This window comes from Garra rufa, unplaced genomic scaffold, assembly GCF_049309525.1.
Source record: "Garra rufa unplaced genomic scaffold, GarRuf1.0 hap1_unplaced_092, whole genome shotgun sequence".
In the NCBI taxonomy this organism is placed as follows: Eukaryota; Metazoa; Chordata; class Actinopteri; order Cypriniformes; family Cyprinidae; genus Garra; species Garra rufa.
Window position 1 is genome coordinate 1 of NW_027394367.1, and position 53,647 is coordinate 53,647.

Genomic DNA, 53,647 nt, shown 5'->3' on the forward strand with positions numbered 1-53,647 from the left:
AAGTAAGTCTGCACCCCTGAGGACCGTAACAGGGTGAGTAGAGCAGGGCAGAAACAAGTTTCTCCGAAATCGAGGTGCTTTTTGCCACAAGCGCAGACTTCCGGATGCTCCCTGCATTCAAAGCCACGTGAAGAGCGACGCTCGAGGGCAGGTGGCGGTGCTCGTTGGTCTAGGGGTATGATTCTCGCTTTGGGTGCGAGAGGTCCCGGGTTCTAATCCCGGACGAGCCCGTGATCAGGCTTGGTCCTGAAGCTTTTCTGCCTGCTAAGGGGCCCACGAGCAGTCAGCAAATTTTGGGGAAATTGGGCAGACATCTGGCCGGAGCCGGGCAGACATCTGGCCGGAGCCAGGCCGGTTAGCTCAGTTGGTTAGAGCGTGGTGCTAATAACGCCAAGGTCGCGGGTTCGATCCCCGTACGGGCCAGCGTCTTTTGTTCTCTGTTAGCTCGTCTCTGCTCTTCTCTCAAAGCGACGGGTGGTGTCACGTAAACCCCTGCAGACCAAACCTTAGGGGTATGTGGCCAAAATAGCTCAGTTGGGAGAGCGTTAGACTGAAGATCTAAAGGTCCCTGGTTCAATCCCGGGTTTCGGCAGATGCAGCTTTCTTTTGTCTTTTGTCGAGGGTGGCCAGTGACCAAAACTCACTGGGATACAACCCCTCGCTCTGACTGGTTCCCCCTAGCCGCAACACTATCTACCTCCAGGTCAGCTGTCAAAGAGGCGCTCGTGGTTCCATGGTGTAACGGTTAGCACTCTGGACTTTGAATCCAGCGATCCGAGTTCAAATCTCGGTGGAACCTGCGTGCCTTCTCGCGGCAGATAAAAACAAAAAAGGCTCAACTTTGTTTTTGTTGCCGGTGAGCCGTAAGCGACTTCTTCTTTGCTTTCCTCTGAGCAGCGACCTTTCTCGTCAAGGTTCCATGGTGTAATGGTTAGCACTCTGGACTCTGAATGGAGCGATCCGAGTTCAAATCTCGGTGGGACCTGCTTTTGCCACGAAGGTGCGCAGGGCCCGTTCTGAGAAATCCTTTTGACAGCAGTGGGCCCCAAAGGCTCACGCAACTGCGAGGGTACGTTTCGCACCGCAAAAAGCGCAGTCTGTCTCCTTGGGGACGTGCGCGTAAAAGGCCAGGGGCCTCATGTACAAAGACTTGCGTTGAATTCATACTAAAACATAGCGTACGTACAAAGCTGTAAATGTGCGTACGCAGTAAAAAAATCTGATGTATGAAACACTGCGTACGCGGAATTCCACGCATATCTCTTTGTACATCTGAATTAACGTGAAATTGAGCGCACATGCACGAGCGCAAAACCCCTCCCTGCCTCCTCCCCCGTATTAATATGGTAATGACTCCACTTTGGCAAAACCAAACGAAAAAGCAAGCAAGAGAAACTTAACAGAATGTGATTTGAAAGGTGCTCCTCACCGGTAGACTGGAGAAAAACTGTTATTTGCAAGTTTGTAAAAAAAAAAAAAAAAATAGAGTGGGAGAGTTTAGCTGACGCGGTTAACGCAGTGGGGTTTGAACATCGCACTGTGAACGAATTAAAAAAGAAATGGTCCGATGTAAAGGTGCAGGTGGAGAACAGCGGCGACTTAGCCTACGTTTCAGCGCATCAGTCAGAGTCATAGAGCGCAAGCAGATGAACATCGTTGTCTTGTAACGGTAAAATATCTTGTTTGAATAAGTGCAACGTTGTCTTTATGGAATAAACAATAGTAGGCCTATGTCTATAAAGGTTCATATAATGCCTCACCACACGGTGTGATGTTGACATAATGTGATTTAGTTTGACACAAAGCAACCGAGTGATCCTTGTCAGCTAGGTAAAATATTTTATAAGAAATTTCTATTTTGATTTTATGGTTATCTGCTGAATTTGCTGATGCTTGTAAATTACATGATGTAATTTATTAACATTTCATCATATTATATAGCCTATATAGCCATTGCGAGGGACATCCCAGTGGATCGCAGTGTTGTTTGAATTAGTTTACATAAGATATATATATATATATATATATATATATATATATATATATATATATATATATATATACATAAGATATTTACATACCCTCTATATGTATATTATCTGTATAAAAGTTATTAATACTAATTAAATATAAAATAAGAATATTATTGTGTGTTTTTTTTTTGGTGGTGGAGGTGTTCGGGGGGGGGGGGGGGCTTTTTTCAGTTTCAGCACATGCCCCTCAAAAGGTCTGTGCACGGCTCTGGTGCCACCGGCATTTCAGCTGCCCAATCGCCCGCTCTACAAGTGCGAGAATGGGCATCATTGTATCTGCGCTCTTGGTCAGTTTGTGGGTTGTTGAGGGGGGTTAACAGCCACGTCTTTAATGGATAACCGCGGTCTCCTGATAGGCAGTTAAATAATTACGCTCAATAAAATAAAATAAAGTAAAAACTTAGCTGTCTCCGATTCACGTATCCAAATTGTTCTTCAGATGGCGCCTTTATAGCAATGTCCGTGCAGTCGATCGCTTGCGCTTACATTAGGATAACCGGTGATCGCTGCAAATTGCGCTTTGTTTGGCTGGTCAACTGCATGGTATGGAAATCTTATATACCTGAGACATGCGGATGATCCCGTCCCATACAGCTGGCATTGCACGGCTCAAAGACGACTGGCTTAACCCCGATTGATCTGCCAGTTCCCTTTGGAAAGAACAATTTGCCAGGAAACCAAGCGTTATCAGCACCTGTAAGGGAACGGGTAATGCGTGGCTCCTCGCTGTCTCCAAATTTTGTGCGTACGCAGTGTTGATACATGAGGCCCCAGGAGGCCCTTGGAGAATGCGGGCATCGATCCCGCTACCTCTCGCTTGCGCCTACTGCATCCCACCGATTGAGCCAAAGTAAGCCCAAAGTAAGCCCACATGAGCCAATCGCGTTTCTCTCCTGGGCTTACTTTTGACCAATCACGTTTCTCTCCTGGGCTTACTTTTGACCAATCGCGTTTCTCTCTGGGGCTTACTTTTGATCAATCGGGTTTCTCTCTGGGGCTTACTTTTGACATCGCGTTTCTCTCCCGTGCCTCACTTTTGACCAATCGCTGCGACCGTTTATTATTGTCATCGATCTTTGCAATAGGTAAGGCTAAGGTGTACTTCATTTTTAAATATAATTTAATATCGTTATTTGTTCATAAATAGTGTGTATTTTTGGAAAATAGAACGTGCCAATGTATACGTTAGCATGTATAGCACACGTTTTCTGAAGTATTTGCGAACCTGTAACTTTTTAAATGATAAATACAGAACAAAACATGTCGCTACTGATCAGATAGGTTACAATCATCGACAGTCCTAATTAGCCTACATTACTATGTGTGTATTGTGTGCGAAGAAAAGAATATTAATATTAAAATATTTATTTACTTATATATGTAGAGAGACAGAGAGCTGGGTAACTTACTTACTGTAACTGTAATGACTGTAAGTTAATTCGTTACTAATTCCAAGTTACAAGACAAATTGTAGTTAGTTACTTAACCCATTAACAGTTACATTACACATTTTAGGTAATATAAGTTAGTCAGACTACTTTTACGTTACTTTAGATTACTTTTGACCTAACTTGTTTATCACATTGATTTAAACAGGGTAATCTTGAAAAAAAAGAATAAGAAAATAGATTGTATTTGTTGTTATTAACAACACTAAGTGCATTTAACACATGTTTGTGAAATAACTGCAGGGAGTTAAATAAAAAACTACTAATTAATTAAACCATAAAAATAATAAATTAAAGTAAATCATTTTAAAATCAATTAAAAATGCACAAAAATGAAATATATTCTTTTTGTTTACCTGCATGTCTTGTGACCATAACCTCATCAGAGGACCAATGAACATGAAAATGTGATAATTATTAAAATATTCAATTTAAGTATGTTAATTAAATATATTAGTTAAAATGTGTGCATGATAATGTGTTTGAAAGACAAAAGCCTTTGTTAAAGGTGGTTAAAAATATCTACAGTGTGATCTTTCAAATAAAAATGAATGTGTTTATCAGTAGTTGATGCAATGTTGAAACACTTTATGCAAACCTGAAATGATTTTTGTAAATCAGTGGTCAAATGCTGTATCTCCACCTGACTAGTGACTGGTCTTTGTGTGAGTGTCCACAAAACTGGAAGACTTTTTTATGAATATAAGCAGTAGGCTGTTTTAGAAAAGAAATTTAAAAGATCAAAAAGAGGAATTAGGAAGTATATATCAGTTAGGAATAATTTAATGTCATTGTGTAAATAAAATAAAATAAAATCATATAATGCATAAAAAAAAGGAACTTTAGTCTGATTCGGAATATTTTCAAATATATATATTTTTTAATCTAAATACAGGTACTTAATTTTTGGATTCTGATTATGTAATTCAGATGAAATAACATGTAATCAGTTACTACCCAGCTCTGCTTATATATATTACTTATATTTGGTAATAATACTAGTGACCTCCTCCGAGCCTAGAATTATTACTAGAAGGAAATTTCAGACTTCATATTTGACTTTACATATATTTGTACATATATCAGATTCCTGTCCATGTTTATTACCACAGTAATATGGTTTACATGTAGCTTGTTAAATTATCATTACACACTTAACATACAGGTATCTTTCCGTTTGCTAGAGGTAATAGTCTCTTTCTGATCTTCATTACAGAAAATGTACGCTTACCCCTTTTTTCGCCGCCAATCGGCAACATTGTGCCGGCTCCTCATGGCGCCATCGGAGGAGGCGAAGCGCCTTGAAAATATGGAGTCGGGAAGGGCCAAACCCAAGGAGCAGGTGCTGGCAGAGTCCCGTTCTTTTGTCAGCACAAACGGTGGAGACCCCAGTGACCAGTTTTTAGTACTGGCTCACTGCAAACTTCAGTTTGGGAAGTACCAGGGCCAGAGATTTAGATGGCTCCTGGAAAACTCTCTGGGGTACGCAGTGTATTTGGTGCTCAGCATTTCCAAGGAGACAGCGCAGACAACCCCCCTGTCCGAAAATAAACAGCTCTTCCTACAGTACACTTCTCATATCAGAGAGATGGCTGAAGAAGTGGAGAAGTATGAGAGGAAGCAGGAAATGCAAGCAGAAGCCCGAGCATCTGGAGACCAGGGCTGCTTGATGGTGGAGTTTGGTGACTTCCAGGGCCGGTCCATGAAGGAAGTTTATGAGGACCAAAGCAAGGAGGCCCAAGCCCTCATCAGGTACCTGGTTAAGGCCGATGCCAGGCCAAACACCAACATGGCCATTTTCAAGACATATGTCCTGAAAAGGCAGGCTTCTGCTGTGGGCACCAGTGTACGTCCTGCACGTCCACCTGCAACCTCCAGTGCCTCTGTACCTCCAGCCGCAGCCTCCAGTACCTCTGCACCTCCACCTGCAGCCATCCGAACTGGTGTACAGCGGACCGCCACTGTGAAAGCGCTGTTGGCGCATGGCAAACATTTGTCTCCTTCACAGCTGGCGAAAAAACTCGTGTCACCAGTTAAACACTGTGAGTAGGAGTGTGAATATTACATTTTCCCTACAGAAATTGTACACATATTCATTTATTGTTATGGCAAACCTGTCCACTTGCTGTTTCCAGATCCATTAGTGCAGTCTACTTTACCTTCTCCAGCAGCAGAAACTTTGGCCCGAAGACAGCTTTTCGCTACAGGTAAGTAAGCACCACCTTACATACACTTGTCTCTGTGTATTGGTCACAGTAATAGTTGTAACATTTGTGCTCCAGGCACTTCCGTTTCCACTGCTGAAGATGATGATGAGGAGCTGGTATTTGCTGCATCACAATGTGAAGCACAGCTGAATACAGGTGTGGCATATGACACCAATACAAATGTTATAAGAATGTTTTGTGAAAACACAATGGGAAGCATTAAAAATAAAAATCAATTTTTTTTAATATTTTTGTTTACAATACAGAATTATGTCACATCATGCCTCAAGTGGAATTTCTTCAAAAGGTTAAGGATGTCCAAAGATGTCAGTGTATTTATTTGCGTTTCTAAACTTACCCGTTGTTAAACAATCACTAGATAACTTTCTCACACTGCTTGCTATTCTCACTCACTCACTCACTCACTCTTTAGCTCCCCCTGAGCAGACAGGATGGTGGAGAGTCATTGTTCTTATGATGAGAAGAACAGTTTTTCCTTATTGTATATGTGTGCATGCTTCATGTCTGTGCGCATCATTACTGAATTCATCACACCTCATTTTCCTTACTTAATCACAACAGATTCTCATTCTCAAAGAACTGTACTAATTCCATTTTTCTTACATCAATAAAGTGTACGCTGTGTTCTTTGCTTCTTAACACTAGTACCATTTTCTTCACTGTTATGCCTTAATATATTCAAAACGATTAACACTCCTCCAAAATTACTGCTTCGCAGGCTGTTTGTGGGCTGCATTTATGGCGTAGTTCTATCAAATCCAACCTTATACCATCCTTATTTTGTTTTTGTTACTGTTTACTCAGAGGCCTGTGCCGGTCCGTCTCCATTGGCGGAAACAGCAAAAACACCAGATCCTCCACATCATCAGCCACCAGCTGAGCTCCCAGGCCACTGGAAAGATCATCTTCCACCTTTCCAGCATGAGTGGATCCGGAACACACTATTTAAGGCCAACCCACGAACCGGCAAGCCAGAACTAGTGTCCCAGCTGAAGCTTTGGTGGTATCCTCCTCAGCCCCCTTTAATTAACAGTCAGCCACCCGCCTCACCAGACCTCTTCTTCTGTCGGCCCCTTTTCTTGTGGATGCCGCTGAAGATGTGGTTATTTCCTCTTGTCTGTGTTCGCCCAGACTGTGGTAGGCACAGGCTAACAGCAGCAGGACTTTACCGCACCGTGCGCAAGGTTTTGGACATCGACGGGTGGTATGACCTTGCCACTGAGTATCTGGAGTGCAAAGGCTGCAAAAAGAATTATCCTGCCTGGTCCGAGGACATCTTAGGGCAGCTGGATATGGGCCACCGCAGTCAGTTTCCAGCTTTGCTGACATACAGGTAATTCATAATGACAATCATTCATTATTAGGCACTTTTATCTTGTGTGTTTTTTTCTACAACCAAAGCATTTGCATGATTATATTGTTGTTTCCTTAGATACTCATGTGACAACCGGGTGCTGAGGATGATGAGGGAGAGGACACTGGGCAACAGTGTGACTCAGCTGTACAAGAAGCTGACGGAACAGCACAGTGAGGCATGGACACAGCGTGTTCTGCAGTACCTGACTGCCTGCGAACCGTTCACAAGGTCCTCCCTTGTGCAGCCTCCTGTATTTGCTGAGCCTCCCCTTTTACCTGCCCTACCTAAGCCTAAGTGGCTCTTAGCCGTGTACGCCAGAGATGTTCTTTGGCGACTGCATGAGGTCAAAGCCAAAATAACATCCGTCTTTGGCTCTGTTCTCAAGATGGACTCCACTAAAAAGGTATCACAGTCCTGTTTATATCCAGAAATTTGCCAGATATGGATATGTGTGCATTCACAATGAATACAGTTTTGTCACCCTTTTATTTTTCCCAATAGGTCACAAAGAAACTCGCAGGTGCTGCTTCAGGTACAGCTGCCTGGTGCACAAATGTGGGGAATGAACACGGCCAAGTCCTCGTCTCTGTGCTTACAGCCGCCGAGGGACATGGACTGGACCACATGGCAGCTGGCCTGATGAAGCGCTACCGGGACGCAGGAGAGGCAGCCCCAAAAGTGATGTACGTGGACAGAGATTGCTGCAGTCAGCATGGCCAGTGTCAGGTGAAGATGATGTTCTCGGAGTGGGTCGAGCTTGAAGTGCGCCTCGACATCTGGCATTTCATGCGGCGATTTGCTGCAGGTGTCACGACAGAGGCTCATCCACTCTACGGGATCTTCATGGCCCGTCTGTCCACGTGCATCTTTCAGTGGGATCCAGAGGATGTGGCTGCACTTCGCAGTGCAAAGGAGGGTGAGCTGGTGGCAAAGAGGACTGGCCACATCTCAGAAAGGGCGGTCAGTGCTCGCATTACCCGGAGAGAGTTGGCACTGCACTGCACTGCCGGAGGAGGACCAGGGGGGTGGAGGAGACCACCAGATTGATCGGGTCACTGATTGATCTGTTCGACAGTGCGGACGGGAAGGACACTCTGGGAGTTCCTCTGCTGAATCACGAACGGATCCAGCAGATATGGAAGGAACAGCGGAAGCACGTTCCGTGTATCCAAGACCCAGAGAACTTTCCGCTGTACATGAAGAAGGGGACACTGAAGAAGGGCGGTGTGGAGCTGTGCTGCTACAGGTGTGCCCGTGGCTCTACCTCCTTGGAGTCTTTCCACCTCCACCTAAACCGTTTTATTCCAGGTATTACATACATACGGATTACAAATTTTTTTTTGTCAAAAATATAAGCACTATAACTGCTTCCATTACTTTAAAGTAATGTCACATGAATAAATGTCACACTCTACAGTAATACTACAGTTCTTTTCTGATGTCATAAGCATTAACAAAGCTTTATTGCCTGACAAGTCACTAGTAACTATATTTTTAATGTAATTTAAATTGTGATTACTCACATTCAAAAGTTGTTTATATAATATATGTGTAATATATGTATTTATTATGTATAAATAAAAACACACACATACAGTATATATTTTGAAAATAATTACATGTATATATTTATTATTCATATAATTTATATTATATATAAATATATTTAATATATATACATATATTTTTCTTAAATATATACATGCATGTGTTGTGTAATTGTATTGTAATTATGTAACTCTATTACATGTAACCAGTTACCTCATAGCACCTCATGTGAAGTACAAAACTTTTTTGTTTATTTAATTTTTAGGAACCAGTGCCAGTGATGCGCATTTTCAAGCGTATCTCCTTGAGGGCTTGATGCGTTGGAATGATGACCGGATGGAAGACGCCATAAAAGGAGCATCCTCCATCCGGACATATGGCTGTGCCATGAGGGAGGCTGTGGACCGGCTTAGCCAAGCTGTCTTCGGGAAGCCCTGGGATGAGCGCTATCGCCCTCCTGGAGCATATACAGGCAAGAATTCATTAATTCATGTTTTTTTTTTTATAGATCATTTGAATTATTTTTGCAAAACATAAAAATTCATGGATGAACAGGGAGATCACATTTATATATTGTACTATTTTATCTATTTAGCCTTTAATGTATTAGACAAAATGTTAAGAACACTTTCTTTTTTCCCATTTTATTCTTGTAGGTGAATTGCTGGGAATGGAGTACCTTTACAGCCAGACTGGCAAAACACTGACTCCAGTGCTCCAGAACCCAGAGGAGGAAGACAGGCTGGTGGAGGCAGTTGATGACCAGGACCTGCAAGATGAGGGGTTTGACGAAGAGATCACGGAGGACATCACAGTTCCAGTGCTGTATGAGGATGACCCCTGCCGTGATCTTAAAAACAGCCCCTCATCTTTGCCTCTGCCTCAGTCCCCGGCATCACCGGCTGAGCCGTCCACATCATCTGGCAGAGAAGGACAGCATCTTGCCCCTGCCCCTTCAGTGCTGTCACAGCCATCCGACACTGGAAGTAGTCTCTCCAACGAGGCTCAGGTAAAACACTTTATTTCAGGTAAAAAAGGGCTTTATTTAATTTCAATACCATTTTATTCCACTTATATTAATATTAATCTGCATTTACTAGGGAGCAGTCATTGGACCCGATGGCATCGCTGGGTGGGACAAGGTCCAGGAACTGGCTGGTTACCTGGTGGGATTTCGTGAGGCTCCTTACCTCACTGACCTGCAGGTGACAGAGGTCATCCAGCTGTGGACAGCTCTCCCTGACTCTGACAAACAGCGGGTCAACTATCAGCCTCGACATCAGCCTCAGCTGACACATGGGCGCTTTAAAGCACCGAAGCGGACCGGAGTCACACCGGGTGTGGAGAGTGTTAAACGGTGTCTGATTGGACATCCTGGGGGTCCAGCACAGTGGCCCAACACCAGTCGCTTGGTTGAGGCAATTTGTATCAAGCTGTGTGCTTTACACAAGTCGCCGACCAAGAAGGCTGGAGTTTGCACCCCCAGGTGGTCTAAAATCCTCACCGATTACCACCACATCCGAGAGCTGGTGCTTAACTGTCGAAGGCTGATGGATGAAACAATGATCCAGCTGTTTGAGCTAAACCAGAAGACACTCATTCAGTGGTAAGCAAGGCACATTATTTGCTTCAAATTAAATGAATACTTCTTAAAACATATTTATAATACAAGTAATTTATTGTCAGGTTTCAGCGGCGGCAGAAGAATCAGGAAATGAGTGTCCTCGCTCAGGGACTGACTTCACCTGACCCAATTGCTGTGGCCGATACGCAGCTTCCTCTGCCGAGGGAAAAATTGGATGAAGCACCATCGACATCAGGGCCAAAACATCCATTTATCCTTCCGCCAAATCGGGAAGGACAGGCTCCGATCCTGCGACCAGGTCGACGGCCCGCTGCTACCACCACCACACAGTGCCCCATTGCACCTGCCCCCACAGCATCAGGAGTTGTGCAGCCCATTTCAGCACCTGGGTCATTGTTAGGCACACTAGTCCTTAACCCGGACATGACTGTGTCAGTGGTGATCCCCTCTTCTGGTGCTTCAACATCGAGTGCAGGCCCAGCTCCACCTGCTCCTGCGTCTGATGCTCCTGTGTCCCGTTACACCCAGAGGAACAGGCGCCGACGGGCCCTGGAGGAGGAAAGCGGCGTCCACAAGAGAAAGTATGTGCGAGGGGTTACTTTTAACAGATGCAGCAAATGTGGGCAGCCCAAAACTAAAGAGTTCGGCCATAGTCGATATGGCAATGCCACATTTTGCCCAAGTGCCTCAAATGGAAAATCTTTCGATGACTGGTTGGCAGAACAGCGCCAGCTACATAAACCTCCTCAATAAAGACAATCTTTTCTGAATATATTTTGTTTACATGTGCCCACTCTTTCATACTGTTCGGTATCCTCCTCAATAAATAATTTATTTTCTGTATATATTTTGTATTTTACACGGGCCCACTCTTTCACATTTTCCGGTATCTTCCTTAATAAATATCTTTTACTGTATATATTTTGTTTATATTACATGGGCCCATTCTTTCATATTTTCTGGTATGTTCCTCAATAAATAATATCGTTCCTGTATATATTTTGTTTTTATTACATGGGCCCACTCCTTCATATTGTCCTGTATACCCCTCAATAAATATAATAAATGTCTTTTTTTTGTATATATTTATATATATTACATGGGCCCACTTTTTCATATTGTCCTGTATACCCCTCAATACTGTATCCTCCTCAATAAATTATATCTTTTCTGTATACATTATGTGTATGTATATTATGTTCATTTAAATTAAATATTTTACATTTGAACATTTAAAGTGTCTTTTGATCAGATAAATTAAATCTGATAAATGATATCCATCAAATCATGTCCCACATATACAAAAAAATAATAATAATAATCTTTGAGAAAACATTTTATTCATTAATTTAAACATAAACATGTAATATGCCTTTTAAAAATATTATAAACATGATTAACATAAAACATAAAATCAACTACTGAAACATTTTAATTCGTTTTATTTAACCATAAACATATATCATATACATATATGTTTATACATATTTACCAAACAATTATTTTCACAAAATAATAAATATCAGTCAACATATTGATATGTCTAGGGACCGATTTGTGGAAAAAGCAGGTGAGGATGGGGGCGTGTTTTAAGACGACGGAAACTGTCAACGTGACGATTCGCTCCAATCGGATCGCGTATTTAACCATAAACATAAACATGTAATATGCCTTTTAAAAATAACATACACAAATTAATAAATATCAATCAATATAATGTTATGTCTAGGGCGAGATTTGTAAAAAATAAAATAAAAATAAAAACAAGGTGGGATGGGGCGTGTTTTTAATACGACGTAAAGTGTCAACGTGATGATTCACTGTTTGGAATCAGTCCAACCGGATCAAGTTTCGCGATTCGTGAATCATTTGATTCAGAACGGGGCTTCGACTCAGTCGCGCAGACCGCGGGTTCGGCGGTGCGCCAGCTGCGTGAGCGTGGCTCGTTGGTCTAGGGGTATGATTCTTGCTTTGGGTGCGAGAGGTCCCGGGTTCAAATCCCGGACGAGCCCGTGGTCAGGCTTGGTCCTGAAGCTTTTCTGCCTGCTAAGGGGCCCACGAGCAGTCAGCAAATTTTGGGGAAATTGGGCAGACGCCAGGCCGGTTAGCTCAGTTGGTTAGAGCGTGGTGCTAATAACGCCAAGGTCGCGGGTTCGATCCCCGTACGGGCCAGCGTCTTTTGTTCTCTGTTAGCTCGTCTCTGCTCTTCTCTCAAAGCGACGGGTGGTGTCACGTAAACACCTGCAGACCAAACCGTTGGGTGGTATGTGGCCGAAATAGCTCAGTTGGGAGAGCGTTAGACTGAAGATCTAAAGGTCCCTGGTTCAATCCCGGGTTTTGGCAGATTCAGCTTTCTTTTGTCTTTTGGTCGAGGGTGGCCAGTGACCAAAACTCACTGGGATACAACCCCTCGCTCTGACTGGTTCCCCCTAGCCGCAACACTATCTACCTCCAGGTCAGCTGTCAAAGAGGTGCTCGTGGTTCCATGGTGTAACGGTTAGCACTCTGGACTTTGAATCCAGCGATCCGAGTTCAAATCTCGGTGGAACCTGCGTGCCTTCTTGCGGCAGATAAAAACAAAAAAGGCTCAACTTTGTTTTTGTTGCTGGTGAGCCGTAAGCGACTTCTTCTTTGCTTTCCTCTGAGCAGCGGTCTCTCTCGTCAAGGTTCCATGGTGTAATGGTTAGCACTCTGGACTCTGAATCCAGCGATCCGAATTCAAATCTCGGTGGGACCTGCTTTTGCCACGAATGTGCGCAGGGCCCGTTCTGAGAAATCCTTTTGACAGCAGTGGGCCCCAAAGGCTCACGCAACTGCGAGGGTACGTTTCGCACCGCAAAAAGCGCAGTCTGTCTCCTTGGGGACGTGCGCGTAAAAGGGCAGGAGCCCCTTGGAGAATGCGGGCATCGATCCCGCTACCTCTCGCTTGCGCCTACTGCATCCCACCGATTGAGCCAAAGTAAGCCCAAAGTAAGCCCACATGAGCCAATCGCGTTTCTTTCCTGGGCTTACTTTTGACCAATCACGTTTCTCTCCTGGGCTTACTTTTGACCAATCGCGTTTCTCTCTGGGGCTTACTTTTGATCAATCGGGTTTCTCTCTGGGGCTTACTTTTGACCAATCGCGTTTCTCTCCCGTGGCTCACTTTTGACCAATCGCGTTACTCTCCCGTGGCTCACTTTTGACCAATCGCTGCGACCGTTTATTATTGTCATCGATCTTTGCAATAGGTAAGGCTAAGGTGTACTTCATTTTTAAATATAATTTAATATCGTTATTTGTTCATAAATAGTGTGTATTTTTGGAAAATAGAACGTGCCAATGTATACGTTAGCATGTATAGCACACATTTTCTGAAGTATTTGCGAACCTGTAACTTTTTAAATGATAAATACAGAACAAAACATGTCGCTACTGATCAGATAGGTTACAATCATCGACAGTCCTAATTAGCCTACATTACTATGTGTGTATTGTGTGCGAAGAAAAGAATACTAATATTAAAATATTTATTTACTTATATATGTAGAGAGACAGAGAGCTGGGTAACTTACTTACTGTAACTGTAATGACTGTAAGTTAATTCGTTACTAATTCCAAGTTACAAGACAAATTGTAGTTAGTTACTTAACCCATTAACAGTTACATTACACATTTTAGGTAATATAAGTTAGTCAGACTACTTTTACGTTACTTTTAGATTACTTTTGACCTAACTTGTTTATCACATTGATTTAAACAGGGTAATCTTGAAAAAAAGAATAAGAAAATAGATTGTATTTGTTGTTATTAACAACACTAAGTGCATTTAACACATGTTTGTGAAATAACTGCAGGGAGTTAAATAAAAAACTACTAATTAATTAAACCATAAAAATAATAAATTAAAGTAAATCATTTTAAAATCAATTAAAAATGCACAAAAATGAAATATATTCTTTTTGTTTACCTGCATGTCTTGTGACCATAACCTCATCAGAGGACCAATGAACATGAAAATGTGAAAATTATTAAAATATTCAATTTAAGTATGTTAATTAAATATATTAGTTAAAATGTGTGCATGATAATGTGTTTGAAAGACAAAAGCCTTTGTTAAAGGTGGTTAAAAATATCTACAGTGTGATCTTTCAAATAAAAATGAATGTGTTTATCAGTAGTTGATGCAATGTTGAAACACTTTATGCAAACCTGAAATTATTTTTGTAAATCAGTGGTCAAATGCTGTATCTCCACCTGACTAGTGACTGGTCTTTGTGTGAGTGTCCACAAAACTGGAAGACTTTTTTTATGAATATAAGCAGTAGGCTGTTTTAGAAAAGAAATTTAAAAGATCAAAAAGAGGAATTAGGAAGTATATATCAGTTAGGAATAATTTAATGTCATTGTGTAAATAAAATAAAATAAAATCATATAATGCATAAAAAAAGTAACTTTAGTCTGATTCGGAATATTTTAAAATATATATATTTTTTAATCTAAATACAGGTACTTAATTTTTGGATTCTGATTATGTAATTCAGATGAAATAACATGTAATCAGTTACTACCCAGCTCTGCTTATATATATTACTTATATTTGGTAATAATACTAGTGACCTCCTCCGAGCCTAGAATTATTACTAGAAGGAAATTTCAGACTTCATATTTGACTTTACATATGTTTGTACATATATCAGATTCCTGTCCATGTTTATTACCACAGTAATATGGTTTACATGTAGCTTGTTAAATTATCATTACACACTTAACATACAGGTATCTTTCAGTTTGCTAGAGGTAATAGTCTCTTTCTGATCTTCATTACAGAAAATGTACGCTTACCCCTTTTTTCGCCGCCAATCGGCAACATCGTGCCGGCTCCTCATGGCGCCATCGGAGGAGGCGAAGCGCCTTGAAAATATGGAGTCGGGAAGGGCCAAACCCAAGGAGCAGGTGCTGGCAGAGGCCCGTTCTTTTGTCAGCACAAACGGTGGAGACCCCAGTGACCAGTTTTTAGTACTGGCTCACTGCAAACTTCAGTTTGGGAAGTACCAGGGCCAGAGATTTAGATGGCTCCTGGAAAACTCTCTGGGGTACGCAGTGTATTTGGTGCTCAGCATTTCCAAGGAGACAGCGCAGACAACCCCCCTGTCCGAAAATAAACAGCTCTTCCTACAGTACACTTCTCATATCAGAGAGATGGCTGAAGAAGTGGAGAAGTATGAGAGGAAGCAGGAAATGCAAGCAGAAGCCCGAGCATCTGGAGACCAGGGCTGCTTGATGGTGGAGTTTGGTGACTTCCAGGGCCGGTCCATGAAGGAAGTTTATGAGGACCAAAGCAAGGAGGCCCAAGCCCTCATCAGGTACCTGGTTAAGGCAGATGCCAGGCCAAACACCAACATGGCCATTTTCAAGACATATGTCCTGAAAAGGCAGGCTTCTGCTGTGGGCACCAGTGTACGTCCTGCACGTCCACCTGCAACCTCCAGTGCCTCTGTACCTCCAGCCGCAGCCTCCAGTACCTCTGCACCTCCACCTGCAGCCATCCGAACTGGTGTACAGCGGACCGCCACTGTGAAAGCGCTGTTGGCGCATGGCAAACATTTGTCTCCTTCACAGCTGGCGAAAAAACTCGTGTCACCAGTTAAACACTGTGAGTAGGAGTGTGAATATTACATTTTCCCTACAGAAATTGTACACGTATTCATTTATTGTTATGGCAAACCTGTCCACTTGCTGTTTCCAGATCCATTAGTGCAGTCTACTTTACCTTCTCCAGCAGCAGAAACTTTGGCCCGAAGACAGCTTTTCGCTACAGGTAAGTAAGCACCATCTTACATACACTTGTCTCTGTGTATTGGTCACAGTAATAGTTGTAACATTTGTGCTCCAGGCACTTCCGTTTCCACTGCTGAGGATGATGATGAGGAGCTGGTATTTGCTGCATCACAATGTGAAGCACAGCTGAATACAGGTGTGGCATATGACACCAATACAAATGTTATAAGAATGTTTTGTGAAAACACAATGGGAAGCATTAAAAATAAAAAAAAAATTTTTTTTAATATTTTTGTTTACAATACAGAATTATGTCACATCATGTCTCAAGTGGGATTTCTTCAAAAGGTTAAGGATGTCCAAAGGTGTCAGTGTATTTATTTGCGTTTCTAAACTTATCCGTTGTTAAACAATCACTAGATAACTTTCTCACACTGCTTGCTATTCTCACTCACTCACTCACTCACTCTTTAGCTCCCCCTGAGTAGACAGGATGGTGGAGAGTCATTGTTCTTATGATGAGAAGAACAGTTTTTCCTTATTGTATATGTGTGCATGCTTCATGTCTGTGCGCATCATTACTGAATTCATCACACCTTATTTTCCTTACTCAATCACATCTGATCCTCATTCTCAAAGAACTTTACTAATTCCATTTTTCTTACATCAATAAAGTGTACACTGTGTTCTTTGCTTCTTAACAGTAGAACTATTTTCCTCACTGTTATGCCTAAATATAAGCTTAACGAATATTAACACTCCTCCAAAATTACTGCTTCGCATCCTGCTTGTGGGCTGCTTTTCTAGCGTAGTACTATCAAATCCAACGGTCATACTTATATTGTTTTTGTTACTGTTTACTCAGAGGCCTGTGCCGGTCCGTCTCCATTGGCGGAAACAGCAAAAACACCAGATCCTCCACATCATCAGCCACCAGCTGAGCTCCCAGGCCACTGGAAAGATCATCTTCCACCTTTCCAGCATGAGTGGTTCCGGAACACACTATTTAAGGCCAACCCACGAACCGGCAAGCCAGAACTAGTGTCCCAGCTGAAGCTTTGGTGGTATCCTCCTCAGCCCCCTTTAATTAACAGTCAGCCACCCGCCTCACCAGACCTCTTCTTCTGTCGGCCCCTTTTCTTGTGGATGCCGCTGAAGATGTGGTTATTTCCTCTTGTCTGTGTTCGCCCAGACTGTGGTAAGCACAGGCTAACAGCAGCAGGACTTTACCGCACCGTGCGCAAGGTTTTGGACATCGACGGGTGGTATGACCTTGCCACTGAGTATCTGGAGTGCAAAGGCTGCAAAAAGAAGTATCCTGCCTGGTCCGAGGACATCTTAGGGCAGCTGGATATGGGCCACCGCAGTCAGTTTCCAGCTTTGCTGACATACAGGTAATTCATAATGACAATCATTCATTATTAGGCACTTTTATCTTGTGTGTTTTTTTCTACAACCAAAGCATTTGCATGATTATATTGTTGTTTCCTTAGATACTCATGTGACAACCGGGTGCTGAGGATGATGAGGGAGAGGACACTGGGCAACAGTGTGACTCAGCTGTACAAGAAGCTGACGGAACAGCACAGTGAGGCATGGACACAGCGTGTTCTGCAGTACCTGACTGCCTGCGAACCGTTCACAAGGTCCTCCCTTGTGCAGCCTCCTGTATTTGCTGAGCCTCCCCTTTTACCTGCCCTACCTAAGCCTAAGTGGCTCTTAGCCGTGTACGCCAGAGATGTTCTGTGGCGACTGCATGAGGTCAAAGCCAAAATAACATCCGTCTTTGGCTCTGTTCTCAAGATGGACTCCACTAAAAAGGTATCACAGTCCTGTTTATATCCAGAAATTTGCCAGATATGGATATATGTGCATTCACAATGAATACAGTTTTGTCACCCTTTTATTTTTCCCAATAGGTCACAAAGAAACTCGCAGGTGCTGCTTCAGGTACAGCTGCCTGGTGCACAAATGTGGGGAATGAACACGGCCAAGTCCTCGTCTCTGTGCTTACAGCCGCCGAGGGACATGGACTGGACCACATGGCAGCTGGCCTGATGAAGCGCTACCGGGACGCAGGAGAGGCAGCCCCAAAAGTGATGTACATGGACAGAGATTGCTGCAGTCAGCATGGCCAGTGTCAGGTGAAGATGATGTTCTCGGAGTGGGTCGAGCTTGAAGTGCGCCTCGACATCTGGCATTTCATGCGGCGATTTGCTGCAGGTGTCACGACAGAGGCTCATCCACTCTACGGGATCTTCATGGCCCGTCTGTCCACGTGCATCTTTCAGTGGGATCCAGAGGATGTGGCTGCACTTCGCAGTGCAAAGGAGGGTGAGCTGGTGGCAAAGAGGACTGGCCACATCTCAGAAAGGGCGGTCAGTGCTCGCATTACCCGGAGAGAGTTGGCACTGCACTGCCGGAGGAGGACCAGGGGGGTGGAGGAGACCACCAGATTGATCGGGTCACTGATTGATCTGTTCGACAGTGCGGACGGGAAGGACACTCTGGGAGTTCCTCTGCTGAATCACGAACGGATCCAGCAGATATGGAAGGAACAGCGGAAGCACGTTCCGTGTATCCAAGACCCAGAGGACTTTCCGCTGTACATGAAGAAGGGGACACTGAAGAAGGGCGGTGTGGAGCTGTGCTGCTACAGGTGTGCCCGTGGCTCTACCTCCTTGGAGTCTTTCCACCTCCACCTAAACCGTTTTATTCCAGGTATTACATACATACGGATTACAAATTTTTTTGTCAAAAATATAAGCACTATAACGGCTTCCATTACTTTAAAGTAATGTCACATGAATAAATGTCACACTCTACGGTAATACTACAGTTCTTTTCTGATGTCATAAGCATTAACAAAGCTGTATTGCCTGACAAGTCACTAGTAACTATAATTTTTAATGTAATTTAAATTGCGATTACTCACATTCAAAAGTTGTTTATATAATATATGTGTAATATATGTATTTATTATGTATAAATAAAAACACACACATACAGTATATATTTTGAAAATAATTACATGTATATATTTATTATTCATATAATTTATATTATATATAAATATATTTAATATATATACATATATTTTTCTTAAATATATACATGCATGTGTTGTGTAATTGTATTGTAATTATGTAACTCTATTACATGTAACCAGTTACCTCATAGCACCTCATGTGAAGTACAAAACTTTTTTGTTTATTTAATTTTTAGGAACCAGTGCCAGTGATGCGCATTTTCAAGCGTATCTCCTTGAGGGCTTGATGCGTTGGAATGATGACCGGATGGAAGACGCCATAAAAGGAGCATCCTCCATCCGGACATATGGCTGTGCCATGAGGGAGGCTGTGGACCGGCTTAGCCAAGCTGTCTTCGGGAAGCCCTGGGATGAGCGCTATCGCCCTCCTGGAGCATATACAGGCAAGAAATTCATTAATTCATGTTTTTGTTTTTTTATAGATCATTTGAATTATTTTTGCAAAACAAAAAAATTCATAGATGAACAGGGAGATCACATTCATATTTTGTACTATTTTATCTATTTAGCCTTTAATGTATTAGACAAAATGTTAAGAACACTTTCTTTTTTCCCATTTTATTCTTGTAGGTGAATTGCTGGGAATGGAGTACCTTTACAGCCAGACTGGCAAAACACTGACTCCAGTGCTCCAGAACCCAGAGGAGGAAGACAGGCTGGTGGAGGCAGTTGATGACCAGGACCTGCAAGATGAGGGGTTTGACGAAGAGATCACGGAGGACATCACAGTTCCAGTGCTGTATGAGGATGACCCCTGCCGTGATCTTAAAAACAGCCCCTCATCTTTGCCTCTGCCTCAGTCCCCGGCATCACCGGCTGAGCCGTCCACATCATCTGGCGGAGAAGGACAGCATCTTGCCCCTGCCCCTTCAGTGCTGTCACAGCCGTCCGACACTGAAGGCAGTCTCTCCGACGAGGCTCAGGTAAGACACTTTAAGGGCTTTATTTAATTTCAATATCATTTTATTCCACTTATATTACCATAAATCTGCATTTACTAGGGAGCAGTCATTGGACCCGATGGCATCGCTGGGTGGGACAAGGTCCAGGAACTGGCTGGTTACCTGGTGGGATTTCGTGAGGCTCCTTACCTCACTGACCTGCAGGTGACAGAGGTCATCCAGCTGTGGACAGCTCTCCCTGACTCTGACAAACAGCGGGTCAACTATCAGCCTCGACATCAGCCTCAGCTGACACATGGGCGCTTTAAAGCACCGAAGCGGACCGGAGTCACACCGGGTGTGGAGAGTGTTAAACGGTGTCTGATTGGACATCCTGGGGGTCCAGCACAGTGGCCCAACACCAGTCGGTTGGTTGAGGCAATTTGTATAAAGCTGTGCGCTTTACACAAGTCGCCGACCAAGAAGGCTGGAGTTTGCACCCCCAGGTGGTCTAAAATCCTCACCGATTACCACCACATCCGAGAGCTGGTGCTTAACAGTCCAAGGCTGATGGATGAAACCATGATCCAGCTGTTTGAGCTAAACCAGAAGACACTCATTCAGTGGTAAGCAAGGCACATTATTTGCTTCAAATTAAATGAATACTTCTTAAAACATATTTATAATACAAGTAATTTATTGTCAGGTTTCAGCGTCGGCAGAAGAATCAGGAAATGAGTGTCCTCGCTCAGGGACTGACTTCACCTGACCCAATTGCTGTGGCCGATGCGCAGCTTCCTCTGCCAAGGGAAAAATTGGATGAAGCGCCATCAACATCAGGGCCAAAACATCCATTTATCCTTCCGCCAAATCGGGAAGGACAGGCTCCGATCCTGCGGCCAGGTCGACGGCCCGCTGTTACCACCACCACGCAGTGCCCCATTGCACCTGCCCCCACAGCATCAGGAGTTGTGCAGCCCATTTCAGCACCTGGGTCATTGTTAGGCACACTAGTCCTTAACCCGGACATGACTGTGTCAGTGGTGATCCCCTCTTCTGGTGCTTCAACATTGAGTACAGGCCCAGCTCCACCTGCTCCTGCGTCTGATGCTCCTGTGTCCCGTTACACCCAGAGGAACCGGCGCCGACGGGCCCTGGAGGAGGAAAGCGGCGTCCACAAGAGAAAGTATGTGCGAGGGGTTACTTTTAACAGATGCAGCAAATGTGGGCAGCCCAAAACTAAAGAGTTCGGCCATAGTCGATATGGCAATGCCACATTTTGCCCGAGTGCCTCAAATGGAAAATCTTTCGATGACTGGTTGGCAGAACAGCGCCAGCTACATAAACCTCCTCAATAAAGACAATTTTTTCTGTATATATTTTGTTTACATGTGCCCACTCTTTCATACTGTTCGGTATCCTCCTCAATAAATAATTTATTTTCTGTATATATTTTGTATTTTACACGGGCCCACTCTTTCACATTTTCCGGTATCTTCCTTAATAAATATCTTTTACTGTATATATTTTGTTTATATTACATGGGCCCATTCTTTCATATTTTCTGGTATGTTCCTCAATAAATAATATCGTTCCTGTATATATTTTGTTTTTATTACATGGGCCCACTCCTTCATATTGTCCTGTATACCCCTCAATAAATATAATAAATGTCTTTTTTTTGTATATATTTATATATATTACATGGGCCCACTTTTTCATATTGTCCTGTATACCCCTCAATACTGTATCCTCCTCAATAAATTATATCTTTTCTGTATACATTATGTGTATGTATATTATGTTCATTTAAATTAAATATTTTACATTTGAACATTTAAAGTGTCTTTTGATCAGATAAATTAAATCTGATAAATGATATCCATCAAATCATGTCCCACATATACAAAAAAAAAATAATAATCTTTGAGAAAACATTTTATTCATTAATTTAAACATAAACATGTAATATGCCTTTTAAAAATATTATAAACATGATTAACATAAAACATAAAATCAACTACTGAAACATTTTAATTCGTTTTATTTAACCATAAACATATATCATATACATATATGTTTATACATATTTACCAAACAATTATTTTCACAAAATAATAAATATCAGTCAACATATTGATATGTCTAGGGACCGATTTGTGGAAAAAGCAGGTGAGGATGGGGGCGTGTTTTAAGACGACGGAAACTGTCAACGTGACGATTCGCTCCAATCGGATCGCGTATTTAACCATAAACATAAACATGTAATATGCCTTTTAAAAATAACATACACAAATTAATAAATATCAATCAATATAATGTTATGTCTAGGGCGAGATTTGTAAAAAATAAAATAAAAATAAAAACAAGGTGGGATGGGGCGTGTTTTTAATACGACGTAAAGTGTCAACGTGATGATTCACTGTTTGGAATCAGTCCAACCGGATCAAGTTTCGCGATTCGCGAATCATTTGATTCAGAACGGGACTTCGACTCAGTCGCGCAGACCGCGGGTTCGAATCCAGCCCGCCGAGGGTGACGTGTTTCACATGTAACTAAAACTCATCCATACCGCATAAGAATATAGCCCGAATATTGTTGCAGGGGAAACTTGTCGGCACACTTGCGTTTTCGCGTCTTTTTCGCTTGCGAGGGGGGGCTCAAAGATTGGGCTCCTTCTTATGCTAAGCAAGCGCTCTACCATTTGAGCTAATTCCCCTGGCCGCAGAAGGCAGAATCTTCTCCCTGTTAGGTCCACCACCATTATTGAATCCATTCAAAGGCCCACTTTCATTCCTTTGCCTTTGACCTTGTCTCGAGGTGTGTCATTTCTTCCATTGCAGTTAATTTTTTCTTTCTTTTGTTGTTGCTATTTGTCTTCTTTGCTTTTGGTTATTATGATCGCCGCCAACTTGTTTGTTTTTAGACTCATTTCTTCTAATGCTTGCTTGTTTCATTCAGTGTTTTTAATGTTGTTTTTTGGGCTTTCTTGTTGTTGTTGCTTTATTACAAACGATCCACTTGGCTTTCACAAGATTGTGATCCTGTATCAGAAGTGACTGTTGCGGTCAAGTAAGTCTGCACCCCTGAGGACCGTAACAGGGTGAGTAGAGCAGGGCAGAAACAAGTTTCTCAGAAATCGAGGTGCTTTTTGCCACAAGCGCAGACTTCCGGATGCTCCCTGCATTCGAAGCCACGTGAAGAGCGACGCTCGAGGGCAGGCGGCGGTGCGCCAGCTGCGTGAGCGTGGCTCGTTGGTCTAGGGGTATGATTCTCGCTTTGGGTGCGAGAGGTCCCGGGTTCAAATCCCGGACGAGCCCGTGGTCAGGCTTGGTCCTGAAGCTTTTCTGCCTGCTAAGGGGCCCACGAGCAGTCAGCAAATTTTGGGGAAATTGGGCAGACATCTGGCAGGAGCCAGGCCGGTTAGCTCAGTTGGTTAGAGCGTGGTGCTAATAACGCCAAGGTCACGGGTTCGATCCCCGTACGGGCCAGTGTCTTTTGTTCTCTGTTAGCTCGTCTCTGCTCTTCTCTCAAAGCGACGGGTGGTGTCACGTAAACACCTGCAGACCAAACCGTTGGGGGGTATGTGGCCGAAATAGCTCAGTTGGGAGAGCGTTAGACTGAAGATCTAAAGGTCCCTGGTTCAATCCCGGGTTTCGGCAGATGCAGCTTTCTTTTGTCTTTTGGTCGAGGGTGGCCAGTGACCAAAACTCACTGGGATACAACCCCTCGTTCTGACCGGTTCCCCCTAGCCGCAACACTATCTACCTCCAGGTCAGCTGTCAAAGAGGTGCTCGTGGTTCCATGGTGTAACGGTTAGCACTCTGGACTTTGAATCCAGCGATCCGAGTTCAAATCTCGGTGGAACCTGCGTGCCTTCTTGCGGCAGATAAAAACAAAAAAGGCTCAACTTTTTTTTCGTTGCTGGTGAGCCGTAAGCGACTTCTTCTTTGCTTTCCTCTGAGCAACGGCCTCTCTTGTCAAGGTTCATGGTTAGCACTCTGGACTCTGAATCCAGCGATCCGAGTTCAAATCTCGGTGGGACCTGCTTTTGCCATGAATGTGCGCAGGGCCCGTTCTGAGAAATCCTTTTGACAGCAGTGGGCCCCAAAGGCTCACGCAACTGCGAGGGTACGTTTCGCACCGCAAAAAGCGCAGTCTGTCTCCTTGGGGACTTGCGCGTAAAAGGGCAGGAGCCCCTTGGAGAATGCGGGCATCGATTCCGCTACCTCTCGCATGCTAAGCGAGCGCTCTACCATTTGAGCTAATTCCCCTGGATGCAGAAGGCAGAATCTTCTCCCTGTTAGGTCCACCACCATTATTGAATCCATTCAAAGGCCCACTTTCATTCCTTTGCCTTTGACCTTGTCTCGAGGTGTGACATTTCTTCCATTGCAGTTAATTTTTTCTTTCTTTTGTTGTTGCTATTTGTCTTCTTTGCTTTTGGTTATTATGATCGCCGCCAACTTGTTTGTTTTTAGACTCATTTCTTCTAATGCTTGCTTGTTTCATTCAGTGTTTTTAATGTTGTTTTTTGGGCATTCTTGTTGTTGTTGCTTTATTACAAACGATCCACTTGGCTTTCACAAGATTGTGATCCTGTATCAGAATTGACTGTTGCGGTCAAGTAAGTCTGCACCCCTGAGGACCGTAACAGGGTGAGTAGAGCAGGGCAGAAACAAGTTTCTCAGAAATCGAGGTGCTTTTTGACACAAGCGCAGACTTCCGGATGCTCCCTGCATTCGAAGCCACGTGAAGAGCGACGCTCGAGGGCAGGCGGCGGTGCGCCAGCTGCGTGAGCGTGGCTTGTTGGTCTAGGGGTATGATTCTCGCTTTGGGTGCGAGAGGTCCCGGGTTCAAATCCCGGACGAGCCCGTGGTCAGGCTTGGTCCTGAAGCTTTTCTGCCTGCTAAGGGGCCCACGAGCAGTCAGCAAATTTTGGGGAAATTGGGCAGACATCAGGCCGGAGCCAGGCCGGTTAGCTCAGTTGGTTAGAGCGTGGTGCCAAGGTCGAGGTTTCGATCCCCGTACGGGCCAGCGTCTTTTGTTCTCTGTTAGCTCGTCTCTGCTCTTATCTCAAAGCGACGGGTGGTGTAACGTAAACCCCTGCAGACCAAACCGTTGGGGGGTATGTGGCCGAAATAGCTCAGTTGGGAGAGCGTTAGACTGAAGATCTAAAGGTCCCGTGTTCAATCCCGGGTTTCGGCAGATGCAGCTTTCTTTTGTCTTTTGGTCGAGGGTGGCCAGTGACCAAAACTCACTGGGATACAACCCCTCGCTCTGACTGGTTCCCCCTAGCCGCAACACTATCTACCTCCAGGTCAGCTGTCAAAGAGGCGCTCGTGGTTCCATGGTGTAACGGTTAGCACTCTGGACTTTGAATCCAGCGATCCGAGTTCAAATCTCGGTGGAACCTGCGTGCCTTCTTGCGGCAGATAAAAACAAAAAAGGCTCAACTTTGTTTTTGTTGCTGGTGAGCCGTAAGCGACTTCTTCTTTGCTTTCCTCTGAGCAGCGGTCTCTCTCGTCAAGGTTCCATGGTGTAATGGTTAGCACTCTGGACTCTGAATCCAGCGATCCGAGTTCAAATCTCGGTGGGACCTGCTTTTGCCACGAATGTGCGCAGGGCCCGTTCTGAGAAATCCTTTTGACAGCAGTGGGCCCCAAAGGCTCACGCAGCTGCGAGGGTACGTTTCACACCGCAAAAAGCGCAGTCTGTCTCCTTGGGGACGTGCGCGTAAAAGGGCAGGAGCCCCTTGGAGAATGCGGGCATCGATCCCGCTACCTCTCGCTTGCGCCTACTGCATCCCACCGATTGAGCCAAAGTAAGCCCAAAGTAAGCCCACATGAGCCAATCGCGTTTCTTTCCTGGGCTTACTTTTGACCAATCACGTTTCTCTCCTGGGCTTACTTTTGACCAATCACGTTTCTCTCCTGGGCTTACTTTTGACCAATCACGTTTCTCTCCTGGGCTTACTTTTGATCAATCGGGTTTCTCTCTGGGGCTTACTTTTGACCAATCACGTTTCTCTCCCGTGGCTCACTTTTGACCAATCGCTGCGACCGTTTATTATTGTCATCGATCTTTGCAATAGGTAAGGCTAAGGTGTACTTCATTTTTAAATATAATTTAATATCGTTATTTGTTCATAAATAGTGTGTATTTTTGGAAAATAGAACGTGCCAATGCATGTATAGCACACGTTTTCTGAAGTATTTGCGAACCTGTAACTTTTTAAATGATAAATACAGAACAAAACATGTCGCTACTGATCAGATAGGTTAAAATCATCGACAGTCCTAATTAGCCTACATTACTATGTGTGTATTGTGTGCGAAGAAAAGAATACTAATATTAAAATATTTATTTACTTATATATGTAGAGAGACAGAGAGCTGGGTAACTTACTTACTGTAACTGTAATGACAGTAAGTTAATTCGTTACTAATTCCAAGTTACAAGACAAATTGTAGTTAGTTATTTAAACCATTAACAGTTACATTACACATTTTAGGTAATATAAGTTAGTCAGACTACTTTTACGTTACTTTTAGATTACTTTTGACCTAACTTGTTTATCACATTGATTTAAACAGGGTAATCTTGAAAAAAAGAATAAGAAAATAGATTGTATTTGTTGTTATTAACAACACTAAGTGCATTTAACACATGTTTGTGAAATAACTGCAGGGAGTTAAATAAAAAACTACTAATTAATTAAACCATAAAAATAATAAATTAAAGTAAATCATTTTAAAATCAATTAAAAATGCACAAAAATGATATATATTCTTTTTGTTTACCTGCATGTCTTGTGACCATAACCTCATCAGAGGACCAATGAACATGAAAATGTGATAATTATTAAAATATTCAATTTAAGTATGTTAATTAAATATATTAGTTAAAATGTGTGCATGATAATGTGTTTGAAAGACAAAAGCCTTTGTTGAAGGTGGTTAAAAATATCTACAGTGTGATCTTTCAAATAAAAATGAATGTGTTTATCAGTAGTTGATGCAATGTTGAAACACTTTATGCAAACCTGAAATGATTTTTGTAAATCAGTGGTCAAATGCTGTATCTCCACCTGACTAGTGACTGGTCTTTGTGTGAGTGTCCACAAAACTGGAAGACTTTTTTTATGAATATAAGCAGTAGGCTGTTTTAGAAAAGAAATTTAAAAGATCAAAAAGAGGAATAAGGAAGTATATATCAGTTAGGAATAATTTAATGTCATTGTGTAAATAAAATAAAATAAAATCATATAATGCATAAAAAAAGGAACTTTAGTCTGATTCGGAATATTTTAAAATATATATATTTTTTAATCTAAATACAGGTACTTAATTTTTGGATTCTGATTATGTAATTCAGATGAAATAACATGTAATCAGTTACTACCCAGCTCTGCTTATATATATTACTTATATTTGGTAATAATACTAGTGACCTCCTCCGAGCCTAGAATTATTACTAGAAGGAAATTTCAGACTTCATATTTGACTTTACATATGTTTGTACATATATCAGATTCCTGTCCATGTTTATTACCACAGTAATATGGTTTACATGTAGCTTGTTAAATTATCATTACACACTTAACATACAGGTATCTTTCAGTTTGCTAGAGGTAATAGTCTCTTTCTGATCTTCATTACAGAAAATGTACGCTTACCCCTTTTTTCGCCGCCAATCGGCAACATCGTGCCGGCTCCTCATGGCGCCATCGGAGGAGGCGAAGCGCCTTGAAAATATGGAGTCGGGAAGGGCCAAACCCAAGGAGCAGGTGCTGGCAGAGTCCCGTTCTTTTGTCAGCACAAACGGTGGAGACCCCAGTGACCAGTTTTTAGTACTGGCTCACTGCAAACTTCAGTTTGGGAAGTACCAGGGCCAGAGATTTAGATGGCTCCTGGAAAACTCTCTGGGGTACGCAGTGTATTTGGTGCTCAGCATTTCCAAGGAGACAGCGCAGACAACCCCCCTGTCCGAAAATAAACAGCTCTTCCTACAGTACACTTCTCATATCAGAGAGATGGCTGAAGAAGTGGAGAGGTATGAGAGGAAGCAGGAAATGCAAGCAGAAGCCCGAGCATCTGGAGACCAGGGCTGCTTGATGGTGGAGTTTGGTGACTTCCAGGGCCGGTCCATGAAGGAAGTTTATGAGGACCAAAGCAAGGAGGCCCAAGCCCTCATCAGGTACCTGGTTAAGGCCGATGCTAGGCCAAACACCAACATGGCCATTTTCAAGACATATGTCCTGAAAAGGCAGGCTTCTGCTGTGGGCACCAGTGTACGTCCTGCACGTCCACCTGCAACCTCCAGTGCCTCTGTACCTCCAGCCGCAGCCTCCAGTACCTCTGCACCTCCACCTGCAGCCATCCGAACTGGTGTACAGCGGACCGCCACTGTGAAAGCGCTGTTGGCGCATGGCAAACATTTGTCTCCTTCACAGCTGGCGAAAAAACTCGTGTCACCAGTTAAACACTGTGAGTAGGAGTGTGAATATTACGTTTTCCCTACAGAAATTGTACACGTATTCATTTATTGTTATGGCAAACCTGTCCACTTGCTGTTTCCAGATCCATTAGTGCAGTCTACTTTACCTTCTCCAGCAGCAGAAACTTTGGCCCGAAGACAGCTTTTCGCTACAGGTAAGTAAGCACCACCTTACATACACTTGTCTCTGTGTATTGGTCACAGTAATAGTTGTAACATTTGTGCTCCAGGCACTTCCGTTTCCTCTGCTGAAGATGATGATGAGGAGCTGGTATTTGCTGCATCACAATGTGAAGCACAGCTGAATACAGGTGTGGCATATGACACAAATACAAATGTTATAAGAATGTTTTGTGAAAACACAATGGGAAGCATTAAAAATAAAAATCAAATTTTTTTAATATTTTTGTTTACAATACAGAATTATGTCACATCATGCCTCAAGTGGGATTTCTTCAAAAGGTTAAGGATGTCCAAAGGTGTCAGTGTATTTATTTGCGTTTCTAAACTTATCCGTTGTTAAACAATCACTAGATAACTTTCTCACACTGCTTGCTATTCTCACTCACTCACTCACTCTTTAGCTCCCCCTGAGCAGACAGGATGGTGGAGAGTCATTGTTCTTATGATGAGAAGAACAGTTTTTCCTTATTGTATATGTGTGCATGCTTCATGTCTGTGGGCATCATTACTGAATTCATCACACCTCATTTTCCTTACTTAATCACAACAGATTCTCATTCTCAAAGAACTGTACTAATTCCATTTTTCTTACATCAATAAAGTGTACGCTGTGTTCTTTGCTTCTTAACACTAGTACCATTTTCTTCACTGTTATGCCTTAATATATTCAAAACGATTATTAACACTCCTCCAAAATTACTGCTTCGCAGGCTGTTTGTGGGCTGCATTTATGGCGTAGTTCTATCAAATCCAACCTTATACCATCCTTATATTGTTTTTGTTACTGTTTACTCAGAGGCCTGTGCCGGTCCGTCTCCATTGGCGGAAACAGCAAAAACACCAGATCCTCCACATCATCAGCCACCAGCTGAGCTCCCAGGCCACTGGAAAGATCATCTTCCACCTTTCCAGCATGAGTGGATCCGGAACACACTATTTAAGGCCAACCCACGAACCGGCAAGCCAGAACTAGTGTCCCAGCTGAAGCTTTGGTGGTATCCTCCTCAGCCCCCTTTAATTAACAGTCAGCCACCCGCCTCACCAGACCTCTTCTTCTGTCGGCCCCTTTTCTTGTGGATGCCGCTGAAGATGTGGTTATTTCCTCTTGTCTGTGTTCGCCCAGACTGTGGTAGGCACAGGCTAACAGCAGCAGGACTTTACCGCACCGTGCGCAAGGTTTTGGACATCGACGGGTGGTATGACCTTGCCACTGAGTATCTGGAGTGCAAAGGCTGCAAAAAGAAGTATCCTGCCTGGTCCGAGGACATCTTAGGGCAGCTGGATATGGGCCACCGCAGTCAGTTTCCAGCTTTGCTGACATACAGGTAATTCGTGACAATCATTCATTATTAGGCACTTTTATCTGTGTTTTTTTTCTACAACCAAAGCATTTTCATGATTATATTGTTGTTTCCTTAGATACTCATGTGACAACCGGGTGCTGAGGATGATGAGGGAGAGGACACTGGGCAACAGTGTGACTCAGCTGTACAAGAAGCTGACGGAACAGCACAGTGAGGCATGGACACAGCGTGTTCTGCAGTACCTGACTGCCTGCGAACCATTCACAAGGTCCTCCCTTGTGCAGCCTCCTGTATTTGCTGAGCCTCCCCTTTTACCTGCCCTGCCTAAGCCTAAGTGGCTCTTAGCCGTGTACGCCAGGGATGTTCTGTGGCGACTGCATGAGGTCAAAGCCAAAATAACATCTGTCCGCGGCTCTGTTCTCAAGATGGACTCCACTAAAAAGGTATCACAGTCCTGTTTATATCCAGAAATTTGCCAGATATGGATATATGTGCATACACAATGAATACAGTTTTGTCACCCTTTTATTTTTCCCAATAGGTCACAAAGAAACTTGCAGGTGCTGCTTCAGGTACAGCTGCCTGGTGTACAAATGTGGGGAATGAACACGGCCAAGTCCTCGTATCTGTGCTTACAGCCGCCGAGGGACATGGACTGGACCACATGGCAGCTGGCCTGATGAAGCGCTACCGGGACGCAGGAGAGGCAGCCCCAAAAGTGATGTACGTGGACAGAGATTGCTGCAGTCAGCATGGCCAGTGTCAGGTGAAGATGATGTTCTCGGAGTGGGTCGAGCTTGAAGTGCGCCTCGACATCTGGCATTTCATGCGGCGATTTGCTGCAGGTGTCACGACAGAGGCTCATCCACTCTACGGGATCTTCATGGCCCGTCTGTCCACGTGCATCTTTCAGTGGGATCCAGAGGATGTGGCTGCACTTCGCAGTGCAAAGGAGGGTGAGCTGGCGGCAAAGAGGACTGGCCACATCTCAGAAAGGGCGGTCAGTGCTCGCATTACCCGGAGAGAGTTGGCACTGCACTGCCGGAGGAGGACCAGGGGGGTGGAGGAGACCACCAGATTGATCGGGTCACTGATTGATCTGTTCGACAGTGCGGACGGGAAGGACACTCTGGGAGTTCCTCTGCTGAATCACGAACGGATCCAGCAGATATGGAAGGAACAGCGGAAGCACGTTCCGTGTATCCAAGACCCAGAGAACTTTCCGCTGTACATGAAGAAGGGGACACTGAAGAAGGGCGGTGTGGAGCTGTGCTGCTACAGGTGTGCCCGTGGCTCTACCTCCTTGGAGTCTTTCCACCTCCACCTAAACCGTTTTATTCCAGGTATTACATACATACGGATTACAATTTTTTTTGTCAAAAATATAAGCACTATAACTGCTTCCATTACTTTAAAGTAATGTCACATGAATAAATGTCACACTCTACAGTAATACTACAGTTCTTTTCTGATGTCATAAGCATTAACAAAGCTGTATTGCCTGACAAGTCACTAGTAACTATAATTTTTAATGTAATTTAAATTGCGATTACTCACATTCAAAAGTTGTTTATATAATATATGTGTAATATATGTATTTATTATGTATAAATAAAAACACACACATACAGTATATATTTTGAAAATAATTACATGTATATATTTATTATTCATATAATTTATATTATATATAAATATATTTAATATATATATACATATATTTTTCTTAAATATATACATGCATGTGTTGTGTAATTGTATTGTAATTATGTAACTCTATTACATGTAACCAGTTACCTCATAGCACCTCATGTGAAGTACAAAACTTTTTTGTTTATTTAATTTTTAGGAACCAGTGCCAGTGATGCGCATTTTCAAGCGTATCTCCTTGAGGGCTTGATGCGTTGGAATGATGACCGGATGGAAGACGCCATAAAAGGAGCATCCTCCATCCGGACATATGGCTGTGCCATGAGGGAGGCTGTGGACCGGCTTAGCCAAGCTGTCTTCGGGAAGCCCTGGGATGAGCGCTATCGCCCTCCTGGAGCATATACAGGCAAGAAATTCATTAATTCATGTTTTTGTTTTTTTATAGATCATTTGAATTATTTTTGCAAAACAAAAAAATTCATAGATGAACAGGGAGATCACATTCATATATTGTACTATTTTATCTATTTAGCCTTTAATGTATTAGACAAAATGTTAAGAACACTTTATTTTTTCCCATTTTATTCTTGTAGGTGAATTGCTGGGAATGGAGTACCTTTACAGCCAGACTGGCAAAACACTGACTCCAGTGCTCCAGAACCCAGAGGAGGAAGACAGGCTGGTGGAGGCAGTTGATGACCAGGACCTGCAAGATGAGGGGTTTGACGAAGAGATCACGGAGGACATCACAGTTCCAGTGCTGTATGAGGATGACCCCTGCCGTGATCTTAAAAACAGCCCCTCATCTTTGCCTCTGCCTCAGTCCCCGGCATCACCGGCTGAGCCGTCCACATCATCTGGCGGAGAAGGACAGCATCTTGCCCCTGCCCCTTCAGTGCTGTCACAGCCGTCCGACACTGAAGGCAGTCTCTCCGACGAGGCTCAGGTAAGACACTTTAAGGGCTTTATTTAATTTCAATATCATTTTATTCCACTTATATTACCATAAATCTGCATTTACTAGGGAGCAGTCATTGGACCCGATGGCATCGCTGGGTGGGACAAGGTCCAGGAACTGGCTGGTTACCTGGTGGGATTTCGTGAGGCTCCTTACCTCACTGACCTGCAGGTGACAGAGGTCATCCAGCTGTGGACAGCTCTCCCTGACTCTGACAAACAGCGGGTCAACTATCAGCCTCGACATCAGCCTCAGCTGACACATGGGCGCTTTAAAGTCCAACTTTCAAGTTGAAGATCACTGTGAATGAACGTGTAGATAAATAGTGTAGGAACCAGTTTTTCTTGAAAATATAATTCAAAATACGCTATTTAGGCTTCTGGAGTCGTTTTTGAGAGAGAATTTTACTTCCGCATCTGAACAACTGGCAAAAGCGGCAGTGACGTCACGGCCGGTAGAGCGGTCAATGTAAACCATAGGAAAACAATGGATCGCAATGACTGTTCGGGCGCAGAGAACATTTAAAATGTTCATTTACACTCGTATGACGAACCACAGACACAAATATGAGCCGGTTATGTGGCCAAGAGAGCAGGGACATGCCAGGATTAAACAGAACAGCGGTCAGAGACAAATCAAGTTGTAATGTGAGGAGAACAGGGCAGGTGTCTGAGAGAGATCAGTGTTAGCAGACGATATCTAATCGGGCAAAATTATAGCATTGGTCACCTAGAAGTATTGATTCTACTTACCTGTAAAACAAACGAATAATCATTGATGAAGCGTGTCATACTCGTTAATATCCAACGTTACGTGATATAGCGGGTTCTTATTACCGCGCACGCGAGAGATAAACACCTTTTTGTTTTATTATATGCTTCTATGGGAAATGCCCCCAAACTTGATGTGCTGTCTCTGACTCTGCACTTTGAGGCTTGCTGTCTGAAATCAAAATAGATAGCTTATATGCATTTCAGGCAAAGGCATGAGTAAGTTTATGGTAGAGATAATTTATTACTCTGATCAAAATACTTGTACGTACAAATAAACAGTAAAATGTAATCTCAATTACAGGTTGACTATATTTAGGTCACAAATACCTATAAAGTAAAACTTTTTTAATGCCATTGGTATAAGACAATTAATATTGACAGCATAAGTCAAGTTGTCTGCTGGTATTCATCAGGAAGCCCTTACCTGCATGTGTTGTGTCAGCTATTAAACAGGTTACAGAGGAAGGATTACTTTATAAAGGTTTTGAATGGCCCCATTTTGGTGACAATCAAAAAAAAAATAATCACAATAACAAATTGTCTTAATGTATAAATGTTTTTATGAGGTTAACAACACATATATATCAAGCAGATCTGCATTTATGGCTCATTCAATTCAGTTTAATTTATGCAGCAATAAATCGTAAATATTATTTCATACTAATGTTAATACCCAACTTAAAACACACAACATTGCAACTGTTAATATATATATATGTGTAGATGTGCCAAACATATACAACTGAAAGAAAAATATTTTCAGTGTGGTTATCAGTATCACACTAATGTGTTATTTTAGAGGTGGTTAATAACAGCTGGCCTCCACTGCTTCAGATCTTCACACAGCCTCATGTCTTGCAATGTCTCCCAAAACCCTAAAAACACACATGACAAAAAAAAAAATCACAAATTAGCTGTGCAAACAATGTGACTAAGCTGTAGACTTGATGAATATAATATTAACAAACGGAGGATAACTGACCAGTAATGCCTTCTCATATGGTACCATTTTTACATGGTTCTTAAACTTACATTGCTAATGCCTAACGTTACAAGCTAGCTACAGTGCTTTACCTCGACTTATACACATCTCGTTGTGTCTCATTATTTAAATAAATATATTCACGGATTTGGTCGTTTTGCGAAGTTATGAGAAGAAAAAACAAGACTTACGGTGCACATTTCACGTATTCGTCTGCATCTCTGACGGCTTCGGACGAACCAGGCTGACCGCGGAGCCGATGAAGCCGCTGTGTGCACTGAAGAAACTGCAACAGTTTTGACCCTCACTTGGTTCTTGCTTCGGCATCCCATATTGAACTGTATCATATCGCCGGGATGATAATCCTCCGGTGTAAAGTGAACGCGTTTTTCGAAGCAGATAGCGCCGTTCTTTTTATTGTAAGTAAACCCGTGGACATGATGTCCTGACAGGCTGGAGTTTGCACAGCCTCCATAAATACAATAATTTAGCATGACAATGATCAATTGAAATTAAAAATAACGACTGAAAACACACAAACTCACGACTGCTCCTACTGAATAGCAACAGAGCTAGGCGAACGACTACCTGTCGTGACGTCATATGACGCGGTCTGGAAAAAAAGCTGTTTTTGAGAGCGGTCAAGGAAATCGTCACTTTGTCTTCTAAATTTGTGCCCTTATGTCTTGTAAAATATTTTCAAATCCTGCATTAACGATTTGTATTGTATTTTCATACACGAATATATGTTTATCTCGAAAAAATTTTTAACTTGCAACATGGACTTTAAAGCACCGAAGCGGACCGGAGTCACACCGGGTGTGGAGAGTGTTAAACGGTGTCTGATTGGACATCCTGGGGGTCCAGCACAGTGGCCCAACACCAGTCGGTTGGTTGAGGCAATTTGTATAAAGCTGTGCACTTTACACAAGTCGCCGACCAAGAAGGCTGGAGTTTGCACCCCCAGGTGGTCTAAAATCCTCACCGATTACCACCACATCCGAGAGCTGGTGCTTAACAGTCCAAGGCTGATGGATGAAACCATGATCCAGCTGTTTGAGCTAAACCAGAAGACACTCATTCAGTGGTAAGCAAGGCACATTATATGCTTCAAATTAAATGAATACTTCTTAAAACATATTTATAATACAAGTAATTTATTGTCAGGTTTCAGCGGCGGCAGAAGAATCAGGAAATGAGTGTCCTCGCTCAGGGACTGACTTCACCTGACCCAATTGCTGTGGCCGATACGCAGCTTCCTCTGCCGAGGGAAAAATTGGATGAAGCACCATCGACATCAGGGCCAAAACATCCATTTATCCTTCCGCCAAATCGGGAAGGACAGGCTCCGATCCTGCGACCAGGTCGACGGCCCGCTGCTACCACCACCACACAGTGCCCCATTGCACCTGCCCCCACAGCATCAGGAGTTGTGCAGCCCATTTCAGCACCTGGGTCATTGTTAGGCACACTAGTCCTTAACCCGGACATGACTGTGTCAGTGGTGATCCCCTCTTCTGGTGCTTCAACATCGAGTGCAGGCCCAGCTCCACCTGCTCCTGCGTCTGATGCTCCTGTGTCCCGTTACACCCAGAGGAACAGGCGCCGACGGGCCCTGGAGGAGGAAAGCGGCGTCCACAAGAGAAAGTATGTGTGAGGGGTTACTTTTAACAGATGCAGCAAATGTGGGCAGCCCAAAACTAAAGAGTTCGGCCATAGTCGATATGGCAATGCCACATTTTGCCCGAGTGCCTCAAATGGAAAGTCTTTCGATGACTGGTTGGCAGAACAGCGCCAGCTACATAAACCTCCTCAATAAAGACAATTTTTTCTGTATATATTTTGTTTACATGTGCCCACTCTTTCATACTGTTCGGTATCCTCCTCAATAAATAATTTATTTTCTGTATATATTTTGTATTTTACACGGGCCCACTCTTTCACATTTTCCGGTATCTTTCTTAATAAATATCTTTTACTGTATATATTTTGTTTATATTACATGGGCCCATTCTTTCATATTTTCTGGTATGTTCCTCAATAAATAATATCGTTCCTGTATATATTTTGTTTTTATTACATGGGCCCACTCCTTCATATTGTCCTGTATACCCCTCAATAAATATAATAAATGTCTTTTTTTTGTATTTATATATATTACACGGGCCCACTTTTTCATATTGTCCTGTATACCCCTCAATACTGTATCCTCCTCAATAAATTATATCTTTTCTGTATATATTATGTGTATGTATATTATGTTCATTTAAATTAAACATTTTACATTTGAACATTTAAAGTGTCTTTTGATCAGATAAATTAAATCTGATAAATGATATCCATCAAATCATGTCCCACATATACAAAAAAAAATAATAATCTTTGAGAAAACATTTTATTCATTAATTTAAACATAAACAAGTAATATGCCTTTTAAAAATATTATAAACATAATTAACATAAAACATAAAATCAACTACTTAACATATCAACATTTTAATTCGTTTTATTTAACCATAAACATATATCATATACATTTATGTTTATACATATTTACCAAAAAATTATTTTCACAAAATAATAAATATCAATCAACATATTGATATGTCTAGGGCGCGATTTGTGGAAAAAGCAGGTGAGGATGGGGGCGTGTTTTAATACGACGGAAACTGTCAACGTGACGATTCGCTCCAATCGGATCGCGTATTTAACCATAAACATAAACATGTAATATGCCTTTTAAAAATAACATACACATATTAATAAATATCAATCAATATAATGTTATGTCTAGGGCGAGATTTGTTAAAAATAAAATAAAAATAAAAACAAGGTGGGATGGGGCGTGTTTTTAATACGACGTAAAGTGTCAACGTGATGATTCACTGTTTCGAATCAGTCCAACCGGATCAAGTTTCGCGATTCGCGAATCATTTGATTCAGAATGGGACTTCGACTCAGTCGCGCAGACCGCGGGTTCGAATCCAGCCCGCCGAGGGTGACGTGTTTCACATGTAACTAATACTCCTCCATACCGCACTGGAATATAGCCCGAATATTGTTGCAGGGGAAACTTGTCAGCACATTTGCGTTTTCGCGTCTTTTTCGCTTGCGAGGGGGGGCTCAAAGATTGGGCTCCTTCTTTTGCGCAGCGAGCGCTCTACCATTTGAGCTAATTCCCCTGGCCGCAGAAGGCAGAATCTTCTCCCTGTTAGGTCCACCACCATTATTGAATCCATTCAAAGGCCCACTTTCATTCCTTTGCCTTTGACCTTGTCTCGAGGTGTGTCATTTCTTCCATTGCAGTTAATTTTTTCTTTCTTTTGTTATATATTATATATATTTACTATATATTTATAAATTAATACATAGTAGTAGCATATATATATATATATATATGCTACTACTATGTATTAATTTATAAATATATAGTAGTGAGTTAAAACTACTCTCATGGATATATCATGGATATATATATATTAGTACAATCATATTAAGTTTATTATCAGTTATACAAAGTATAAAAAAGTATAAATAAATAAATGAAATATATCATGTATTGCTCCAACGTTATACCAGCGTAATACTAACAATGTAAGCCTTTTGTTTCTCTCTGTCGAAAATATGTGTCAGCTAGCTCTATTTATTCATTCATTGATTCATTAATTCATTGCTAGCTAGCGAACTAAAGAAAACGACAAAGCCGACTTATTACCTAAAACAATGTAAAAGTTTAATAAAAATGTTAACTCCTATAACGTTAGTGTTTTAGCTAGCTATTTCATTAAATTGAGAAATCTTACCTCGGTGGATTAAATTCCCAATTCGCTAAATTTAAAGACGGACTTAAAGGCAGCTTTTTTCCCAAAATAACTCACAAAAATATTATAAAGTAATTCGCTGTGAGCGATGGGAGGTGGACTTACTGCGCATGCTCCGGCAAAGATTTAACATTTTTGCAAACGGGCCACGGTCATTGGCTGTCATAAAATGGAGAAAATGGAAATGCAGAAATCTGATTGAGCGATCCTAAAATGGAAAGATGGAAATGCAGAAATCTGATTGAGTGATCCTAAAATGGAAAGATGGAAATGCATAAATATGATTGAGCGATCATAAAATGGAAAGATGGAAATGCAGAAATCTGATTGAGCGATCATAAAATGGAAAGATGGAAATGCAGTAACGTGATTTGTTGAAATTAGACAGACTCTCGTTCCTCAGGCACCGCTTTCGAAGGCACGGGGCTGCTGTGTCACAACCTCGGACTATCTGGTTTCTGCAGCTCGACTGCTGGCCAGAAAACGGCTTCCGACGCAGGAAGACGTGCGGCCCATTCGAAGAGGGAAGCAAAGAGGAGGCCACCTTCCCATACCGGGAGTCGAACCCGGGCCGCCTGGGTGAAAACCAGGAATCCTGAACGCTAGACCATATGGGAACTGGTTGGTACAAGCCTTATCAGGGCAAAAAAAAAAAAAGATTCCAAAAATACTCACGCCACGCATTCGATAAAACACACGTGGTCTTGCATTGTAACCATTATCTCAAGGAAAAACAGCCTATCGCCGGTCTGTCAAGGTACAGAAATAAAAAAATCATGAGATTAACAATGAACCTGAGACACGGTTTTAACCGGATAAGTTGCTGATTATTGGCTAGTTCGGATTTCATTTCGTGTCCAACTTTTTCTCAACGCCCGGGTGGCACGTAGGAATAGGGCAACAAATCGGCAAGTCTGTGACATCAAAAACAAACTGCATTACACAAAAAGCACAGAGCGAGCCAGCCAGGAGTCGAACCTAGAATCTTCTGATCCGTAGTCAGACGCATTGTCCATTGCGCCCCTGGCCGGGGTCCCTCGCGCTCGCGCTCGACTTGTTGGTTTTCGACGTGACAGAGGCCTTTATTGCTGTCTGCTTTTTCTCATGCTATTAGCATGCCAGCAGCCAACCAGCCCTTCCCTGGTGGTCTAGTGGTTAGGATTCGGCGCTCTCACCGCCGCGGCCCGTGTTCGATTCCCAGTCAGGAAATGTTCTTTTGCTCCCTGCCCCCCAACGGCGGACTGTGGGCATTCGAACAACGACCTCCTTCGAGCCGGAGTTGAACCAGCAACCTAATGATTGCCAAAGCTCCTCCTACAGTCCTCCGCTCTACCAGCTGAGCTATCGAAGGCGAGGGGCTGCTGTGTCACAACCTCAGACTATCAGGTTTCTGCAGCTCGACTGCAGGCCAAAAAACGACTTCCGACGCAGGAAAACGTGCGGCTCGTTGGAAGAGGGAAGCAAAGAGGAGGCCGCCTTCCCATACCGGGAGTCAAACTTGGGCCGCCTGGGTGAAAACCAGGAATCCTGACCGCTATACCATATGGGAACTGGTCGGTGGAAGCCTTGTCAGGGTAAAAAAAAAAAAAAGATTCCAAAAATACACACGCCACGCATTCGAAAAAACACACGTGGTCTTGCATTGTAACCGTTATCTCAAGGAAAAACAGCCTATCGCCGGTCTGTCAAGGTACAGAAATAAAAAAATCATGAGATTAACAATGAACCTGAGACGCGGTTTTAACCGGATAAGTTGCTGATTATTGGCTAGTTTGGATTTCATTTTGTGTCCAACTTTTTCTCAACGCCCGGGTGGCACGTAGGAATAGGGCAACAAATCGGCAAGCCTGTGACATCAAAACCAAACTGCATTACGCAAAAAGCACAGAGCAAGCGAGCCAGGAGTCGAACCTAGAATCTTCTGATCCGTAGTCAGACGCATTTTCCATTGCGCCACTGGCCCACTGACCGAGATCGCTCGTGCTTGCGCTCGACTTGTTGGTTTTCGACGTGACAGATGCCTTTATTGCTGTCTGCTTTTTCTCATGTTATTAGCATGCCAACAACTGACCTGCCCTTCCCTGGTGGTCTAGTGGTTAGGATTCGGCGCTCTCACCGCCGCGGCCTGGGTTCGATTCCCGGTTAGGGAATGTTCTTTTGCTCCCTGCCCCCCAACGGCGGACTGTGAAATCAAGCTCTGCTGGCCGCTGCCTTCCCACAATTCTGTCTCTGAGCTCTTCAGGCAGTTCCTTTGACCTCATGATTTTCATTTGCTCTGACATGCACTGTGAGCTGTAAGGTCTTATATAGACAGGTGTGTGGCTTTCCTAATCAAGTCCAATCAGTATAATCAAACACAGCTAGACTCAAATGAAGGTGTAGAACCATCTCAAGGATGATCAGAAGAAATGGACAGCATCTGAGTTAAATATATGAGTGTCACAGCAAAGGGTCTGAATACTTAGGACCATGTGATATTTCAGTTTTTCTTTTTTAATAAATCTGCAAAAATGTCAACAACTCTGTGTTTTTCTGTCAATATGGGGTGCTGTGTGTACATTAATGAGGAAAAAATGAACTTAAATGATTTCAGCAAATGGCTGCAATATAACAAAGAGTGAATCATTTAAGGGGGTCTGAATACTTTCCATACACACTGTGTGAGTTATGGTCCCCATGCAACTGATACTCAACTGCCATTGGCTCATCTGTGTTCGAAGGGGCTCAGAGAGTTCATAAACTGTCTTTGTTGCCGTGACAGGGTCAACAAAGAGCTTAGAATGTTCAGAAATGGCCTCTGTGGCCGTGATAGCGAAAGCAGAAATCTTTGAAAAAGCTAAAGCAGATGCCACCATTTTAGGAAGAGCAGTGGCATTGTCGCCTCCACCAAAACAAACAAACAAAGCTAGCTAGCTTCAAATTTTGTAAGAGTTCTGTTGTTTGTTGTTGTTTTTTCTACTTTATAAAAAAACAGACGTTTCTTAATATGTATGTTAAAACAGCTAGCAGTTTTAAAATAATCCTTATTGTGATGATGTCAGACAGTGGATGTAAACTGTCAATCAAATATAGCTAAGGCTTCCCAGGGATTAAAATGATTAAGAACATCACATTTATGTTTGAAGAACTGAATGTAAATTGCTCACAGTGCCATAGCTAACTGATGGCTTAGTCTACACAAGCTACTTAAACACACACTTTACATAAAAAAGCACCCATCTTTCCTAGATAAGAATGCTGTCATCTTCTGGATCCCTTCAATGTTAGTTAATTTTATGTAATTAAAAACAAAACAAGCATTACACATGAATAAAATAACACTAATTACAGAGACACATACTATTTTATGATTTATAGATAACATTAAATAAATGACACTTTAATGAAAACATTTGCAATTGCTTAGTACAATGACACCTTTTACAGAGTTTTCATTGCATTTATACTGTTATGACCAGCAGGTGTCTCCAGTGTGTGGTGTTTCAAGTGCTTCAAAACAGTAGATTATTTCGCAAAACAAGTGGTTCAACTGTTTCAGAGTTTTGAAACGCTCAGTTTCAAATTGGACCTCATTCACTAGACTTTCACAAATATATGAGTAATTTCCATGTAAAACGGACCTTCATAAAAAATATCCTCCAGATTCATAAATGCATCGTAAATTGCATTAATATTTAATATATATGCTATATGTAAGAATTTCACTTCTTTTTTTTTCTTTTTTTGCCCAATGTGTGAACAGCTTGTTACAAAATAATAATAATAATAATAATAATAAAAGATTCCCCAACTTCCTAGGCTGTAGCCTGATTTTTATGTGAAAGTCTTAAACAACTTTACTGGTGAAATCAAAAGGAAATGACTTTTACATGAACTATTCCCTATTTATGCTCCATCTTCAGTTCAGTATTCTGTTCAGTCAGGTAGTGTTGTCACAGCACTGCTAAGTCCCACTTCAGTAAGCTTGTTATACATGGCATTTAAAGCACAAATATGTGGCTGTGCACACAATCGGTGGTGCTGCTAAGCATTGCCTTTAATGCATGACACCTGAGAGCAGGGTTTGACCTAACCGAAAAGTGAGGTAAATGGCTGCTTAGGGACGCAGAGAAACATGGGTTCCCTTCTGATTTGAAACGCTCCGATGTGTATTTGTGTTTGCATATGGAATGTGTCTTGTAAATTTTCTCTTTATAAAGCTTGGAAGAGTCAGGACATTTTTAACAGCACTCTGATTGTATTCATCTGAAAGAAGAAAGTCATCTACACCTAGGATGCTTAAGGGTGAGTAAATCACAGGGTAATTTTTATTTTCTTTAACCTATGCGAAACCAAGGGACAGTATTGATCTGAAATGCTTCATATGCACAGTGGTCATGTGAATGGTTTGCCTGAGCCATGTGCATGTGTAGACTAGTGCAGGTTAATTCTCAAACTTTAATAGCAATTATAGCTCCTAATTGTAACACCCCTTGGACTGTCCTAGTGTCATTAGCTTGTCTTTATAAGTTGGTTTGTGTCCTGTATTCTTGGTCTGATCACAAAGTTATTTTAATGTGTTCACCTGCCTTCTTGTCTGGAATTACCTGTTTGGATTTATTAAAAGACCTCATTCAATGTTGACCTTCATTCAAACACACACCCATGACAGATGATCGGACCCAAAACAGAATCAGTCATCAGCCCTTCCTCCACCATGGCTCCTCACTCAGTCGGCTCCGCCATGGGCTACCATCATGGCTATGGCCTGGGTCTTACCTGGCTTCTTCTGCTCTGGGTTCCTTCTGTCTCCTCCTTGGCTCCTCCCTCCATCTGATCCACCCTGGACCCTTCTGTCGCCGCCATGGCTCCTCCCTCCATCTGAGCCACCCTGGAATCTGCTGATTGTCCTCCTCCCAGGAGTCCGCCCTACACCGAAGCCTCCTCCTTCATTGACTTTCTATTTCCATCCCTTTTCTGCCCCTTTTGTCTGCCTACTAGTCCCCTTCATCCATCCATTCCTTGTCTACAGTGCGGGGTCGCGCCTTCCGGGAGGGAAGAGTAATGTAACACCCCTTGGACTGTCTGTGTTGGTTTTTCCCTCTGTTGCCCATATTTGGTCCTTCATGTTCCATGTCCTCCTCATGTGCACTAATTGCCAATCACCATCACAGTCATCAGTTTTTTTTTATTTATTTTTTTTATGTGTGTTCACCTGCCTTCTTGTCTGGAATTACCTGTTCGGATTTAATAAAAGGCCTGTCATTGCATTCTCGTCTTTGTGCACTTTATTCAAACACACCCGTGACACTGACATGCTGTGTGACTATGAGAAATTATTACCTCAAAATGTATGTGAGTATGCAGTTTTACGGTAAAACTTTACAATATGGGTGCACAAAAATGTATTCGTTTATGCTTAATTAATGCACAGATAATCAGAGTTAATGTATAATTCATGAAGAACTAAACCATTTATTAATGATAACTACATCAGCAACTAATGAACATTCTATATGATTCATAGATTAAGTAAGGAATAATTGACGACGGGCCGTAGAATTCTTAGAAAATAATGCACACCCGAGGTGGTGATGCGGTCACGACGCACCTCGGGTGTGCATTATTTTCGCAGAATTCTACGGCCCGAAGTCAATTATTCCGCTTATACTACAGTTACCACACCTCAAGACATCGATCAAATGATATATTTCAAGACATTCGTCCCGTTTTCATCCTTAAAAGGCTATTGTGAGTAGGATTAATTTCTTACGCAGCTCATTCAACAGCTTCGTTGCTAGTTCCAAAATGTCATTTTAGAACTAGTAACGACGCTTGGGCTGTTAATAGCAAAATAATGCCGTTAATAATGAAGTTTAGACAGACCGAAAGACAAGCAGACAGACGGAAAGAGTGAGGGAGAGAAAAACTAAGTGTATGACTTTACCTCTCTCACGTCTGTGTCTCTCAAGGGTGACTGGCAGCATCGTCTCTACTAACAGTTAAACTTTAAGTTCATTTTCTTCAAGACCACGTCGTTGTTACCTCGCTTGTGAGAGCTGTCATGTCGTTTTTAAGTTGTTAATCGTCAGAGCAGCGCTAACAACATTAGAGCGAATGCTAACGCGAGTGCAAACTGTAACGTTATATGTGTGCGTCTGTGAGGTGAGTGAGAGGGCGAGAGAAATAGTTTGTGCTTTCCGTACATAATAAAACGTAATATATTGTGGAAAAAAAAACATGGAAATAATCTGTCGTTTTTATCCTGATGTTTACTGTATTTATTAGTTTGGCCAGTGTCATTGTGGGTTTTAGTTATTTTGCTGTTTTGGGCTGTAAGGACCTTTGAAATAACTGAAATCGTATGGCGAAGTGATATAGACATGCACTGCGGTCTAAAGCTGCCTGGAACTACGTTCGCCGTGTGTTTCCCTGAATATAATGCACACCTCTAGAACGTTCGTCAGCCAATCAGATTCAAGCATTCAACGGCCCTGTAGTATAAGTAATCAATAAATTGTTGTTACTTAAATGTGTCATAATGTGTTACAGTTTTTCTCCATTGGTTTGGCTCATTTCTTGAAACAGAAATTACATTCTCAAAATGACATGGACAAACCTCGAAACCTCTTGGCAAATGTTCACAACAGAATGGCATTTCTCATTCATTTTATCAAATGGCAAATGCTTCAGTACATGTCTCAATTGTCTCAGTGCATCTTGGCAAATGATTAAGTACAAGTAGCCTACAGTTATACACTTAACCCACATTTAGCACATTTTCCAAATGAATAGATCTTGTAGATCTAAACTGATTAGTTGATTCTCAGTCTTATGATCATTGTCTCCAAAACATGTCAGCATGATTTCATTGTATAAGTACTCGCATGCACAACTGTCTGTTCAATTGTCAAAATTGGTCAAGAACATAATACCATGAATACCATATATGAATTTCTTTGAATATTTGATAAATTGATGACAGTCATTGACAGTCAGGTAAAACTAGACTAACGAAGGGGAGTGTCACACACAGGTGTTTTCCATGATCGTGTGCTGCCAAACACAGATATATAGAGATATATAGAGCTTGACCAGCGCCAGTCCGATCTCTGAACATGGATAGACAAGGCCAAGCAAACGGACAAGGGGAAGTTCTTCCTCAAGGAAGAGGAGGAGGAGGAGGAGGAGGAGGAGGAAGAGGAGGAGGAGGAGGAGGAAGAGGAGGAGGAAGAAGAAGAAGAAGAAGAAGAAGAAGAAGAAGAAGAGGAGGAGGAGGACTGAGAATGCGTGGTGGAGGAATAGGGGGAAGAGGCCGAGGAGCGGGAAGACACTGTGCTGTCCCGAATGAAATTCGGGCCACAATTATAGACCATGTCATAAACCATGGCCTCACAATGGCAGAGGCAGGTCGTCGAGTGCAGCCTAAAGTGCCTCGCTCTACAGTCTTCTCCATCATCCAAACCTTTCGCAGGGAAAACAGGTATGTACTCTATGTAATCTATGATGGAATTATATGTTGTATAGGACAGGGCACTGTGCGTGAGGCCAAAAATGTATAACTTACTGTAGAGATTTTGTGTGCATCTGCCTACAGTAGTAGGTCTATACTAGCAGGTAAAGAGGACTAGTGGAATGTTTTGATACTAAATATGACAAGAAATATATTGAACAAATTACTGTAAACAATGGAATTACATTATTTATACAGTTTAGAGTAGTATTCCAGTCACTGTGCAATGTTGCATTAGGATTGTGGTGAAGTTACTGTGAGTAAACACACTGGTAACTTACTGTATTCTGTTTTTTGTGTAGGCTTGGACGACAACCTCGCGTGGGTGGCAGAGGAAAATTGCTCAATGAACAACAGGAAAGACAGATTTGTAACATGGTGATGGCAAATAATGCCATCACATTGAGACAGATCCGTGATGCCATCCTTCAGGACAATCATATTCCAGAATATAAACACAATAAGCATCTCCACAATAGACCGGGTTTTGAAGAATCATCAGATGACAATGAAACAAATCTACAAGGTACCATTTGAGAGGAACTCTGACAGAGTGAAGGAGCTGCGGTACCAGTATGTAAATGTAAGTCAGTTACTGGTTGTCTCTCATTATAACCTTACCTGTAATCACAGTAAGAAGTAGTTCACTTATTTGGTTTCAATAACTCCTTTACCTGATTTTCAGAATCAGTATTTGCTTCATCTGACTTCAACAATTTCAACAGAAAACTGCAGTTTACTGTATTATACAATTATCATTATAATCCTTATTTTGTTGTCTCCCAATCAAATCTATCTAATACTGTAGGTTGTACTGTAACATCTCAGTAAGTCATCAGTATTTCCCACTCCCCTTTCTATCAAATACCCCTGCAGTACTTCCTCATAGGCCTATCACTAGTTTAGAACCACTGGAGTAGTGGCCTGTAGTATATTGAACCTGTGGGGGAGAACATGTAATTGTCTAACTGTAGTATATGACTCTTCTGTATGACTGATTTTATGTTCTTTACTCTATTTTAGAGAATAATGGCATTGGAAGGACATGAGACCCCTCACATCCTGGTGTTCGTGGATGAAGCTGGCTTCAACCTGGCCAAGGGCCGAAGACGTGGCCGTAATATTATTGGCCACCGGGCCACAGTGGATGTCCCAGGTCAGCGAGGGGGCAATATAACTATGTGTGCTGCCATTTCTGAAAATGGTGTGGCCACTCACATCCCCAGTCTTGGCCCATACAACACACACAAGCTCCTCATCTTCTTGGATCGCCTTTATACCGATTTACAGTTTTTCTCAATTGCTTTGGCACATTTTTCGAAACAGTCTTAACATTCTCTAAACTGTGAGTGCAAATGTCACAACTGTTTGCAGGAACTTCAAAACTTTATAGCATGTCTGCAAAATGTAGTTACTCACCCAAAACATTTAATTCATGCTTCAAAACCTAGTTATTGTGTCAATAATTTGGCCAAGGCCACCAAAATCTAAAGTATTTTTGTCATTGTGTGAGCCACACTGGTCAAAATGTTTAGTTGTTTTTTCACCACAACAGTCAACCATGAAAATTAAGGGTTTAAACAAAAATCTCATATTTGTTGAGAAAAGTCAATAGTATGTAGACAAAAAAAAGTCTATGAACATTTGTATTTGTACAGTGTTTATTTTTGTACTTCATGTGTATATACACAATACAAGTGTATTACTGTACATGTAAAGTAACTGACAAGAGTAACAAGATTTCACTTTACATTTCATATTTGTGTATTACCACAAATACACAAAAACAACAAATAACATTCATGGGAAAAACAAAACAAAAAACAAATTATTCTTGGTGGACATCTTGTCGCTCCCGTTGGTCAGGCCAAAGATTTTCATCAACATCACATCTGATGTTTTCCATTGCGACACACCGTGGAAAAAATCTCCTTGAATGCCGCACCCATCCCCTGCAATGGTCAGCTGTGATGTCCTCACATGCAGCATTCATGGCATCCAACAAAGACATCTGATTTTGTGGTCTATGATCATACACTTTCCACCTCCATGCTGAAAAAAACTCTTCTATTGGATTTAGGAATGGAGAGTATGGTGGAAGGAATTCCACTGTTATCCTTTCATGTGCAGCAAACCAGTCCCTAACACTGTTGGTTCGGTGGAAGCTGACATTATCCCAGACAACAACATAATTAGGCAAATGTGGTCTAACTAAACCTCTTTCTTGTTCTGGAATCAGGTCTCTGTAAAGTGCATTTAGGAAGGCCAGGAGAAGTTGGGTATTATAGGGCCCAATGTGTGGAATATGTGTGCTCACACCGTTCTCTGAAATGGCAGCACACATTGTAATATTGGCCCCACGTTGGCCTGGTGTGTCAATTGTGGCTCGGTGTCCAATGAGATTGCGACCACGTCTCCGGCCTTTGGACAGATTAAACCCAGCCTCGTCCACAAAAACAAGAATGTGGGTCGTTTCATGTACTTCTAACTCCATGATTCTCTATGAAGAAACACAGAAAAAAAATGTAACAGTAAATGTATTTTCTTATGGGTTTCTGAAACTTACAGTAAAGTAATACAGGCATCTAGAAATACAGGAAAACTCACTAAGTGCACACCAATGGTTTACCTGGACATACTGGTACCGCAACGCCTTGACTCTTTCACTGTTCCTCTCAAATGGCACCTTATAGAGCTGTTTCATAGTCATCTGATGTCTTTTTAAAACTCTGTCTATGGTGGAAATGCTGACAGAATTTATATTTGCAAAGACATTATTGTCATTTATGATTGCACTTTGGATCTCTCTTAGCCTGATGGAATTGTTGGCTATGACCATGTTGCAAATTTCTTGTTCTTGCAGTTGGTTAAATACTGCTGCTCTGCCACCAGCGCGAGGTTGTCGTGCAGTTCTATAGAATAAACAAATAGACTTGCATTTACCTTAACAATATTGTTGTTTATACTGTAAAAATACTTTACATACTGTAAAACAAAAAAATACATATTTACCTGTTTTCCCTACGAAAGGTTTGCACAATTGATGACACTGTGGACCTGTTTACATTAGGCTGTACTCTTCGACCAGCCTCTTCCATTGTAAAACCATGATTTATGACATGATCCACAAGTGTGGCTCTGATTTCATCAGAGACTCTGACTCTTCTATTTCCACCTCTTCCTCGATTATTTCTTCCTCTACCACCACCACGTATTCTTACACGCCTTCCAATTGCTCTTCCACGAGCATGTTGCTGCAGTTCAGGGTTGTGAACATCCTCCATTCTCAAAACATTCTACAGCAGTGATTGTGCTGTGGGCAATCTACATATATATATACATATATATATGCTCCCAAAGTTGATTGGTTAAAAGGTTAAATGGTTGATTCATATTAGAGGTAATTTGCAATTAGATTGTGATTGCAATTAGAGATCATGTGCCAATTTAGCAGACATTACAAACAATGTCAATGTCAGATATATTTTAGAATATACATTCATGTATACTAATTATGATAATTGAATAGATCATTTTGAATGTGATGGCTTACACAATAAAAAATGTCTGAGAAGTTCTGAAGTGTTTGACAGTGTAAGTGAGAATCGAGTCATCAGTTTTGATCAACAAGCCATATGCAATTATTTGTAGTCCAAACTGCAGACAGTTGTATGTACTCTTTGCACACATGTGCCAAAGCATTTGCAATTTGCTCAAATCAATAAGAAATTCCAATCTGATGTGAAAAAGAAGCGAATTGTTCAGAGATCTGAACTTAATGTTTTGGGAAATAAAAAAATCATTTGAGAACTGAGCCAAAGCAATTGAGAAAAACTGTAAAATACTTTACTTACTGTAAAACAAAAAAATACATATTTACCTGTTTTGCCTACGAAAGGTTTGCACAATTGATGACACTGTGGACCTGTTTACATTAGGCTGTACTCTTCGACCAGCCTCTTCCATTGTAAAACCATGATTTATGACATGATCCACAAGTGTGGCTCTGATTTCATCAGAGACTCTGACTCTTCTATTTCCACCTCTTCCTCGATTATTTCTTCCTCTACCACCACCACGTATTCTTACACGCCTTCCAATTGCTCTTCCACGAGCATGTTGCTGCAGTTCAGGGTTGTGAACGTCCTCCATTCTCAAAAAATTCTACAGCAGTGATTGTGCTATGGGCAGTCTACATATATATATATATATATATATATATATATATATATATATATATATATATATATACTCCCAAAGTTGATTGGTTAAATGGTTAAATGGTTGATTCATATTAGAGGTAATTTGAAATTAGATTGCGATTGCAATTAGAGGTCATGTGCCAATTTAGCAGACATTACAAACAATGTCAATGTCAGATATATTTTAGAATATACATTCATGTATACTAATTATGATAACTGAATAGATCGTTTTGAATGTGATGGCTTACACAATAAAAAATGTCTGAGAAGTTCTGAAGTGTTTGACAGTGTAAGTGAGAATCGAGTCATCAGTTTTGATCAACAAGCCATATGCAATTATTTGTTGTCCAAACTGCAGACAGTTGTATGTACTCTTTGCACACATGTGCCAAAGCATTTGCAATTTGCTCAAATCAATAAGAAATTCCAATCTGATGTGAAAAAGAAGCGAATTGTTCAGAGATCTGAACTTAAAGTTTTGGGAAATAAAAAAATCATTTGAGAACTGAGCCAAAGCAATTGAGAAAAACTGTAAACACAAACAAAAAACAAAAAAAACAAAAAAAACTCTAGCCTACCATACTGTAAATAAAGTTTCAGAACTATAGTACAGTAATATTTTCAGTGGTCGCCATTGTCACCCTCTCTTTCCTGGCCACCATCCTCATCCTCCTGGCCATCGACGCGCTGCTCTCTGTTAGGCCATACATCGCAACGGATATTTTCTCTTGCGATGCAGCGAGGGAAGAAACGGCGTGAATGTCTCAACCATCCCCTACATTGATCCCCTGTGATGTCCTCACATGCAGCATCCATTGCATGCAGCCCTCTGGTCTTGAGCCTGATGCTCATACACCCTCCACCTCCAAGCTGAAAAAAACTCCTCAATTGGATTTAGGAAAGGAGAGTAAGGTGGAAGAAACTCCATTAGCATCCGGGGATGGGTGGTGAACCAGGTTCTGATGCGTGGGCCACGGTGGAAGTTCACATTATCCCACACAATGACATAATGTGGTAGCTGAGGTCCTTCTTCACCTCTCTCATTTTGCGGGATCAGATCAGTATAAAGGTGGTCCAAAAAATTGAGGAGCTTTTGTGTATTGTAGGGCCCTAAACTGGGAATATGTGTGGCCACACCTCTTTCTGATATAGCGGCACACATTGTTATATTTGCTCCTCGCTGGCCTGGGACATCCACAGTGGCTCGGTGGCCAATGATGTTACGGCCACGCCTTCGACCTTTGGCCAGGTTGAAGCCAGCTTCATCAACGAACACTAGGATGTGAGGGGTTTCGTTGCCTTCTAATGCCATTATTCTCTACAATAGAATAAAAATAAATCTAATCAGTCAAGTAGAGACAGATACTGCAGGGAGGATCTAAAGTACTGTAAAAAGAGGGAGTGAAAAACTGAAGACAATTTCTAGGCAAAATGCTCTAGTCACACAAAGCTGGATTCTGAAGGTAAAAAGGATAAAGCAAAACAAAAAAAAGTGGTAACCATGTCTTACTGTAATAGTGTTACAATGATAGACAACCAGTAGTTGACTTACATGCACATACTGGTACCGCAGCTCTTTCACTCTGTCAGAGTTTCTCTCAAATGGTACCCTGTAAATCTGTTTCATGGTCATCTGATGTTTCTTCAATACCCGGTCTATTGTGGAGATGCTGATAGAGTTTATATTTTGGAACATTACATTGTCTAGAAGGATTGCATTACGAATCTGTCTCAGTGTGATGGCATTATTTGCAATGACCATGTTGCATATTTCTCGTTCTTGTTGTTCATTTAGAAGTTTTCTTCTGCCACCCACTTGAGGCTGTCGTCCAATCCTAGACATACAAGTCAAAGGTCAACACTGTAAATTTGTTACAAAATGAGTTACCAATGTAATTGTACTGCTGTTTTATGGTACTAAAAGTGTGATGCACTGCACAGTGACTGGAATACTATTCACAGTATTTTCTCCATTTTTTTTTCTTTGTCATTTTTATAGTATCATATAACATCACATGAAGATATTACAGTACTCTAGGCCTACACATACACCAACACTGAATAGTTCAATAGAATAGTTCTGTACCTGTTTTCCCTGCGAAAGGTTTGGATGATGGAGGAGACTGTAGACCGAGGCACATTAGGCTGCACTAGGCGACCTGCCTCTGCCATTGTGAGGCAATGGTTTATAACGTGGTCAGTAAGGGTGGCCCGGATTTCATCTGGGACATCATGGTGCCTCCGTGCTCCTCGGCCTCTTCTATTCTCACTCCTCCTCTTCCTCTTCTTCTTCCTCCTCTTCCTCGAGCAGGAATTTGCTGTTGTACTTGGCGAGGTGCTTCCATGTTCACACTGCAAATGAAACTGGCCCCGGGCCAAGCTCTGTCTATATACTTTTGGCAGCAGTCATAATCAGATGACAACACCTGTCAGGTAACTAAACAAACTGTTTGATTGGTCATCTGAGATGTGGGAAACTGCTCCTTCGTTAGTTCTAATTTCACCTGATTGATTGTCAAGTACTGTCATAAATTTATCAAATGTTCCAAGAAATTCTTTCATGGTATTATATCTTTGACTAATTTTGACAGTTGAACAGACAATTGTGCATATGATGACTTACACAATGAAACCATGCTGATATGTTTTGGAGAGAGTAACCATTTCACTGAAAAATCAACTAATCAGTTTAGATCAGCAAGATCTATTTATTTGGAAAATGTGCTAAATGTGGGCTCATTGTGCTAACTGTAGCTACTTGTACATAATCATTTGAAAAAAAGCACAGAGTCACTTGAGACATGTACTAAAGCATTTGCAATTTGATAAAACCAATGAAAAATGACATTCTGTTGTGAACAATTGCAAGGTGGTTTGGAGATTTGTCCATGTTATTTTGAGAATGTCATCTCGGTTTCAAGAAATGAGCCAAACCAATCGAGAAAAACTATAATCCCTGAAAATGAGAGAGGTCTCATAGGGCCTCACCTACCCATTTATGTAATTGTGTGGGACAATGTCAATTTCCACCATAGCCCACTCATTAGGGGCTGGTTTGCAACGCATCCAAGGATGGTCATGGAGTTCCTACCACCTTACTCTCCTTTCCTCAATCCGATAGAGGAGTTTTTCTCTGCTTGGAGGTGGAGAGTGTATGAGCATCATGCTCAGGATCAGCCATCCCTGCTCCATGCTATGGACGCAGCGTGTGACGACATTACAGGAGATCAATGCAGGGGATGGTTGCGGTATGCACACCGTTTCTTCCCTCGTTGCATCGCAAGAGAAAGTATCCGCTGTGATGTGGACGAGAATCTGTGGCCAGACGGACAACAGCGTGTAAATAATCAGGAGGGTGAAGACAGTGGACAAGAGCGGGAGAATGAGTACAGAGACCACTGAATAAGTCCTTGTTTTTTGATTTTGTTTTTTGATTTTGTGTTTATACAATTTATTACTGTAATGTACATTTTCTTTTTACATATGTATGAAACTTTCTTTGCGTGTGAATAAAAAATTGTTAGAATTTCCTTGGTAGTGTGAGTGCAATCTGTGATGTCAAACCTTAGAGGCTACTCTTTTCTGTTGTATATTGTTGGTCCTCTGCCATAGTGACAAAACATCTAAACATTTTGTATGGCAGTACTCACACAATGCCAAAGAGACGATGCATTTTGGGGGCACTGACTATTCAGATTAGAAAGAAATGTAGTTTTGACACATGAGTGAACTGTTTTAGGAGAGATATGAGCTTTTGCAGGTGAACCATGTTGTTGTGATCAACCATCCAGGTTGATTTTGACAAAAGCACCAAGAATGATGAGAATGTCCGATCTGCGTCGAGAAATGAGCCAAAGCTATTGAGAAGGATCTTTGCTATTTTGGAGACAC

The 53,647-nt window shown here is 42.0% G+C and overlaps 19 non-coding genes across 19 annotated transcripts; 18 read left to right on the forward strand and 1 right to left on the reverse strand.

The window, feature by feature from the left end:
• The first annotated feature begins 349 nt into the window (after positions 1 to 349).
• Positions 350 to 423, forward strand: trnai-aau (transfer RNA isoleucine (anticodon AAU)). Its single transcript has one exon. It is a non-coding gene; the product is annotated as a tRNA-Ile (tRNA).
• Positions 424 to 519: 96 nt separating this feature from the next.
• Positions 520 to 592, forward strand: trnaf-gaa (transfer RNA phenylalanine (anticodon GAA)). Its single transcript has one exon. It is a non-coding gene; the product is annotated as a tRNA-Phe (tRNA).
• A 135-nt stretch (positions 593 to 727) lies between these two features.
• On the forward strand, positions 728 to 799 carry trnaq-uug (transfer RNA glutamine (anticodon UUG)). Its single transcript has one exon. It is a non-coding gene; the product is annotated as a tRNA-Gln (tRNA).
• A 114-nt stretch (positions 800 to 913) lies between these two features.
• On the forward strand, positions 914 to 985 carry trnaq-cug (transfer RNA glutamine (anticodon CUG)). The gene has a single exon. It is a non-coding gene; the product is annotated as a tRNA-Gln (tRNA).
• An 11,154-nt stretch (positions 986 to 12,139) lies between these two features.
• trnap-ugg (transfer RNA proline (anticodon UGG)) lies at positions 12,140 to 12,211 on the forward strand. The gene has a single exon. It is a non-coding gene; the product is annotated as a tRNA-Pro (tRNA).
• Positions 12,212 to 12,297: 86 nt separating this feature from the next.
• trnai-aau (transfer RNA isoleucine (anticodon AAU)) lies at positions 12,298 to 12,371 on the forward strand. The gene has a single exon. It is a non-coding gene; the product is annotated as a tRNA-Ile (tRNA).
• Positions 12,372 to 12,469: 98 nt separating this feature from the next.
• Positions 12,470 to 12,542, forward strand: trnaf-gaa (transfer RNA phenylalanine (anticodon GAA)). The gene has a single exon. It is a non-coding gene; the product is annotated as a tRNA-Phe (tRNA).
• Positions 12,543 to 12,678: 136 nt separating this feature from the next.
• On the forward strand, positions 12,679 to 12,750 carry trnaq-uug (transfer RNA glutamine (anticodon UUG)). The gene has a single exon. It is a non-coding gene; the product is annotated as a tRNA-Gln (tRNA).
• Positions 12,751 to 12,864: 114 nt separating this feature from the next.
• trnaq-cug (transfer RNA glutamine (anticodon CUG)) lies at positions 12,865 to 12,936 on the forward strand. The gene has a single exon. It is a non-coding gene; the product is annotated as a tRNA-Gln (tRNA).
• Positions 12,937 to 23,137: 10,201 nt separating this feature from the next.
• Positions 23,138 to 23,209, forward strand: trnap-ugg (transfer RNA proline (anticodon UGG)). The gene has a single exon. It is a non-coding gene; the product is annotated as a tRNA-Pro (tRNA).
• A 97-nt stretch (positions 23,210 to 23,306) lies between these two features.
• On the forward strand, positions 23,307 to 23,380 carry trnai-aau (transfer RNA isoleucine (anticodon AAU)). The gene has a single exon. It is a non-coding gene; the product is annotated as a tRNA-Ile (tRNA).
• Positions 23,381 to 23,478: 98 nt separating this feature from the next.
• trnaf-gaa (transfer RNA phenylalanine (anticodon GAA)) lies at positions 23,479 to 23,551 on the forward strand. The gene has a single exon. It is a non-coding gene; the product is annotated as a tRNA-Phe (tRNA).
• A 136-nt stretch (positions 23,552 to 23,687) lies between these two features.
• Positions 23,688 to 23,759, forward strand: trnaq-uug (transfer RNA glutamine (anticodon UUG)). Its single transcript has one exon. It is a non-coding gene; the product is annotated as a tRNA-Gln (tRNA).
• Positions 23,760 to 24,692: 933 nt separating this feature from the next.
• On the forward strand, positions 24,693 to 24,764 carry trnap-ugg (transfer RNA proline (anticodon UGG)). The gene has a single exon. It is a non-coding gene; the product is annotated as a tRNA-Pro (tRNA).
• A 260-nt stretch (positions 24,765 to 25,024) lies between these two features.
• trnaf-gaa (transfer RNA phenylalanine (anticodon GAA)) lies at positions 25,025 to 25,097 on the forward strand. Its single transcript has one exon. It is a non-coding gene; the product is annotated as a tRNA-Phe (tRNA).
• A 136-nt stretch (positions 25,098 to 25,233) lies between these two features.
• On the forward strand, positions 25,234 to 25,305 carry trnaq-uug (transfer RNA glutamine (anticodon UUG)). Its single transcript has one exon. It is a non-coding gene; the product is annotated as a tRNA-Gln (tRNA).
• A 114-nt stretch (positions 25,306 to 25,419) lies between these two features.
• trnaq-cug (transfer RNA glutamine (anticodon CUG)) lies at positions 25,420 to 25,491 on the forward strand. Its single transcript has one exon. It is a non-coding gene; the product is annotated as a tRNA-Gln (tRNA).
• A 13,113-nt stretch (positions 25,492 to 38,604) lies between these two features.
• Positions 38,605 to 38,676, reverse strand: trnae-uuc (transfer RNA glutamic acid (anticodon UUC)). The gene has a single exon. It is a non-coding gene; the product is annotated as a tRNA-Glu (tRNA).
• Positions 38,677 to 40,137: 1,461 nt separating this feature from the next.
• trnae-cuc (transfer RNA glutamic acid (anticodon CUC)) lies at positions 40,138 to 40,209 on the forward strand. Its single transcript has one exon. It is a non-coding gene; the product is annotated as a tRNA-Glu (tRNA).
• Positions 40,210 to 53,647: the final 13,438 nt, after the last annotated feature.